Source organism: Anastrepha obliqua, chromosome 2 (assembly GCF_027943255.1).
Source record: "Anastrepha obliqua isolate idAnaObli1 chromosome 2, idAnaObli1_1.0, whole genome shotgun sequence".
Classification (NCBI taxonomy): Eukaryota; Metazoa; Arthropoda; class Insecta; order Diptera; family Tephritidae; genus Anastrepha; species Anastrepha obliqua.
In genome coordinates this window covers 33,966,562-34,027,509 of record NC_072893.1, presented here as the reverse complement: position 1 = coordinate 34,027,509, position 60,948 = coordinate 33,966,562, and the positions used below count along the sequence as shown (strand labels likewise).

The 60,948-nt window shown below is 37.8% G+C and overlaps 2 protein-coding genes and 1 non-coding gene across 5 annotated transcripts; 1 reads left to right on the top strand and 2 right to left on the bottom strand.

The window, feature by feature from the left end:
* Positions 1-288: 288 nt before the first annotated feature.
* Positions 289-24,447, bottom strand: LOC129237202 (transmembrane protein 94). 3 transcript variants are annotated; one of them, XM_054871725.1, is made up of 10 exons: positions 24,026-24,447; positions 23,217-23,850; positions 22,062-22,788; positions 21,817-21,976; positions 16,126-16,222; positions 6,812-7,610; positions 5,247-6,493; positions 3,984-4,107; positions 2,137-2,386; positions 289-2,055 (listed from the first exon to the last, which is right to left on the bottom strand). In XM_054871725.1, exons 1-10 carry the CDS (start codon positions 24,196-24,198, stop codon positions 1,983-1,985), a joined length of 4,284 nt encoding a protein of 1,427 aa, XP_054727700.1. In that variant the 5' UTR covers positions 24,199-24,447; the 3' UTR covers positions 289-1,982. The 3 variants fall into 3 exon arrangements, with proteins under 3 accessions (XP_054727700.1, XP_054727698.1, XP_054727699.1); XM_054871723.1 differs by having other exon boundaries at positions 5,247-7,610; XM_054871724.1 differs by having other exon boundaries at positions 5,247-7,610; positions 21,859-21,976.
* Positions 24,448-34,944: 10,497 nt separating this feature from the next.
* On the bottom strand, positions 34,945-35,049 carry Trnai-uau (transfer RNA isoleucine (anticodon UAU)). Its single transcript has 2 exons — positions 35,012-35,049; positions 34,945-34,980 (listed from the first exon to the last, which is right to left on the bottom strand). It is a non-coding gene; the product is annotated as a tRNA-Ile (tRNA).
* A 4,323-nt stretch (positions 35,050-39,372) lies between these two features.
* LOC129238077 (protein tweety) lies at positions 39,373-51,570 on the top strand. Its single transcript, XM_054873116.1, is given in 8 exon segments — positions 39,373-39,513; positions 43,080-43,257; positions 46,763-47,070; positions 47,156-47,919; positions 47,979-48,148; positions 48,333-48,344; positions 48,387-49,173; positions 50,922-51,570. Coding segments are annotated over 8 exon segments (2,976 nt in total). The 3' UTR covers positions 51,538-51,570.
* Positions 51,571-60,948: the final 9,378 nt, after the last annotated feature.

Below are 60,948 nucleotides of genomic sequence, written 5' to 3'. Positions count from 1 at the left end.
AAATCTCGGTAATCACCAAATTACCACGTCACTCACTGAATTTACACAAGCACCTGATTTCTCCTCCTTTTGTTTGTTTTGTAATGGAAAGGGAACTGACGTCAGACTTGTCAAAACCGCGAAAAATAAAGTACCTATTTTGGGGCGAAGCCACCGATGGCACTCAATTCGCCTTGGTGTTATACTTCACCGTGACAATCAAACGTACAAAACATTGCTGCTGGTTTAGGCCTATAATGAATGCACCTTGTAACTTCATCACCTAGTATTTGAAAGAAAAATACATCATTTTGGTTAAGTTATTTATAATAATTTTTTTCTTTCTTCGTTAAATTCGTGTTGCGACCATATTTGGGTCACCCGCACAAAAAAGGAACAATTCATAAAAAATTGATAAATGTTAATTTTTTGCATTTTTTGTTTGCTTGCCACAAAGCAAGTTTGAGTTCATAAAACACTTAAAACTTTACAAATAGGTTTTGTTAGTACTATAAAGCGAAAAATTCATAAACACTTTTTAGTTAAATATTTTTCATGTATATGTACAATACGATACAAAAATAAGAACATAAACTCGATTGGTTACAAAAAACGTGTACATAATGTGAAGAATGTACACACTAACAACTACAAACTTAGATGCTATGAAGTTTTATGTGCAGCCAAAGGCGAATGCGCGCTGAGTTACCGAAAATCGTTAAGGAAATATTTTAGTATGTAGAAAAAAAAACAGAAAAAACGCTTTTTCAAATAACGTGAGATGTTCAGTCGACATTATTAGCTATTTGATGGCATTTTTAAGGGGACAGATACCTGTAAAATTTCGAAAAAAAAATTATTTTTTTCATAAAATGTTAATATAATCCTTTAAGAATATGTCAAACAATTTTTAGAACGTAAATTTAAGTATTTCTTATATTAAAGATCGTCAACCATGACGACTCTATTCTTTGCGTTCGAGCGCTGGGAGAGGTACAGTTACGTTGTATTCAAACTTTAGACGCGTTTTTCTCAAAACTATATTTTTTCGAATTGGCGTACACGATAACTTGAAAAGTTATTAAGCGATCTCCATGAAATTTTTTTATGATATTACTTTCTATGCGCTTCAAATTTTCGAGCATTTTTCGAAGTAATGATTTTTTCGAAGCAAAAATAGTAGGGAAATTCGCCCAAAAATTCATTTTTTTTAAGCATTTTATTCCGCGAATTTTTTTTTTGTCATTTATTGTTAATTCATATCGAAATTATGACATTAATAAACAAAAAAACGGCGATGCTACAATGCCCGCGGATTGAGAAGTCCCGCGTCGACCGTCCTGGAAGAATTTAGTGTACATCCGCCATTTTAAATGATTAAAATAAAGAAAAAAAATTATATTATATTATTTTAAAGTAGAAATATACTGTATGTCAATTTAGAAAAAATAATATAGTGTATTCTTCATATTAAATAATTTTAATGAAAATCAGGAAAGAATATGGCCGTTTACAGGTATCTGTCCCCTTAATTGGTTTAATTTTTAATGTCAATTGAATATCGCTTTTCGGCATTAAAGGTTTTCAAAAACCATACATTTTTTTTTCTTCTACGTAAAGTCATATTTGTAAATGCATTTTGCTATTCATTAGAGAATGTTGTTAGATGGACATTGTCAGCGGCGCATTCGCATTCCGCATGCGGCACAAATGTAAGTACAAGCAAATTTTTTTTAATCTTCTTTGATTTTTTTTTTCTGCAGCCCATACATTAGGCCTTGAATTGCTCATCATTTTTGTTATATTTAAATATATTTTTTATAGCCGCGCACACATGTGTACAAGGGTAGTAATTTTTTTTAAATTGTATTATAGTTTTTGATTTTTCGTAAATTTATGGTCTTTTTAATGCGCTTCTTGCATCGTTTTATTTTTATTTCTTTGATAACGAAATTAGTCTCTTTAGATTTTTGAATACTCAATGCTTATGATCAGTCGCAATTTTAAAACGGTGAATTCATGCCCAATTTGGTGCCAAAGTCCAGCCTCGCACGGCGTTGATAACGTGTGTTTACTCTGATGCAAACGAGAAAAGATATTCAATATAAGATACAATCAATAAAATTCTAAATAGTAACCAATAAAAAAGAAACTCACTTAATCTCTTGCCACTTGCAAATTTCTGTGATAATCAGACTTATAAAACTGCCACAGTAGAGAAAAACTATTGCTGGCCACATGCCACATGCCTCGTGGTAGTAGGTGTCGTGCAGCAATATCTGCACCGAGCATATGACGGCGTGCACGAGCAGTGTACAACCGCAGGTGAAAGCCCAAATGCGATTGCGGAAGGGATTGCGCTGCCACAGCGAGTGATCGCGATGCACGAAGCAGCCAGAAATTACCACTGAAATGTTAAAATATATACCAAAATTATATAGTCTAATATAGATATGTACTCGTATGTATGTATGTATGTACAGTTGCAGTCAAAATCTCAGTAGTGCTTATGGCTCATTATATTGAAGTGGCCACGTTTTTTTTATCACAAAAATTTTCCGCCATCCACTGTAAAATCCGTTTAAGAAGCCGGCTTCAAGTTATGCAATCACTTGTTAAACTTAACCTGTTGGTTTCGTTAATTTTGAATGAAATTTTAGTTGCAACGGCTTTTAGTCTGTCAAAATCTTAGTAGTGCGTGAAAAATTAATATTATCGCGACTATCTTTGTGAAAATTAAAAAAAAAAAAAAACGGTGAGATAAGTTTATTTAAATGATATAGTGTAGCTAATGGCTAATTTTTTATTACCATATTCTTCATTCAGTAATGTCCAGAAGGAAAAATTGCACACCCGAGAAACGCGCCCTCATAAAAAAATTGATTGCTGATGGAAAAACGCATGTGGAAGTGCAAAATATCATTGGTTGCTCATCAACAATGGTACGTAATGCCATCAAGTACAAACCAAGCGTAGCAAAAAGCGTGGAAGAAAGCTAGCAGTGTCGGCAAGAGAAGTTAAGTCTATCGTCAGATATTCAAAGCAGTTTCCATTTGCGTCTGCTACTGAGATAAAAGATGCCTTAAAAGTGTCTTCGGACGTTGAGACTGTTCGTCGGCGTTTGCGTGACCACGACCTGGCTGCCCACAGTTCAAGAAAAGTACCGTTGTTGACAAAAACGCATGTAGAAAAGAGACTTCGTTTCGCCAAAGAACATATAAATCGGCCTTCGACCAAATGGCGCAACATTTTATGGTCGGACGAGTCGTAGATTGGCTTGTATGGTGGAAAGGGATCGCGCCAATATGTAAGACGACCACCTAACACCGAATACCAGCCGAAGTATACAACAAAAGCAATAAAGCATGTTGGTTCTAGCATTATGGTCTGGGCATGCTTTTCTTGGCTAGGCGTGCGACTCATTCATTGGGTTAAGGAAATGATGACTGGCGCTTCATATGTTGATATACTCAAGACATCATGCTGCGATATGCCAGAGACGAAATGGTTTGAGGAGAGTCAGATCAACGTAATGGAATGGCCGCTACAGTCACCAGACATAAACCCAAAACCCAACTATGGAAAGCTGTAAAGAGCGCATGGATTTTTTTGGGATTTGTTTCGATTGACATTGTGGCAATAAGAGGGGAAAAATCAAATTTTTTATAAAAGCGATGACACGCACTTTTTTAACCCATTCCATTTTACGTATGTGCACTACTAAAATTTTGACCGCCGCTGTATATAGTAATTAAAAAATATAAATTTAATATTAAAAAAAAAATTAATTTTTAATTGGAAAAAATAATTAGTTAAAAAAAAAATTATTAAAAAAAATGTTAAAAAAAAAGATTTTATTAGAATTTTATTTAAATGTTAAAATATATACGAAAATTATATAGTCTGATACAGATATGTAGGTATGTATGTATATACTATAATTAATAAATAAAAAAAAATGAAAAAAAAAAATAAAAATTGTATTTAAAAAACTGTATGCTTACCAAAATGCACTAAAATGCCAAGAAATGAAAAAATGCGCGCAATATGCAGATTTATATGAAATTTTTCTTCGTCAATGTCCATGAGCTCGATGGGATGGGCCATAAATGTACAATAGGCCAAAACCTGTTTTCGAATAGAAGTAATAAAAAGTAAAAGCATTAGCGTATAAAAAGTAATTAGGGCAGATGGCATTTTCTTTGCGTATAATTTATAATTTCGGGTGGCCCTGACCAGTAGTTCGGGCCCTTAAATAAAGGGTTTTCCAATAAGAGGTGTTATTTTGATATTCAAAGAAAAATGCTATTTTTTAATATAAATGATCGGATGTTTATTTCATTATAAAGAGGAAGGTGTGCCACCAAACGACCACGCTTACAGGAAAATATCCTTTCATGAAATTTTCCTTAACCGAATTGCAAAGTGGCTGCCCTTTGTCCTCGATAGCCTCACGAATTCCTTCTTTGAGGTCTTGAATCGACTCTGGACTCTTCGCGTAGACCTTCTCTTTCACGTGACCCCAAAGAAAAAAGTCACAAGGGGTTAAATCACTAGATCTCGGTGGCCAATTGTGATCACCTCTTCGAGAGACAACACGGTCCGGAAACTTTTCCCGTAAAAGATCAATGGTTTCGTTGCTTGTGTGGCACGTAGCACCGTCTTGTTGTAAATACCTGTTGTTCAGATCAATACCATCCAATTCTAGCCACAAAAAATCGTTAATCATCTCTCCTGTTTAGCACCTAACACCTGTTATTGGAAAACCCCATGATGGAAAGAATATCATCTTTCTATCATTCTTGGGAAAACCCTTACTTTATATTTTCGAGAGGAACTCAGACACCTTCAATTTAAATTGTTTTAATTATATGAATTTTGATTCAATGATATGTCAGCGTATGGAGTTCTGCTTCTTGATGTGTGTTGTTGTAACATTCTATACAATGCGTTATACAACTTTCTGGAATGCTGATGAACCGACAGCACCCATGGCGTAAGAGTAACGTAAATCCGGCTGTCGTAGGAACGTTTAGAATTAAAAAAATCTGTAAATTTCTATTGATGAACAGCTGAGGTAATACCTTGGCATGATTGTAATATTTTATATGTCTGTTAGGAGTTGTAGAAGTGCGCTGAAGGCGAATGAAATCGTAAGAACACCCAACATATGGATTGAGTCGCTGATGCCTCGTGGGCCAAAATTTACAAAACTCTCTCGAAAATTCTTACATCTAAAACTCATCTTAACTTGCATACGTACTCACCAATACCAAAATAGGCGCGATAAATTTACAGCCGTAACACCAAAGCACAAAACCAAAAACTTGCGTGTCATACTCAGTTTGTTTCTTGCCAGTTGCGCGGTTCATAATCTTCGGATCAATATCGATGTGCGCCAGCGCTAGAGCAATCAGCGGCACCGGTATGCTCATCAAGTAGATAACCATGAGCGGCGTCAGTAGCGGTGGCAATGAAAGGCAGGCGCTCAATATGTTAATTACGGAAAGTGCGCCAGCACAGCAAGCCCAATATTGTATACAATTCCAGAGCCCTGAAGAGAAACGACGCGATAGCTCGATAATGGCCACCAGTGACAAAGGCTCGTCACGACACACGGATATTGAACAGGCCAACGAATTCAGTAGTCGGCTGAGATAGACGGGCGACAGGGTGTTGCCAGATGCTTGCATTGGACGCATTTGTGGCTCGTCATTGCCATAGAAGCCGCTCTCGAGCAATTCTTCGGTGGTGTAGGGCTCATGACTGCCATACTTCTCCTCGCCATTGAGATCTTTTTTAAGGCGTAGCAGGCGTAATTTATTATTAGTCAAATTGCTCTCCGTGAATGCAGCAATATCTTGGCAAACTTGCGGATATAGTGGTTCAACAGCAATGCTGCAATCGGCCTGCAAGAAGATTTTCGCATTTGAATTGCTTGCCGAAGAGCCGAGGCAGACGACAATCTCTCCATACGACTGCATAATGTCGAGCATTTGACGTGTCGCTTCGGGCGAGCAGTCGGTGAAAAGTGACACTTGCAACGGTACATTATCGACTTGCTCCAAATGTGGACGTATATTCTCGATGCCACGCGGCAATTTGGCACGATTCGACATATCAAAGTGTACCGGAGCACTTTGTTCGGTGCTTTCTGTTATGATGCTCATGGAGCGACAGTTTTCATCCATGGCGGAATCCTCTGATTGGCGGTTTTCCTCTGCAGCAGCATCGGCAGTAGCTTTGCTAGCTTGCGCTACTTCTGCGTCGACCCCGCCATCCCCAACTAAGTGCGAGGATTGCTCTTTGCCATTACCATCACCATAGCTGGCGCTACTGCGACGAGATGTCGGCGTTGAGCTGAGCTGCACCGCATTGTAGTCGTCGGGATTGGAGATTGCGCCAGGAGCTGATGAGCTAAGCGTTTTGGAAGACTCGAGATTGGGTGGCGGCAGCAGTCGATGCAAGTCGCTACCCTCGTCATCGGCGTCGTTGCCAGCGCCTCCAACACCTCCTGCAATGTTCGATGTATTTAGGTGCGTTTGATGAGTGTGATGCGTGCTACTAATACTACTGTTGTTGTTGTTGTTTTGGTTGCTGATGGTTGTGTTGGGGTGCATGGTGCTGCTACACTGATTCATGTTTTCAACATTATGAGGCAATGAAGTATTATTACTAGTAATGGCAGTGGTGGTCGAATTGATGGTGCTTGTGGCAGTGTTGTTGTTGTTTATGGTGATAATGGCTGTTGTGTGATCATGATTGTTCGCAATATTAGTATGCGCATCTTTGTTACCAGAGCGCATGGGCGTTTGCCCTGTCGCTGACGTACCACTAATGTTGTTAGCTTTTTCAGCATTTGCGTTTGCGGCGGCGCCAGTATTCGTCGATGCCTTATCGTCTGCTTCGTTCAACAACGATATATGACAATTCCAACCCGATTCAAGGCCCATTTTTTCCGAGAACACACGCGAGCGTAGCTCATTTTCCTTACTGAAATGCACGAATCGTATGCAAGCGCGTTCCAGTCGCTCCACCAGCTGCACAATATCGGTCTGGGCCTGGTACTGCATCGTAACCATACCAATGAACACCTGATGGCATTGCATCTCAAAACAACCATCCACATCGTTAATGTCATCGTCTTTGCTCTCGGAGAATAGCAGCGAATCGGTGCTGATGCTGTGACTCAATTTGGCATGACCATGCCCACTCTCAAAGTCGCAATGCGCACGATCTACATGTTGCATACGTATTTTTGACTCGGGTGGTAACTCGAGGTAAGCGATGGGACCGCCTGTGTGTTTTGCGCCACTTAGCGCACCATTGATGCCATGACGAAGTGGGCGATATGAAAAGGCCGTGCAGTAGGCGGTGAGTGCGCTGCGTTGATAGAAATCGAGCGCTTTTTTGCGATCCTGTGCCGACAGTGGGCGCAAATCTTTGCCATCCCAGAAATCATCACAAAAATCCATTATTATGTCGGCGGTGCCTTGCGTGAAGAGCGAAAGGTAGCCACCAGGGTTTTCGCGCATCACAACCGACAATGAGTGTGGAAAAGGCACCTTCACTTTGGATGAAAGTTGGAGTTGCCGCGCGAAGCGTATGTCACGGCGAACTACCTCCGGTTGCTGCAAAAGGCAAAAGTGAGAAATAGAAAAATAATAGAGATTATATTATATTTGTGTTTCACATTTTTCTTTTTACTACGGTTTAATAATTTTAAATATTAATTTTGGTTTTGTGAGCTCAAGGCCAATTTATATTTCTATGGTAAAAAAAATTATAGCTGCTTTTTCGGAGATTACCACTTCTTCTACTCAGCCTAAAATTATAACTTCAGCCGGAGTTTAAGAAGCGGCGAATATTTGTACTTGATATTGATTGATTTGAAGGCGAATTGAATACTGAATTGAGAAACGAATTGTATTCATCATTCTTGGATTGATTTGAAATAAAAATTGAAGAAAGAACCACAAAAGCTTTCGAGGTACACAATTTTCTCAGTTTGTGGCGAACTGGCTTATAATTGATTTCTTGAAAAAGGTTTCACGAAATAGCTGCTATAAATCCTACTACGTCTATATTCCAATGAGAAACTGTTAAAATACAAATATCGATTATGAATTTTTTACACAACATAGAGTATGTAGCCTCCGACAAAGCTGCATATTTTCTTTTTTTTTAATTATGACATTTTTTCTACAAAACGACCGATTGTACACCAAAACATTCCGGGTGGCTAGCGGAATGCCTCTGTTCAAATGCATTTCGTTTTATTTAGAGAATACACGCATCACCTTCAAGGAAAGAAATTATAAAAAAATGTAATTTTTCAGCAACTTTAAACTTGGACTTTTTGTACAGGGTCCGGCACTCGAAGTGTAACCAACTTCCGATCGCTCGCGCAGCTGATGCACGGGCATCAGCTTTCTGTTAGTTGGCTAAATGACAGTCCAGAGTATTGTTTACAAGCACACGGAAGCGGAGAGTAAACGCGAAAAAAGAAAATCACTAATGGATTTCAAACGCAATAGTGTGATTGCATTATATTCGGCTGGATATCATCATCAGCGCTTGTTCGTGAGCTCGAGCACCTTAATATAAATAAAGTTTTTTTTTATCGCACCATTACTCATATGGTAGCATCGCAAAACGTCATGGAGGTGGTCATCAAAAGACCGCAACGTCACGTGAAATGGTACAAAAAAAAATGAAGAAGTGACTTGAGCGAAATCCCCGACGAAGTGCCAATATCTGACTGTAGCATCCGCCGCATACTGAAAATGATCTCAAAGTCAAGTGTTACAAGACCCAAAAGGCGTATGATCTCACACCAAAGCAGGAACGAGTCTGACTTAAGAAAGCGAAGGAGTTGCTTCGCTTGGCCTAAAGCGGTCAATTTCCGAACATTGTGTTTTCTGACGAGAAAGATTTTCAAATTGCACAATTCGCAAACTCCCAAAATGTTTATTTGACTGACCGTTCATACGAGAATTTGAGTCATCGATTGGCCAGCAGGAGGCAGCACCCCTGACTTGGGCCGCTGTAATCACAGATGGGCGCTCTCAAATCGTTTTCATCGAACCTGGTGTCAAGGTAAATGTGAAATATTAGCGGGAAAGTATTCTGGAAGCTGCTTTGAAGCCGTGGGCAGACAAATATTTCGGTGGCAGACCATGGACGTTTGAACATGACTCGGCACCGTCTCACAAAGCTCGAGTGTACCAAGAATGGTTAAAAAACAGCGTTACGAACTTCATAACGCCCACACAATCGCTCTCAAATTCACCAGACGCGAATTCAGAGCATTATTCTCCTTGGGCCATTTTGAAGAGCAAAGACCGAACTAAAAGACTCATAAGTCTCGAGGCGCTGAAAGAAGTCATTGTCCGCGAGTGGCCAAAATACCTGAAAGTCACATTCGGACAGCTTGCGATTCGTTTCTGGACCGTCTCAAGGCCATAGTCAAGGTAAAAGGTGGTCATATCGAGCAAAAGCAAAATGATTCTTAATTTCGTATTATTTCCACACATTTTTTACTTTGAATTGAATAAAAGTAATTTTCCAAACTAAATGTATGGTTTTTTTTAATTAGTTACACTTCGAGTGCCAGACCCTGTACTAGAAGTTAATGAGCTACAAAACTGCATGCCAACATTTTTTCTAGGAATTTTAATTAAAACCCGTTGCCGCATTTTTCTATTTTTTTTATGAAATTTGAAAGTTGAAAATTTTTATTTTAAATGTTTCACTTTTTTTTATCAATTTACAATCTTGCATAATCTACAAAATTTTTGCAAATATTTGCCACTATATTTGATGCATAATACAACTATTAAAAAAAAAACAAAATAAATACCAGTCTAACGGTTAGACGGGATAGAAGTGAAACCTTCCGTAAGACAAACTGAGAGAGAATGAGACGAAAGCAGCATTAGGGGCGGGATAATTATAGGTTCATTATAATATTGCTATAAAGTTCATATTTTATTTTCTTCATTTTATTATTATTCATCCTCAATGTTTTCAATTTCAACAAATGATACGAGTGGCTTATGATAGCTAAAATATGATACAAATGCTTTGGTTTCGATGTTATCAACATATCTTTGAAATACCGCGTCAATTGTTGTTTTTGATCGTGTTGTCGGTTCAGTGCGATTGTTATACATTTTTAAATTGAATGTTGTATTGAGAAAGTCAATTGAAGGAACCGCTGTGTCTAATGCAAAATTTACGTTAAAATCGCCACTTAAAATCATTGGAACTTTATCGTAATCTTTTCTAAGTATCCGCGATACTTCTGGTGTATACTTTATTTAATTTATTGATTTTTTTTCTGTCGATATTCACGACACTTTTCTGCATTGTTTTTCGGCATAATTGCGGTAAATATTTAAAAATGAAAATATTTACGAATATAAAAATACACACGCGGTTGCTATTATGAGCGTCCCCAGCAAAACCTGCGTGACCGAAACTCTAACACAATTACATTTTTTTGAATGTTACAAACACATATGCACGCAGGTTTTGCTGGGGCGTGACCGAAACTCTAACACAATTACACATATGCACTCATATTTGTTTGAAAATCGACTTTTTTTTTGGTTCTCCGTCACCTTTGGAAAATGTGTAAACAGTAAGCAAACTTTATTCAAATATTTTCCCTCATTTTTGCATCAGTAAAATTAAACAAACGCCGTAGCCGAATGGGTTGGTGCGTGACTACTATTCAGAATTCACAGAGAGAACGTCAGTTCGAATCTCGGTGAAAACACCAAAATTCAGGAAAATTATTTTTCTAATAGCGCTCACCCCTCAGCAGGCAATGGCAAAACACCGAGTGTATTTCTGCCATGAAAAAAAGCTCCTCATAAACATATCATAAAATAAAATAAAATATCTGTTTAAAAAAAATTTTTTTCTTGTGATTCGAACCAAGGATTTTGGATCTGAAGCTCACATTGCTAGTCGCTCGGCTACCGCGCCATGCTGTCGGCGCTGGCCTAAAAGTTATTTAGTTCGTCGCTACGTTTATATCAACATATAATATAACGCTTCGTAACTAAATAACTTTTAGGCCAGCACCTACAGCATGACGCGGTAGCCGAGCGACTAGCAATGTGAGCTTCCGATCCAAAATCCTTGGTTCGAATCACAAGAAAAAATAAAAGTTATTTTTATTTAGTTCGTCGCTACGTTTATATCAACATATAATATAACGCTTCGTAGCCAAGTTGGTCGCTTTTTTCGTTTCACTTTTTCCCAAATCACTCCCAACGATTCTAAAGAAGTTTTCACTTCAAAAATGACTGCCGAGTACGTCATATAATACTTTTTTTCTTTTTAAGTTATCTGTTCCATTTTTGTTTTAATTTGCAGATTGATCTTTAAAATTTATTAAAATGGATAACTGGGACACGCAAACAAGAATTTGGATAGTCCGCCGCTATCACGCACTGGAGTCCGTAGTTTTGGTACAGAGAGAGTACAGGCGGATGTTTGGCGGCGATCCCCCGAGCAGATGGACCATAATGAGACTGGTGAATAATTTTGCTGAGCAAGGAACAGTCGCAAGAAGGCCTTATCATCGAAACCCACCAGTTCGGACGGAGGAAACGATCGCTGCTGTAGCTGCAGCTATACAAAGCAATCCAAGGGTTTCAACAAGAAGCTTATCTGCTCAACTTGGTGTCAGCCGACAGTCTTTGCAAACAATAATGCACAAAGATTTAGACTTATTTCCCTACAAAATTCAAATGGTTAACAAACTGAATGCAGCAGACTTGCCGATTCGCTTGGAATTTTGCCAGAAGATCCTGCAAATGGTGGAAGAAGACCAAAACATGTTAAACTGCCTTTTCATGTCTGATGAGGCCCATTTCGATTTAAACGGCAATGTGAACAAACAAAATTGTCGAATATGGAGTACTTCTAACCCACAGATACTCCACGAGACGGAATTGCATCCTCTTCGCGTGACAGTGTGGTGTGCGGTTTCTTCACGCTGTATTGTCGGGCCTTATTTTTTTGAAGAAAATGGTCACACCGTTACGGTTACTGGAGACCGTTATTTGAAAATGCTGAAAGAATTTTTCTATCCAGAACTACGCCGAAAGAGAATTCCTTTCAACTCTGTGTGGTTTCAACAAGATGGGGCAACGTCTCACATAGCCCAGACTGTTATGACAGAGTTGCGACGAAAATTTCCCAATAAACTGATTTCAAGAAACTCCGAATTTCGTTGGCCCCCCAGGTCGCCTGACCTTACTGCACCTGACTTTTTCTTGTGGGGTTTATGTAAACAAGAAGTTTATAAAACAAAGCCAACAAATTTGGATGAACTAAAACAATCCATTCGGGCAACAATTGCGGCTATTCCTGTCGCAACTCTCAAAGCAGCAATGAACAACTTTTTACTAAGATGCCGCACTTGTGTCAACGAGCATGGGGGCATTTAAATTCAATTATTTTTAAAACTAGTTAAGCTACATTTAATAAAATTTGAAAAAATAAATAAATGAATTCCATACACTAAAAAAAAAGTTATTTGAGTTTCTTAATGTAGCAAAATTCATCAGCCACCCTGTATTAAGAAAAAGAACACATAAAATGCTTGTGTATTTTACATAAATGAATTTAAATAAATAGTAAAATTAATAAGTGTGAGACGAAGAGAATAGGTAAATCATCGCGTCGAGAGGCGAGCACCAATGATTTTGTTCGTACAGAGTAAAAAGAAAAAGTAAGTAAATCGCAGTGGTATGACCAGATATAAAAAGTGGGCAAAAATAAGGAAATGTGGGGTTTAGATAAAAGTTTTTCCATAATACTCTAGTCCACTAACCTAATTTGTCTTTTTGATAGCTTTCAATTTTGCGATGAAATTAAGACTAAGAAAAATATTCAACATTTGAAGCATTCCAACAATAGCAAAAACATGTTGAAAAAATGCAGATGGTTGAAAAAACCTGCTGATTGGTTCACGTCATCGGGGTCAAGACAACGGTTTGCTTACGAAAAACTGAGATTGTGTTGGTGATATACGAACTAAATCAACACAATATCACTTCGCTAACGACTGATTGAAAGAGTGTGTGAATACGTGAAATGAACGGGCAGAAGTTATGCTGCCGAGTGCTCGGTGACGTGACAGCCGAAGTTACTTCCTCAATTTCGTTTTTCCCCATAGCTGATTGGCCAATCCTGGTAATCTATCATCTTGATACCAAAAACGTCTATACTTGGAACAACCGAATTTTTGATTTTTGTCCGCTCAGAAAGCTATCGTACGGTAAACGTACATAGATATGTGCAAATATTTATGCATATATTTTTATGTACGCACAAAAGTAGCTCATTTGATGTTTTGGTAATATTTTGATTCGGAATTTTTATAAAATATTTTATGGTACTAACACATGGGCTAAAAAGAGCCGGGCCGAACACATAGTTTTATTGCATTTATCTCTTTTTTAGTTAGTATTAACCTTAAAAAGGCAGTTGTTAGTTGTGAGTCGTCGTAGAGACACCGATGATGCACAATGCAAAGCACGTCCAAATGAGGCGGTAATACCAGAAAACATAACAAAAATCCAATAAATCGTTTTGAATGGTCGAAAGTGAAGATGCATGAGTTGGCTGACATCCTGAAGATATCAAAAGACCGCATTGGCTTTATATTGCATGAGCATTTGACTATGTGAAAGCTTTGTTCAAAGTGGTCATTGTTGACCACAAATAAGTTAGTCACAAGTCAATGAACGCCATAGCAAAACTACATGAATTGAACTTCTAATTGCTCCCACATCCACCATATTCGCCAGATTTGGCTCACAGCGACTACTGGCTGTTCGCAGACCTAAAAAAATGCTTGTCGGTACGAAATTTCGCTCGAATGAGGAGGTTATCGCTGAAACTGAGGCCTATTTTGAGGCAAAAGATAAATCGTTCTTCAAAATGGGTTTGAAATGTTAGAGCAGCGCTGGAATGATTGTGTTGTTCTTAAGGGGACCCGCTGGTCTAGAAATTTCAAAAAATTGATTTTTTGTTTTTTCGATATTTCGGAAGTAGAGCATCTTAAGAATATATTGTGAAATTTTCATGCGGAACTTCCCAATATTATAGCTTCTACAGCCCATTAGCTAGGTAGAGAGCGGTCCGCGCGCTCCTGTACTTTAAGCTTTAAACTCATTTATCTCGAATCAACTTTTTTCGGCCTGGTGTTATCAAACCAAAAAAAAAACAACACTATTCAACCGAATCGTCTGAAATTTTAATATGTTCAATGACTATCGCCCGTACTAGCATCATATTATTATTTCTATTATTTCGTATTTTTTTATAAACAACTGAAAAACACCGATTTTTAGAGTGTCAAATTCAAAACCGCGCCATTTTGTCAATTTTTTTTTTGTTCTATCAGGTCTGTCCATAAGTTCGTGCGTTTTTTAAAGGTGGTTTTAAATTTAATAAAAAATATGTTTAAAGTATTATTAATCAATAATATATTTTCCTTCATTATTTACAATGTCTTCCCAACGTTTAGGCAAATTTTTAATTCCCTGCTCAAATAATTGTTTGCCCTTGGAACCAAAATACGGTTCGATATCTCTTTTTATAGCGTCTTTTGAGGAGTAGTTCTTGTTACTCATACGGGATTGAAGTCCACGGAAAAGCTCCCATCCGAGCTCGTTCAGCTTGCCTAATTGCCTTACGGTATGAGGTCCTGCGTTGTCGTGGTGGAACAAAATTTTGCGTCTATTCCCTAAAGACGGTAATTTTTTGTTTAGTGCCTCCCTCATTCAGGTTTGATAGCTGATGGGAATAATAATCAGCAGTTATCGTCTGGTTTGGCTCCAGAAGTTCATAATAAACAATACCGGGCATATCCCACCAAATAGACAGGAGAATCTTCTTGGGGTGAAGGCCATTTCTAGGGGTCAGTTCTGGTGTTTCATCTTTATCAAACCATTGGCGTTTGCGAACATGATTATTGTAAAGGACCCATTTTTCATCACCAGTAACGATACGGTTCAAAAAACTTTCATTTTCAAGCCGTTGCAGCAGCTGAGAACACACATTTACTCTCTGCTGAAGGCTGGCGACGGAAAGTCTATGCGGAACCCATTTTCCCAGCTTTGAAACCTTTCCCAACTGAACCAGGTGCCTGTGAACTGTTCCATGAGATGAATTTAACCTCTGAGCTAGCATATCGACTGTCAAATTTGGCTCAGCTTCCACGAGTTCGAGCAAGGCGTTGGAGTTAAAGACTTCAGGACGACCAGCGCGCGGGGCATCCTCCACGTCGCAGTTACCACTTCGGAATTTTGAAAACCACTTTTGCGCAGTCTTTACATTCACGGTATCCTCTCCATGAACAATGTTTATTTCTGCAGCAGCGTTTTCCACTTTTTTACACTTCCTGAAATAGCCTAAATTTTCGAGCTTTAGACCACTGGAACCCCTTAATGGAAATTACATTGATGAATAAAGCAAATTTTGAACAAAAAAAAGTGTTTTTTTTGTTAGGCCCGGGACTTTTCAGCCCATGTGTTATATAAGAATTATTTTATTTTAATATATATCTCATTATAATAATATCTCAAATTTATAAAATTTCTCGCCCACCAGGCGATATTCCAAATGTTGTACTTATAAAAACAAAAACCCTCATAGGCATAGAGCAGCTGTATGCGCAACACGAAGACCGCTTTGTCGCCTTCCAAAATGTTCTTAATACAGCAAAAACTATTTCATTCATTCTTACTCAAAGCTGAAACTTATTCAACGCTGACAAAAATCACGCCCATCTCCCATACATTTAAGATTTTAACGAGTTACTTTTCAAATGAAGTTAGCTGCAATTTAAAGTGGGAGAAGTCGGTGAAAAACTGCACCCACCGGTCATATCGCGGTAATTTTACAGTTACAAAAAAAAGCGATTTCTGCCCTAAGGCAGCACAGATAAGCAATGAGACCAGGGCAAATAACACGACTAGCATATAATTTTGGGGAATGGATGGTGCAACGCACATTATTTAAAAAGAAAGATTTACTTAAAATTAAAACATGCACCCTAACTTAGACTCTTCCATACTTCTTATTTATAATTCATTAAAAAAGAAAGTCGCTACTCACCAAATGCCTATAGGAAGCAAGCTGACCCTCGAGCGAAAAACGATCTGTGGCGTGATCGGTAAAACCGATTTGTTTGGCCAATTCACAGAGACAACGTCTGACCGCCAATTCAAGTTGTATGTATAAAATTAGAAATTAGTAACTGATTTGAATATTTTGATTTTTTTGTTGTTGCATGTGAAGTGATGAGCAGTAGGTTTAAGCATTGAAATATGTCTTAATAGATGTTTACTATACATGAGTACATGGAACAGCGTGAAAAGTAAAATTAGTGTACTAGTATAATTAAAAAATAAAACAAACTATAAAAAGTAAATGTTTTCATGTAAAAATTTGTAAATACACAAACACTTAGATAGTCGACGGGCATAATACGAAGCTATGATCACAAATGGATTTTGTATGGCGATTTGTATAAGTATGCAAGTCCAATATGTGATAACACAGGTGGCGCAAAATTAATCAACCAATCTTTTTTTTTTAATAACTCTTTTACTAAATAAACTATAAAACTAATTTTGAACGATGGACATTTTTCCGCGCTCCATTGCTTGTTTGCTTGCATACTGTAGCTGTATAGGTCAAGTCAGGCTGATTAGTTTTGTGCCACCTTGTACAATTTTAAAGACACAAATATAGTAAAATACATAGTAACAATTTAGCACCGAAAGCCAATAGAGAAACAACACGGAATTTAGGAACAAGCCAATAAATGATTGTGCAATTAGCGCTAGAAGTGTATCAAGTCGAAAAGTAAAAACAAACAAAAAAATTTTGAAAAAAAAAAAATATATATATATATTTATTTGGGAGACGGTTTCATTCTGGATAAGTAATTTAAGCACAGTTGGACCTATCAGAACGGATTCGCATGAGAAGGACTTTATGTTTTATGCGGAAACGAAAATTCGCCAAAGTCGATGAGGAGAATAAACGAGGTCGAGGCCATACATGATGAAAATAATTAAGTAGGTGTGGCCAATAACAGACCGTTATCCGGCTCTCAGCGAGTTTGACAGAATCAGCTGATAAGCTGAATTGGGGTCATGAAGCCGTTTGTTTAAGAAACAACTAAGATTCTGTTAGGGTATACGAAAAAAATCAACACAATTTCACTTCATTGCCGTCTGAACAACGACTAATAGAACGAGTGTGTGAATTCAAGTGAAATGATCGTGCAGAATTGGGCTGCCAAATCCCACATGACGTGGCAGCCGAAGTCCCTCATACAATTTTCGTTTTCACCATAGTTATTGGCCAAACCTTGTAAATCTATCATCCTTGGAGGCCATATACCATTTTACATCTCAAGGTAATTTTCAGCCCTTGACTAATTTTTACTATTTGAGTAAATCCTCGAGTAAATTCTTCTTCCTGTTCATACAGTTTCAGCGGAGAATTCTTGCTGGGTTTTGGTCACTCTTACAGTTGAAGATTGTTCGGTGTTTGTAGTATATACATACATATGTATATACAGCCTTGCGATCAATCAATGGTCTAATTTCCGAAATGCATTCAATTACACAGACAACAAACCGTGCTAAAAGACTTTGGATGGTTAGCTATAATAGAAATACATTAAATACATGTCCAAAGTCGAAAAAGTCGGTCGCCCTACGGAAGGTTAAGTATGGACATTTCTATTTCTCCTAAATTTGCGGGACCACATTGACAGCAATTTATAGTAAACTCGATAAAAAAGGCTTTAATCTTCATGAAAAGGTCTCACATGCAAAGGTTTCATGTTGAAATAATTCATGTTTATTGTAAGGAACAAAAGGAATTATCAAAATTAACACGCAGAATTGTTTTTGCTTTTTTATAGCTTACCTTGAACTTCTAAAAACTCTGATAAAAAAGTTTGAAATTTTCATGAAAATTTGTTGAATTTGTGAAACCTTGAGTTAAATGATTTTTGTTGTATATAAACAAAAAAGTAAAAACAAAGTTATATATATATAAAAAAAACCTGGCAAAATGTCGCTGCACTAACCGCTGTAGTACATAGCGGTCGCCTATCGAGAGGGAATAGCAAACCTCCGAGTGTATTTCTGCTACGAAAAATTTCTCATAAAAACCAATATGATAGTTACAGCCGAAATCAAACTTCAGGTCAAGTCAACATAAAAACGCATTTGAGAAATTGGTGCAGAAGTTCGGCCTAATCGTGTGTCAAGACTTTGTGCGTCCCTTGTATATAAAAGTACATACCTATATGCATACGTACAGTATTGTTGCATATTTACAAATAATATAGAAAACATAAATAAGCTACAATAAAATAATAATTGTATCAGGTGTTTTTTTTGTCTGCATGAGAATTATCGATATTTTTAACTATGGTTTGATAGCTGAGAATGGCAAACTGTGTTGACATTTTTGTTCAGTAAGGTTTGACAAGTCATCATGAATCGTTTAACGCCAGAACACGATTCCAAATTGTGGAAATTTATTTTGAAAAAAAAAAAAAATATTTGAAAAATAAGTAAATAAAATAAGTCGCGAACAATTCATAGAGTACTGGCGACCTCATCGGTGCTTATTTCTTCCGAAATGAGGAAGGAGCTGCCGTTACGGTGAATGGCGAGCGCTATCGAGTCATGATGACTGAATTTTCGTTTCCAAAAATTAATCAGCTAAACATTGACATTTGATCTCAAGAAGACAGCGCAACTTTCCATACAGTGCAATTAACAATCGATTTATTGCAATATTCAAGCCACCATTGACGTCATACGGCCAAAAATTGTCTGAACGAATGGACCATGTACCTGAAAGGCAAGGCCGACAAGATAAATCAATATAAAAAAATATATAAATAAATCAAAAAAATTAAAAATAAATTAAATAAAAAAATAACAAAAAATAAATAAAAAAAATTAAAAATAAATTAAATAAAAAAAAATAACACCAAGTAAATCAAAATATTAAAAATTGATAAAAATAATAAGTAAAAATATTGTATATAACATAAATAAAAAGTAAAAACAAAAAAAATATTATGTAAATTATAAAAAAAAATATATAACAAAATATTAAATAAAAAATAGTAAGAAAAAAGAAGTAAAACAAAAAAAAATAAATAAAAAATTGATAAAAACAAGTAAAAAAAATAAAAATAAATAACGAAACAAAACAATTTTAACTAAAAAAGTTTATAAAAATAAATACAAAAATAAATAAATAAAAAGAAAGTTAATTAAAAAAAAATAACATAAAAATAAATAAATAATTAAATATATTAAAAAGAAATAAAATAAAAAAAAATTAATAAAAGAAAGTTAAAAAAAGGAAAAAAAAAATAAAACAAATTAATAAAAAAAGAAAATTAACAAAAAAGTAATAAAAAAAATTAAAAAACATAATAAAAAAATTAAATAAAAATAATAAAAATATAAATTAAATTAAATAAAAATTTGATAAAAACAATAAAAAAGTTCATAAAAAAAAATAAATAAAAAAAAAATGAATAAAAAATTATATAATATAAAAAGTAAATAAAAAAAAGAAAGTTAAGAAAAAGCGGCGACCGCCGTAGTTGGTGCGTGACTACCACTCGGAATTCACAGAGAGAACGTTGGTTCGAATCTCGGTGAAAACACCAAAATTAAGAAAAACATTTTTCTAATAGCGGTCGCCCCTCGGCAGGCAATGGCAAACCTCTGAGTGTATTTCTGCCATGAAAAAGCTCCTCATAAAAATATCTGCCGTTCGGAGTCGGCTTGAAACTGTAGGTCCCTCCATTTGTGGAACAACATCAAGACGCACACCACAAATAGGAGGAGGAGGGTATACGTGCCAATTATATACATATATGTATATAAGAAAAAGAATAAAACAAATTAATAAAAAAGTAAATACAAAAAAATAATTAATAAAAAAAAACAAATAAGATTAAATAAAAATTTGATAAAAACAGTAAAATAAGTTAATGCAAAAAAGTACAAAAAACATAAAATAAAAAATAAATTTAATTTAATTAAAATAAATAAATAAATTAAATAAAAAAATTAATAAAAGAAAGTTAAGAGAAAAGAAAAAAATCTAATAAAACAAATTAATAAATTTAAAAAACTAATAAAAACAATTGTAAAATCTAATAAAAAAAATAAATTAAATTCAATAAAAATTTGATAAAACAATAAAAAAAGTTAATAAAAAAGATAAATAAATATAAAAAAAAAATTAATAAAAAACTATATAATAAAAAAGAAAGTAAATAAAAAAAAATAATAAAAGAAAGTTAAGAAAAAAAGAAAAAAATTTAATAAAACAAATTAATAAAAAAGTAAATATAAAAAACTAATAAAAAAAATGTATAAAAAATACATAAAATTAAATAAACCTTTTATAAGAACAATAAAATAACGAAAAAAATAAATAAATACAAAAAACATAAAATACAATTAAATTAAATAAAAATTTCGTAAAAACAGTAAAAAAAGTTAATAAAAAAATAAATAAGTATAAAAAAAAAATAAAAATTATATAACATGAAAAAAATAAAAAATTAATAAAAGAAAGGTAAATAACAAAAAAATAATAAACAAAAAAATTTTATAAAAAAAATTAAATAAGCAAGTAAATTAAGAGAATTTAAATAAAGAAATTAATAAAAGAAAGTTAAGAAAAAAGATAAAAATTTAATAAAACAAATTAATAAAATAAGTAAATAAGAAAAATTAATAAAAAAAAATAATATAATTCATGCCAACAATGTATCTATTTCGTATTATCATTTTAAGTTCTCAAGCTCCTAAAAAAACACCCGATACATAAACGAAATTATAAAATGAAAGAAGTAAAAGAAGTTATTACAAAACTAACTATTGAATATAGGAAGCAATTATTTACGCCAGAAAGGTTTACGTAGGTACAAAGTAAAGTGTGCAAATTTGAAAATTTTGAAAAATTCCATGCTCAATATTTAATTTCTTAATAACACAAAAAGCTATTTATAAATTGTATATGAAAAAGTTAGGTTATATTCGGTGCAAGTAAACCTGTTGTTGTTGCGTTAAAGACTTCAGCGTAGCTTTTTGTATGAGTACAAAAGTTTTTTCGTTAATAAAAACAAATTCCTATGCAAATTAGTAATTAAACGCGTATACAAAGTAATTGAAAAAGGTAATAATTCAAAAACCAAAATTGTTGTAATTTGTTTTTTTTTTTTCGTTTTGTTACTGTTGTTTCATGGTTAAGCGCGTTAGTGTAGTGCAGTAGAAAATAGCTTCGCATCTTACATGAATTCAAATAATTCTTACTATTGCGCTCTCACATAATTATGCAGTGATTCAATTCGGTTTACATATACTCGTATGTACATATGTGAGTATGCAGGCTCATTAAGAGGCAGTATGTAGCACGATTTTTGCTGTTTGCCTTATTACAGTGCGCATAGAAAATTTGTTTTTGATAATTTGGAATTTTGCGTTTCTTTTTTTTTTTTGTTTTTTTTTTTTTGCTTTACAACTGATGCTGTAATTTTTTCGCTTAATATTTGTGCAAAATACAAAGTGATTTGAATGTAATAAAAAATCGAGAAAATTAAATTTGGTCATAGAATAGAGTTTAGAAGAAAATTCGTTCATAATTGTAGATAAATATATGAAAAAATTAAAATTATTCCAATAGTAAAACCAAAAATATTCAACCAAAAGAAAAGGCAAGCATCGAAAATGAACTACGTACCCATGCAAAAAGCTAGTCAAACTGGAGTCAACGATGGCATACCGATTTGTGACGGGCACTAAATCTTTATCCAACATTGCCACAGCGGTTACATGCCCACAGAATTGCGCGTAATGTGCGTGTGTCAAGGGCGAGCACGTGTTTAGTAGTATTGCGAGACCTGAAAATAGTTAATTGCATAATAGAAATTCATAATACCAATTTGTCTGTTTTAGGCACATATGTATGTATGTATATGTACGCACCTAATGGTTTAAGAGATTTAATATGCGCCTTCCACTCATGATCGTCGAACTCCAAACGGAACGGGCAATGCTGATCATGTGTAAGATCCAGAACTTCGGCCACAATGCCGCCATCTTTGCTTTCGGCCTGACTCGTTCGATTGCTCTCCGTATTCAACGTCGAACAACTAGTGCTGCGCTCATCTAAGTGTTCGTCGTCGGTGTCATGTAAAAAGAACACTTTTTCAGCCGTCGGATTTGGCCATGAAAGTATGCCTTTCTTATCTATGCAACAAAGGGCAGTGATGGAACCCAAAACTTGTACCAAATTCGATGAACGCGGTAGCAATTCACTATCACCATTCCATAGCTGCCACCAATTGCGGAAGACATTTGAACGTAGTAACGAAATATTCTCATAGTCAAAGGTGGGAGTGTCCAAGTCTTCTTCGAAAGACTTTTCGGAGTCCTTAGTGATAAGCACTTGTGGTATTTTGAGAAAACACTGTAGTCTGGCAACACCCCACAAATTCATCGATATCCACATGATGGGGAAAATGAGTGGAAGTAGTGGTATTACCGCGGCAGCTGGGGTCTCCAGAAAAACATATTTCCAGTAATGCTGTTCGTCGGAATAGCGCCCAGCACTGGGCGAGCTGCTCAAGCCATTTATGCGTAGTAAGCCGGCGAAAAGTGTTAAACAAAGAGCACATATGAAGCCCCATTGTTGGATGTATTTCGTCACCAGCTGCAGGTTATGAAAAATTATTATTTATTTATTTACGGGATAAGAAAATAACAAATAGATTTTTTTAAATAAATAGCAATTAAATATGTATAAAAAATATAAGGCCGTGAAGTGCAAATAAATAATAAAAATATTTGTTTTTTGTATTTATAAATAATTCAAAGGCGATCCTCTGATTGAAAATTGACTACCCAGGAATGCAGATTGAATTGAAGTTATTATTCTCTTAAATAAAATATTGCCACTGGTGTTCTTTGAAGCCGTCTAAGAAGTAATTGACTAATTTGAATAGCTCTAAGCCAACGTCAACTGAATATTCACTTCAAATCTTTTTCGTCGAGTTATTTGCAGTTGTCATAAGTAATTTGCCGTAATTTAATTATCACATTTGCACAAAATAACCCGAAAATATTATTTAATCTACCCACCAAATACCGCTGCTGATTGTAAATCGTCGATGGTCGTTTTAAAGCGTTCTCCAAAATGACACGCAAATTATCCAAAAACGGTGTCGTCTGTAAGCTGCACACCAAATCGGGTAGCGGTGCTCTCGCCAATGGACGCACTGGCGGATCATTCACCTGTGTTGGGCCATATATTTCATGCATTTCAAATGTGCGCTTGCCATTCACTTCCGTACATGGACCGGGAGTGATATGACCCGGTCGCAGCACTATGTGATCGCCCCGCACTAGGAGCGCCCACGGAAGATTCACAATATTACCATCGCGATACGTCCACTGCAACGACACGCATGGCGAAATTGGACAACAAATATGTGGATAATTGCATGGTTGCCATTCGCCACATAGATCCCGTTCAGCGAGTTTTATATCGGCGAGTGCCTGACGTGTCTTGCGGTAGATTTCGGTGCGACGTAAATTGTTCTCGCGCACCACCACGCACAAATCTAATGATAAGATAGCCGCAACACAGATCGCAGCCAGATACGCGTCGCCAATTAGTAGAGCAATCATGGTGAATAGTGTGGCAGTGATTGCAGGCCATCCCAATGGTGTATCGCTGGGCTTTACGAACGCTGAACGCAGTCTCCGATAGAAGCTGCAATGAACAACAACAAGCAAATTTGGAATGAGTCCAAATATTATTAATAATTAAGTATGCAAACAGTATAACAATATGTACATACATAAATAACACTCTTGACTAGACTAGACTAAGTCACACATGTATACATACACACAAGTACATGCATATATACTGCTTTGCCACTTACCTCTCCTTGGCGTAGGTGGCCTCATGCTCACGCAACAATTTTTCGATATCATCGTGCAGACGCGCTAATGCAACTCGAGTAGTTAGGCCATAATTGAGTTTCTCATGGGAAGTTCCTTCACCGGTCGCATTGGCGTTTTCAATTGCCGCATTTCGTTGTAACTTCCCGGACATCGTTTCTACTATCTGATTTGCCTAGCGTTTACATTGAACGCTGCTGCAAACTGGAATTCCTTTTTCGTTTGTTTTGCTGTGGTCTTTGGCCTTTTTTATCAGTCACATACTTTACTGTGATTGCATTTGTTAGCGCATTTTTCGGCAATTTACTTTTGCACTCCTTTTCCAAACACAAATAACTTGAAATTCGCTCACGATAAGTGATGAGAACAAATTAAAGTCAATGGGCTTCCCAAACGTCATTGCAATATTAATCAGCTGGTAGCGTTCTCTTATCACTAATTCAGAGTTGCCAGGTAACATCGTGGTGAATAATTGGCAGCGATTTCTATGGTGAATTTTTCGAGCGGTAAATATTATTATTATTATGATTACGGGTACACGCCGTGTTTGGGCGCATAGTGCTGTGATCAATATATATATTTACTTTGTATTTTTGAAAATGTATTACGAGTTTAATGCTCTTGAGTTCGAGGATAGCTCGGAATATTACACAAATTTTGTTGAAACAAAAAAAGGAACAGCATTAGCTAGTTTTGTTTTTCTCAATCGATGTTTTCAAAATATTGTTGAAATGTCACACATTCGAATTTTCATATTATTTTCATGTAACTTCCTTCATTATAAGCAATGCAGGCTACTAATTATAAGGAAATGAAAATTAAGTGAAGGTATAACGAGTTAAAATATTGATAACTTAGTATAAAGCAAAGCTTATGATTTTATTCTTTTCCAAGAATAATTTTTACTTTCGGTTTTAGAAGTTTCAAATATCAAATTCGGTGTTATTAAAATATCACCACTTTTCCCTTTTTTACAACTCTTTAGAGAAGGGTCGGAAAATTCGGTAGTGAAGTTATTGGAAAAAGTAAAATAATTCGGGTTAAATTGTGGGAGCATTTGCTTATAATATTGGGAACTTACACTGCATCATCAGACCTTAATAGAAGTGAAGAGTGATAGAATAAAAAATTTCGAGTGGCGGCATCATGCACTAGTAGAAAATAACTGAACTTCGGTTTCGGCCATGAAGGGTCAGTTTAATATCGGTTCTCCCTCGGCCAAAAAAAATTCGAACTTTGGCTAAATATTTATTATTTTGCCCAAAAATGTATTTATTTTGTTTTAGTTTCAGTAAAATCTCTTTAAAATTAAGCAAACGCCGCATTTTCTAATGGAAAATATTGCTTTCAAATATCTGTCTGTTACTTCAACGAGTGCAGCTGGTGAGTAATTGTTCAGTGCTTCAAGTCAGATCTATACCTATAGATTAGGCCGGGTCGATTTGTGGGGAGGCAAAAAAATCGCCCATTGCTCTATGAAAATCATATTCAGGGATCAAAATAAGAAACTTTGCCGAAGGAACCATACCTCTAAAACGAATTCTGATGTCCCCCAATTTGGGTCGAACTTTTTAGTTTCTTTTCTATAACTCACTTAAATTAATTTTTTCATTTACATATGTTCTGACTAAATAAATTTCTTAAGAGAAAAAATAGATATTATTATAAATAAATAATAAATATTATTATAAATAAATAAAAATAAAGAAAAAACATAGCCATTAGCTGATTTTTTCATGCAAAGGCCAAAAATGGTGATATTTTTAAATTGGTTATAGAGGTATGGTTCCTTCGGCAAAGTTTCTCATTTTGATCCCTAGAATACGATTTTCACAGAGCAAAGAGCGATTTTTAAATCGACTCGCCCTACTATAGATAGTGCTGCTAGTAAGATAAAAATCCCGATATGCTCTTAGGCCCTCGAAAATGTTCATTTCGACTTAATCCGAAGTGCAGTTCGGTCATTCTTTGATCGTGAGTATACACAATTTTTGATCAGACTACAAAATTTGATTGAATGCGAAATGTGGGATAAAATTTGAGTTGTAGTGCACAGGACATAGATTGTAGTCAAAAATGTTAGATTTACCAGGTTTGCTCTTTAACTATGGTGAAAAGGAAAATTGTGAGGGCAACTTCGACAGCACGTCACTTAGGAGATCGGCAGCCGAACTCTGCACGATCATTTCACAAGCATCACACACTCGTCCAATCAGTCATTGTTCAGACTGCAACGAATTGTCATTGGTTGGTTTTTTTCGTATATCAGCAACACAATCTCAGTTTTTTGTAAACACAGTCCAAGTGACGTTAGCCCATCAGCTGATTCTGTCAAATTCGCTCAGAGCAGAATAACGGTCTGCACACCTCTAATAATCTTTTCACCATGTCGCTACTACGGCTGCCACTCTCCACTCTCCACAGTTTAAAGTTAATGGGCACAAGAGCTGTATAATTTTCGTTTTCTTTAAATTTTCAAACTTTTCTGTGAAATTTACAAACTGTGGTACTCTGACCAGGCGAATGGGTGACATTTTCTACCCTCTACAAAAAGTCTTGGCGAGAGTTTTTCAGCTGATTTTTGTTTATTTGTACCCACGAGTTCGTTAAAATAGTTGTATTTGATTTCATTGCTCATGAACGAGTAGCGCTAAAAAATTTAATACAAATTAAAAAAATTCGTTCTGCGTTTTCTGTTTCTTGAAACAAATAAATAGATTAAATGAGTGTCCACACAAAAAAGCTGATGTATCATACTACAGAGTTGCTTTCGGCGAACAGAACATTTTGCAAAAATAAAATACAAGCAAAGTGTTCTCGAATACAGAATTTTAAGGTTCCGAGCTCTGTCTAAATTTTTAAATATTTAGCACGTACATCTCTTTTAGGTTAGGTTTGCCTGGTTGGCACCAGCCACGCATAGACCTTTTGGTCCCTAGCGATACCAGATGGAGACCGACCTCTATGAATACTGAAAGTAGACTTCATGTAGGCAGTCAACGCATTTAGCGAATCTAAGCAGAGCTGGGAGATTCGATTTTGAGACGTCCTTCAGAGCCCCATGCATTTTAAACGTTCTAAAGATTCCTCAACATCCTCTCTAAATCTCTGTTAAAAATAAATAAATAATGCGCACGTACGCTTCTGTTAGGTGTTTGACCGAGTTCCTACCCTTATTTGTGGTAGGTGTCTTGATGTTGTTCCCCAAATAGAGGGACCTATAGTTTTAAACTGACTCCGAAAGGGAAATGGTTTTAATGCGTAGATTTTTTCAACTCTGTTTTTACCGTCGAAAAATGTGGCGTTTTTAAGGTACTTTTTTGTTTGAAAATTTTAGCTATTTTCCCCTTGAAACACCCTTCAGAACAAAAAGGGTAAACAATTATTAATTCAAGACTCTTTGCAAATTTCTAATCATAGCAACACTAAATTACTCCACTTTTCAGGTCGCAACACAAGTGGTGTAGTGCACTACAAAGAGCCGCTTTGATAGGAGAATTCATACTTCCGGCTTTGGCAAAGTTTCCTTCCTGTCATCAGTGTGAACAATGTGCGTGTGTGTGAGTGCAAAACGATGCCCCGTTTTGCAGAAACTAATACTAATGCCTAATGAGCTATAAACAGAATATTAAGTATTGCGGCGAATTTATTTCAAAACGAGAACGACCGAGCTTATACTGGCAGTGTTTTTATTGAGAGCAAGCAACGTTTGTTGTATCATTAAATCAGGATACTCGCCAAGCACATAAACAAAGCGAGAAAAGCACAAATTGAGCATACAACCTTTTCTCACATGAAAATGTTCAATAACTTTCTGACGTTTTTGCCTCTCCCTCTCTTTTTGGTCTTTCCGCGCTCTATTCCCAATTTTACGGTGTGCTTGAGTCCTGAATCCTGTCTCGCATATTTCTTTTTCCCACAAATTGTACATACAATCTACGAATACTTGTATTTGAGTGCTCGTACTCGTATACCCAGCGATAGAGGGTGTGACCGGGTTAAAAGAAAAAAATTTCATACTTAGTTCGATGCTCAGAATGTGTGGTTCATGTGTTTCGGCTGCCGTTTGAAATCGACCGTCGGATAGCAAGCAAAGTGATTTTTTAAAAATTTAATTAATTTCTAACTTAATGATAAAATTACTACCAAGAATAATAATTAAGTGAGAATATATATGAGAAATAATATGTAATTCAAAAAGCGAAACAAATTTTGTGTGAGTTGTTGAAAAGTAAGTGAACGGAAAACTTTTGTGTGTACTTTTTTCTTCAATGTAGCTATACTTATACGAATATAGAACATAGTTTCTGCTTGCTGTAGTCGCCCTAAGTGCATTTGGGGGCGAAAATTATGTATCTATAAAAGTTTTGCAAATGCAAAGTTCAAAATTAAAGTTAAATATGAAATTAGCATGATTAAAGTGAATATGGAAATCATGTGGAAGTGCTGGAATTAAATAATTCTCTATTTTAAAGTGAGAAAAAAAAGCAAAATTAAAGTAAAACAATATAGGAATTGCTAAGAAAGATTAAAAAAAACTGAATTGGGTGAAAAGTTAATAACAAATACATATGCACATACTAGCATACATCTAATGCATGTATATAATTTATTCGCAATAAAATAAAAAACAAAAAAATAAAAAATCATACTACATATTTTTCATGTACTCCAAAAGCTTTCGGTAGCTGCAAAATCAAGTTTAAAGTTCATCCTTAAGTGTTTACGAATGCTGTGAAAATACTTTAACTGCATTTTTTTAATTAAATCGCAACAACTCCCAGTCACTCCCTGTCTGCTTGTGTCTGTAGCAAACTTTCTAATATTTGTGCATTGCATTTGCACACAATGATAAAATGTACAAAAGAACGTATGTATGTGTGTATGTCCATGTATCTAACTCTGCGTATAAAAGTGTGTGCATTTTTGTTTGTGTGCACCAATGGGTAAAATCTATAGACAGTGGCAGTGGCAGAGCTAACCCTAACAGCATCCTCTCGTACACACACACGCATACACATGTTCACTCACACCCACAGCTCTACTTGCAATTACTCAACCAGCAAACGTTCGTCCCCTTGCCCACTTGCCTGGTATACCACAACACACACACACACACATATTGTCCTGCAAATACAATACTATCGCGCCTGCCGCAGTCGCAATCGTAGCCGACGTCTTATAGGCAAGCAGTCAACCCCTCGAACTCCCAACTTGTGCGCACTGTGGCAATCTGCATTTGCCAAGCAGCCGCTGTCGCCTTCACCTCCGCTATTGTTACCGCTAGTTGCAGTTTGCCGAGAGTCATATCCTTGTCAGGCGCAAGCACATCCTTATTGATATATGTGCATGTATGTGTGTGCGAACGTATTCGACTGGAGCGAGTAGTCAAGGCGAACCTCGCGCGCAGGACACAATAGGAAGATACTCGTACACTGACACAGGAACAGAAATAACGGCAGCAATAGCAGTTCACGGCGCACTCGAATCCAACGTTGTCGTTGTTGTTGTGTCGAACTTCAAAAAAATAAGGATTTTTAATCAATACACTTTATAAGAGCACTTGCTGGCTCGCTGATATGGCAACTATATAACAGAATAACCAGCCGTTGTTGTTGTCAACGTCGTCGTCGTTGTCATCGTTGTTAATGGACGATAGCAATGTTGAGGGCTCTCGCAAACCGGGAGGCACAATCTTCATTGAAAGAGATAGAGATAAAGAGAGAGCCGGAGAGAGAGTGAGAACAATACTAAAAGAACAGTTACTTTACGCAAGTAAGCAAAAGTTAATTGCATTTCCTGCTCGGCATATTTGTTTTCGGAACGCTCCTTTTTGCGGCGAATTCGCCGGTTATTGCGCAAGAATGCACAGCGGAGTGTGTACTGTCGCGTAAACGTAAACAAACAAATGGGCGCGATAAAGAGATATGTAAACTTAGTAAATGTGGGCGCTCAGAGAGTTTTCAACAACACAGCTTTGGTTTATTTACTCATTTCGCTCAGTTTTTACTTCTTGCGCGCATTTATATGTAGTTCAAACAACTTTTGTAGATTCCGGGATAAAAAATCGTACATACATACATACCAAACATCTGCACAACAACGATTGGCCTTACGCAGCTTCAAGTACTATAATGAAATTATTCTTATTTACTCATACAAACATATTTGGCAAAGGGTTTATCCACACGAGAATAAACACTCAACCTGATAGACAGGCGTTAGACAAAGTCTAACGGTCCGGTGTGTACATAACGTGGTTGAAAGGATAAAGTGAATGGATTTAGTTTTAACAACTGGGATCTATTTGTCGTGAACGCAAATCATTGGCACTCCTTTATTTAGCTTGTGTGAATAAATTGTGAAGAATTATTTTATTTCAAATTCTGAAATCTATTTAATATCTATGTATGTAGTTCTTTCAATGAAGAGAAGATCGTTTGTTTATCTTTTTTACCATTTTCATAAATTTATGTATGTTTCTTTAGTCTAATAGTGAACCTTTCGCTTCGAGTCTACTAGTCACAGGATAACCAACCTCCCTACTTACGACCGCTGTGCTCGGTGAGTTTTCATCAATTATTCATTCAAAGAGCATTTCGCATTCCTCCAACTCCAATTTACAATTCTTGTTGGCTTGTGATTCAAACTTCTAAGATTCGTTTGGTTCACTTAAGCAGGGCTGTAACCCCACTTCTACACTTTCGAGGCATTATGTTAAAAAAGCTTTTTTTGAACAAAAGTGACAGGTAGTAACTATAAACTTGCCTTGTTAAAACAACCCTAGTTTGCCGAAAACTCTATGAAAACTCTCTGATTTCTTCTTCTTAATTGGCGCGATGGCCGCTTGGCCGAGTTTGATAATGCGCGCCAGTCGTTTCTTTCTCGGCCTAACCGGCGCCAGTTGGACACACCAAATGAAGCTAAATTCTTTTCCAACTGATCTTTCCTTCTTCAGCTACAATCAGAGCACTTCCGTAGAATTTTTCTCTCAAACACTCCCAGGAACGCCTTATCTTGTATTGTCATCGTCCAAGCTTCTGCGCCATACGTTAGGACGGACATAATGAGAACCTTATGGAGTGTTAGTTTTGTTCGTCGAGAGAGGACTTTACTACTCAATTGCCTACTTAGTCCAAAGTATTTAAGACTGACATTGATATTGGTGTTAATTCTGGTTTCTAGAAAAACGAAGTCTCTTACAACTTCAAAACGTGGGTGCCGATATGCAAGTGTGTCGACTGTGTGTTTGGTGACAGGAGGTACTTCGTTGATTTGCTTGTTGATATTTTGAAAATCAAATGTTAAGGCGGGCAGCAAGTGCAGACATGAAAAATCAGAACTCGAAATGAAGACACAAAAATTACATGTGCTAGCACAAGTGAGCGCTGGAAGGTGTAAACAGAGAATTTTTTCTGGCGTAGATGCGTAGTAAGCCTTTAAGAAAATCGTCTTTACTCCACATCTACACCATTCGTGGTGCTTGTCTTAGCATCTGTCATTTTCCTTCCATAGCTTGATAATTCATGTCAATGAAAATTTCCGGTCTTCACCTGGTATTTCTTGTGTTCGCTAAAATAGGCGTTTGCTTCATCATTCTAAATCTTTCACTACCAATCCACGTCCTCATATTTGGATACGAGAAATAGTCTCGCAGGCATAAGTCCCAAATCTGTGTAGAATAGTTTGGATGAGGAAGCAATCCGTAATCTAAATCATGAAATTTCGTTATTGCGATTACAGGCAAATCCGGTCGCTTTTGTTTTAAATTGCTGCCGAATAGATGCTACCGCTTCGCGTTTTATGCACCGGTTATCTTTTTTTTCTTTTCAAGGTAATTGACGTATTCGCAACTCAAAAACTATCAACACAAAAATTGAGCATCGCCAAATACACATCAAACGATTGCGGTGCTTCTCAATGGTCTGCGATCTCTTGGATAGCTTTTTGTATCTAAATATTTATGCAAAATTGAAATCCCTCATTTCTGTGATAAACTTGTGGCATCTGGAAGTTCACGCATCTTAACTCATCGATTGACTAATACGAGTACAATTGAAATATTGAAATATTAAAAATAATAAGAAAAATTAAATAAAATTAATTAATAACAAAATGAAAATTAAAAACATCGAACAAAGATTTTTTTTCATATAAGATAAGTTATTTCCAGTTAGTGAAATAATAAGAAAACTATACCTGACAACCCATCGGAAAATTTTAATGAAACATCTTTTGAATTTTTTTTTTGTAATCTTAATTAAAATGGTGGGTTGAAAATCCGCAAAACGCAAGGGTATTCCTCCGTTAGTGAGATGAAACTGTATTTTGATGCAAAACTGTACTGTGTTCGACCCTGTTCTTTTAGCGCGTACACTCTTGCTCGTTCTTCTGCCAATATATCCAAGGGCGTCATACCTGCAATCGCCATTGCAGCTTCGTACGAGGTGGTTTTGCATGCGCTTATCACCCTCAGTGCCCAAAGTCTGTACAATGCTTCGTATGGTCTTCTACACGCCTTTACCTTCAAGGCTTTTGCCCATAGTGGTGCTGCGTGTAGCAGAGTCGATGTTATGACGCTGGTTAGTAGCCTGCGTTTGCTGTTTCTCGGCCCTTCTACGTTCGGGAGCATTCGAGCGAGTGCACTGAGAGTTGTTGATGCTTTGCGGGTTATATACTCCGCATGTGTCCCAAAACTGAGCCGATCGTCAATTATGACACCCAGATATTTCAGTTGACGAGACGAATTAAATGTATGTGTGCCTATGCTGAAGGAGGCTGTCTCGTGTTTCTTACGACTACTTATGAGAACTGCTTCGGTTTTCTCCGCTGCAATGGATAAATCAACACTATTAAGCCAGTTTGTTATTATTGCAATAGTAGTATTAGCCTTGAACTCAATATCGCTTACCAGTTTGGCTGCGATTACCGGAGCTATATTATCGGCAAATCCAATGATGTACACATCTGTGGGGAATGACAGGCGAAACACTTCATCATCCATAATATTCCATACCGTGGGCCTGAACCCTGCGGCACACCCGCTGCAACCTGATACTTTTTTTATTCCCACTTCCGTGTCATATTCCAACACTCGATTGCTCCTATAGTTCCTGACCATATTTTAAATATAGGCTGGGACAGCTTGCTTTTTAAGAGCGGTAAGAATTTGTCCCTAGTCTGCTGAGTTGAAGGCATTTTTCACATCTAAGTTCACGACTGCACAGTATTGTTTATCGACCCCTCTCCAACGTTTGTCTGCGACCGCATCCGTAGCAATTTTGACTACCTTTTGTGTTGCCGCTGTAGTAGATCTTCGTTTTCGGAAACCATACTGGTTCGGCGATAGTCCCGCCTCACCTTCTGCGAACGGTTGTATTCTATTGTTGATAAGACGTTCTAAAAGTTTGCCCAACGTGTCGAGGAGGCAAAGAGGACTGTTTGGCGGATTTAATCTGTAGGCGTGCCTATGGTGAACATTTAAATGATACCATTTTTTTCGTATTATTGTTCAGATCCGTATTTTGAATAAAAATATATTAGTAAAACTTGAAATCTAATCTAAATTTTTACATGTTTTATTTTAAAACAACATCTAAGCGCGTCTTTTGAGGACCATTTATTATTATTTCATTTGATTTGATTTCACTTACGTATATGTATATATATTAGGGCGGGTCGATTTAAAAATCGCTCGTTGCTCTGTGAAAATCGTATTCTAGGGATCAAAATAAGAAACTTTGCCGAAGGAACCATACCTCTAAAACGAATTCTGAATATGTAGTACAAAATACTAATCTTGTAAAACAATATTATTACTTAACTATCTGATTTGTTTACTATTTTTGATTTTATTTGGAATTTTTTAGGATGTGCTATTTATGTGTCCAGGACGTTTCGTGAGTTATCAACGTTCTCGTAAATTAAATCAGAACTAAAACACATATAAATAAAAATCAGAACATAAAAACATATTCAACTTTTTGTTTTCAAAGTCTAAATGTGCTATTTATATGACCATGGTTGTATATGTATATGGTGTTTGACCGAGTCCATCTTCCTATCACACACCACAAGATTTGATGTTTTGCATGAATGGAGGAACCTACAGTTTTATGCCGCCTCCGAACGGCAGATGGTTTTTTTTTTTTGTGAGAAGCTTTTTCGTGGCAGAAATGCCTTTGGAGGTTTGCCACTGCCTGCCGAGGTGCGACTGCTATTAGAAAAAAACTTTTGTTATCATTTGTTGTTTCGTGCCCGAGCACTTCCCAATTATAGTCACGCAACAACCCATTGAGCTACGGCGCCCGCTTACATAGATTCATTTTATTTTGCTTAATTTTATTTAATTTTTCCCATTTTGTTTTATTTAATACTATTTAGTTTAATTTCTTCCCCCTTTTTAATTACTTTCATTATTTATTGCTTACTAAATTTATTAATTTAAAATTTTACATTTATGTAAAGGGTGGTTAAGTTTCAAAGGCCGGTGTTGATTTTCAATAAAATACAATTTTTTTAGGAAATTATTGTCATTTCCCTTTATTATGATAATATTGGTATGGCTCAATTACGTATAGAACAAAATTTCGGCCATGTGTGGCTTATTTCAAAAACTGTCTACCTGCAGATATTCCCAGTCAAAATTAATCATTCTGACAAATTTGTGTCAATAAATTCACACCACTAGCAACATAACTGGGCCATGCAGGTGGATGATTTTTATTTTTTTTTAGCATGAAAAATGCTCTGTCATTACGTTATCATGCGCTAATTTTTTATATCGAACTTTTCTAACATTAATACTTTCTAAGAAAATTAGAGCACTTAAAAAGCATTTAAAAATACTCAAAAAATTTGCTTGTGTAAAAAAAAAATTTGACTAAATATTCACAAGTGCTGCTCCAGGTGAGGCTCGAACTCACAACCCCGGCATTGCTCTCAATATCAACACACGCGTTACTGATTATAAGTACCGTGCGCTAACCAATTGCGCCACTGGAGCGCTGTATGAACTATTGGTTGGGCTTCTCATCACTTCTTATTCATTGCTCAGCTTGATCGGTATTTCTCCCTAATTATTGTCAAGTATTTTACTGCTGACTAATATATTTTTCATTGTGATAAATATATCTCGTGCTCGTATCATACACCGAACCGACAGAATATGTCCCTGTGGAAATGCCGAAATAGGCCAAGTTTGACCAGTTGGGGAAACTGTGAATATGTCCATAATTGCTCCGTACTGAGCTCTTCTGTTCGATTTTAGTATAGATATAGACAAGTGATTTATTTTCTTATTGGGCATTCAAACCACACATTAGCCATCACTATTTGTGGTCTATTACTTCGAGGCTTCCATTGAATTGTAATAATGAAATTGAATAATAATTTAAATATTAATATGTAATAAAATTGAGCCGCCGCCGTAGCCGAATGGGTTGGCGTGTGACTACCATTCGGAATTCACAGAGAGAACGTCGGTTCGAATCTCGGTGAAACACCAAAAAAAGAAAAACATTTTTCTAATAGCGGTCGCCCCTCGGCAGGCAATGGCAAACCTCCGAGCGTATTTCTGCCATGATAAAGCTCCTCATAAAAATATCTGCCGTTCGGAGTCGGCTTGAAACTGTAGGTCCCTCCATTTGTGGAACAACATCAAGACGCACACCACAAATAGGAGGAGGAGCTCGGCCAAACACCCAAAAAGGATGTACGCGCCAATTATATATATATATAATGAAATTGAGCACTTCCACAACACTAATGTATTTATGGTCACATCTGCTAGGTGTGTGAGTCTTCGTCTTGCGAGAGCTGCACAATTGTAGAGGATCTAGAATCTGGAGCTTTTCCGTCCAGCTTGCAAAAACGGCCGACACTTGTTTATACAAATTCTAATTTTCTGAAATTATAACAAATACTACAATGACTCGCACAGAATCCTGTTAGGGTTTGTAACTACTCTCTATCAAGATTTAGGGGCCTACTTTATTCCTTTCAAGAAAGAAAGATTTATTATTTTGCTTGCCTCTGTTCTGAACTTTTCAACGATCGTCTTATGAATTCCGTGTATTCCCAGTTGTTGATAATTTCCTCTATGTGGTCTTTGAAAAGCTCACAAAAAGGTTGAGGCCCTTGAAATTTTGATGCATTGTTTAAACACTTACGCTCTGTGAAAAATGTTCATCGCGCGCTCAGGCCAACTTATGGAGCACAGCGATGATGTCTATTTTTGGCTTAAAGGTTACGGTAATAAGCAAAATTGCCGTATTTGGGATGAAGAGCAACGCGAAGTCATTCAAGAATAGCCATTACATCATTGAAAACAACCGTTTGGTGCGGCCTATAGGCTGGAGGATGACTCCTATTTCTTCAAAGACGAGACTGGCGCCAATGTAACAGTGAATGGCGAACGCTCTCGAGCCATGATAAACGATCGTTTGATGCCGAAAATTGAAGCCCGTGATCTCTATAATATTTTGGGCAAGATTTTTGGACCTTTGCACGTTGACAACGGCGAATATCGTAGGCGATGGAACGATGAGCTGTATGAGCTTTATGACGACATAGGCATAGCGCAGCGAATAAAGATCCGAAATTGCCGTATTAGGGCTGAAGAGCAACGCGAAGTCATTCAAGAATAGCCATTACATCAAATCAGTCGTTTGGTGCGGCCAATGGGCTGGAGGAATCATTGGCCCCTATTTATTCAAATACGAGATTGGCGCCAATGTAACAGTGAATGGCGAACGCTCTCGTGCCATGATGAACGATCGTTGGTGCCAAAAATTGAAGCCCGTGATCTCTATAATATTCTGCGCAAGATTTTTGGACCTTTGCACGTTGGCAGCGGCGAATATCGCAGGCGATGAATCAATGAGCTGTATGAGCTTCACGACGACATAGACATGGCGCAGCGAATAAAGATCCAGCGGCTACGCTGGCTGGCTCATGTCGTCCGAATGGATATAAACGGTCCGACTCTGAAAGTATTCGATGCGGTACCAGCTGGTGGTAACAGAGGAAGAGGAAGGCCTCCTTTGCGTTGGAAAGATCTGGTGGAGAAAGAATTGGCTTTATTTGGTGCGTCCAATTGGCGCCGGTTAACACGAGAAAGAAACGACTAGTGCGCTTTCTTAAACTCGGCCAAAATCGCGTAAGCTGTTATATATATATATATAATATAATTGGCGCGTACACCCTTTTTGGGTGTTTGGCCGAGCTCCTCCTCCTATTTGTGGTGTGCGTCTTGATGTTGTTCCACAAATGGAGGGACCTACAGTTTCAAGCCGACTCCGAACGGCGGATATTTTTATGAGGAGCTTTTTCATGGCGGAAATACACTCGGAAGTTTGCCATTGCCTGCCGAGGGGCGACCACTATTAAAAAAATGTTTTTCTTAATTTTGGTGTTTCACCGAGATTCGAACCATACAGCCCGTGTTATAATGTTTGTACTGCGGCATCATTTCGGTGAGCAATTTATCTCTCGTCTCGAATCAGTGGATTGACCACCAAGATCGTGTGATAGCACACCTTTGAACTTTTATTTGTGGGGTTATGTAAAGTCTAAATGTTTTGTGGGTACACCAGCTTCAATTGAGGCATTGGAAGCAAACATTACTAAAGTTATTCACGAGATACCGATCAAAGTCCTCCAGTGAGGTGGTGTTCACGGATGGCCGATGCCAACATTTGAAAGTGATTATCTGTAAAAAGTAAATGTCATGAAAGGCTCTACACACAAATAATAAAGGTTGCCCAATCAATTTGAATTTTCGTTGTTTTATTTAAATTTAAAATCCGATGTCTTTAAATTGGTCACCCTTCACTTCTAAAGCATGTAGTGGGACACAGAAGATATTTTAGGTTGAAGTCTTGGCCATTGCGTACACTACAGATACAAAATTATTAAATAAAATCTGGTGCAAGGAAATCAATCGACTATTTCCAGGATTTCCATAATTCAAAAAGGCCCGTGTCCCGAATTTTTGGAATCCGATCTTCGGTATTGGCATTCCTAACTCGTAGTATTAGTAAATACGAGTACTCATACGGTGCTACCCCTGCAATGTAGGCAAATAAACTTGAGCGTTTGAGCGCCACAGAAGGCCACATTTATGTACCTTGCGGATTAAGGTGGGTTGCTCATGCCAAAGATGGTTTCGTTTTTATTTTTTATCTATTGACATATGTGGGTACGAGTTCACAGCTATTAAAGAGCGAGTCTCAGCTTTGGTAAAGTGGGCTATTTAAAAAGCTAAGCAGTAAAGTGCGAGTAAAATTAATCGCAATGTGCCCAAGTAGTAGTTAAGAAGATGAAGCGTTAATAGTCCACCTATGACGTTTTCTTCCTTCATTCATTATGTGTGATTTTCTTTTAATGAAATGCATTGTGCATGTGTATGCGTAATCACGTTTATGTGAACGAATAAGCAAAACATAAAATGCGAAAAGCAGTGCTAAGAGAACATGCCCACATACATACATACATACATACATATGAATATACTTGCAAACGTAATATGTTGCTGACTGACGGTTGACGCTTGACTGGCAGTCAAGTAACGTCGACACTTCAAGTGACACTTCTAGAGATCATGATCTGTGTTACTTGTGCTGTGTTGTTGTTGTTGTTGTACATATTTAACTAGAATTTGTCTTTGCATTTGGTTTCTTTTCTGTTTTGTTGCACACTTGACACACTTCCGGTGCTGTAATAAACCCATATTTGTGCGTGGGTGTGTGTGTGTGCATGTGCGTGCGATAATTTGAATATACTTGTATGTTGGTGTGCTCCAATTCATTAAAACAAAAGTCGTTCTTCTTTTTAATTTCTTTCATTTTTTTTTTGTTTCTTCCATCAAACAATGGCTCTAGTGTAAAGAGTTTTGGTGTGTGGCTTCATTTCCTTTTGCGAAAAAGGTTCAGCCATTAAACTTCACAACATCGCAACACCAACCGCACAATCACAATATCTGCCATCTGCATCAGCATTCAGGATCTGTTCTTTGATATCAACATCGGCGTCAACACCGTCACGTCTGTATTTGCGTTACGAAAACCCCCAACATTGCCGCCAACACGTACACGAGAGCCCTCTCACTTATGCTCAACTGGGGTTTGCTAGGTGCCGTATCAAACATCCTAGTTGTTGTTGTTGTTGTGTATGTGACTTAGCTTTTATAAACGGATTTGAGACACGCACGCACACACCCATACCCATACAAATACATATAAAAGAGGGCGGCAAATAAGTGAGAAGAAATCGTAACGAGAAGGCGTTGCGAAAGAGACGTTAAATTAATTGGTGCTTTTGTGTAAAAATGGGTGATTACCATCATGAGTACACGGACCAGTACAGGGTGCCGGTTATTGCGAAGCTACTCCACGCATTGCCGCACTACAACATCACTTTCCACAAAATCAACAGCACATTTCGTCCGAACGATGAGATCTATTTGGAGGTGAGTAAATATTTAAAGATAATTTAAAAATTAGAAGTTTATGGCCTTTTTTTATCTTTTATATTTTCCGCTTTAATTATCTTTTTTTGGAAGAAAAATAAAGAAAATTAGCAACATTTCGGTTAATTCGGTGAAAAGAGTAATTTTTTTGAGAATTGGTTTTTGGCGTTACGGATAGTGCTATAGACAGACAGTCCTATAATCTTCCCGCTAGATTCCTTCGAGGGAGGATATCAAGTACTTAGACTCATTTAGATAGGAAACTTACGTGGAAACCTAGTATTGAGAAAAGAGTAAAGAAGGCCAACGTTGCATTATACACTTGAAAAAGTAAATGGGGGTTAACACCTCGTGTTACACATTGGCTCTATACTTCTGCAGTTAGGTCAATCTGAATATACGGAATACTTGTATGGTGGCCATCTGCTCAAAAAGCGGGTTACGCTAAAATCATGAGAAAGGTCCAAAGAACGACTTTTTATGCATCTCTGGTGCTTTAATGATTACCCCAAAGCAAGGACTGGAAGTGCTAACCAACTTGGCTGCACTAGATATTGTAGAGAAACACGTGGCCGCCTTTTCGGCACTTAGCCTTAAAAGTATGGCGCTATTGAAAGACCGGTGGTGTGGCTCCAAGCTAGACGACAGGGTTGGCTATGAAGTATTTTCGAAGGAATCGGTACTGGAACCATCCGTTCGACTACCAGGCTACTGCAGCGTCTACCAGGCACAAGTGGCTATGTACCTAAACACGCATGCTGTAACAAAAACTACTATAAATATATTCTCGGATAGCCAGGCGGCTATTAAATCAATGAATGCGGCTATACTAAGATCAAAGGTTGCACAGGAATGCCGGGTAGCCCTAAATGATAATAGTGTCGTATTTAAGGTCATCCTTATTTGGGTTCCGGGGCACAGAGATATTGAGGGAAAGTAAGGCCGATGTAATATATTATCCAGGAAATGTACTACCCTTCAACTGCTCAGTGACAGAATAATCAACAATTAAGAGTAGCATTATCTGAGAGGTCAATGGGGTATGGAGAGATAAAGACATATGCGTAACAGATAGGTTACTATTGGCCACAAATAAATAAGGAAAAGTTAAAGAAACTGCTTAGTCTTTCAAGATATCTCGATGGTCGTGGCTGTCTTTGGTTATTTGGCAGGCATTCCTTGAGACTAGAAGTTTTTTCCCATGAATATTGTAGAAGTTGTAGAGAGGAGGAAGAGGAAGAAACAGTTGAGCAACTTCTTTTAAAATTTCTCAGCCTTAGCTGAAATCGGAACAGGTTTTCTCGGCAAATACTTTTTCAATTCTCTTATGGAATTGTCTGGCGTGGGGATGGGAACAATTCTGCTGTTCATAAGAACCACAAGATGCTTCCACGAAGAAAAATAAATGAGGTTCCCGTATCGCACACTGGCATCATAACGGACCTGTAAGCTCTAAGTGAGGTGGTCGTACAGACAAACTAAATACCACCATAACCTTACCTACAGATAGTGCTCGGTTGGTCAGCCGATCTCCAAGTAATAATGCAACATTTGAACAATATTTTCTAAAATTTTCATGACAAAATATTGAAAACTGAGTGAGTGGCAGTAGTCAAGGCGAATCTATTAAAGGTAGTGTTGGTAAATCAGCTGAGTATTTTTTTTCTTTCGCCGTGTCCATGTGGATGCCAGCTCAGAATCAAACAAGGCGAATTCATTATATGTTTTCTAGTTTACCTATACTTTTCTTTGACAATCAAACATACAGAACAGTGTTGTTGGTCTATTGCCACTACCTTTAATTAGTATACTTGTATTTAATTTTCCTTTTCTCAAAAGTAATAATCATTTTCGGATTTTTTCTGCGCTCTAAGTTTAATATAGTGCACTATTTTAGATTTTTTATGCTTAAGAATACTGATTATTTGTAACTTTTGCTCAGGATTATTATTTATTAAGGTTAAAACACCAGTTAGAATTTTTAGTGTGTCACTTCTGAAGACACTTGCTAGAACCTGAGACACCTCATAGAAACGTCAGGAGGCATCTTTTCAACTATTTTGAATAGATCCAGGACAAAAAACATTTACAACTAATGGACCGGACAAAATACAGACAAACGACATTCATTGGGAGACCCTTACCACCTTCCTAAACCCACGACTCTGAATGCCGTTATCCGAGTCCAACCACCACCTATACGAGGTGGAGAAGAGCTTTGGCTTACCCGCGAGGACGGCATAACTTTGGCCCAATTGGGCTCTAAATACTGTAGCAGGTTGAACTTCTACTTATTCAGAATCGACCCCGAGATACCCAATATACCCTATGATCAAAAAGTACCGGGAATGTTTAATTTAAACGAACCGCGCACGTGGGAACCGGCCCATATTTGTTGCGCATGTGGGTAGAACTGTAAGACACACATCTGTCACTTTTTACCGCTATCGGATCATTTGAGGGATGCTATACGTCACAAACGGCCGGAAATGTGGGCAAACAATTCTTGAATTTTGTATAATGATAACGCGCCATCGCACCGAACCCAAATTGTGTTGGATTATCTGACCAAACACCAAATAAATACCGTCGTGCAGGCACCGTATTCACCTGATATGGCCCCGTGCGGCTTCTTTTTGTTTCCCCAAGTAAAGTTACCACTTCATGGAAGGAGATTTCAGTCGATAGAGGAGATCAAAGCGAATGCGACGAAGGAGGAGCTGAAGGCCAATCCTTCGTCGGCCTACCTGGGGTGCATGGAGGACTGGGTTAAACGTTGGCACATGTGTGTTGTTTCAGACGGGTCATATTTTGAAGAAGATAAAATAAATTTCCCTGAAATTTAACTCTCTTTTTGTTTTTATGTAAACATTCCCGGTACTTTCTGATCCGGTATGTCTAGTATGAAAGCACACCACACTACACTAACCACCTATTTACATGCCCTATCAAACATAAACACCTATCGCCGCTCTCTCTCTCTCTCGCTCTGAAACCAACCAGCCGAGACAGCATACTTTCTGGGTCTATCGTTAGATGAAGACGGCCTGTAACTACATCGCACTGACAGGGTTTAGTAAGCTGCTACAACAACAAAAACAACCAAAATACTAAAAGAATATGTCGAAGTCAAAGGAGTTTCGAAAGTTCAAATGTTGAAAATCAAAATATTCAAGTCCAAAAAAGTTATTATAAATAATCTTAATGAGTTCCGTACCCTTAAAATATCAGATAGGTTTTAATAAAAGGAGGGAAAGATCTTCAATTTAATCAATTTTCTTTATTTAATCCTCATACGTAAATAAAGGCTGCTACTTTACGCTTACACTATTTCGGCACAGAACTTCTTTGTGAGCTCAGGTTATTATTAAATATTATTAATAAAAAGTTATTAGTTTTGTTGTTTTGCTATTATATGTTGGATTAAATTTGAAGAATTTATTATTTAAGGCAAAAAGTGAAGTAAATATTTCTTGAATAATTAAAATAATTTGTATATCTTTAATGCACACACACAAAATTCTACGCAAATATGCTGAATATTAAACTCATTCTCCCACTTTCAGAGTTTGGGTATATTGGGTTCCGTGCCGGCCGCGCTCCTCATCATATCCCTACTTGGATTGCTACTCTACTTAATGACACGATGCTGTGATAGAAAACCACGACCAGCACACTCCATTACAAGTTTAAAAGTTGCGCTCTCCATAGTAACGGTCATGTGCTGTGCGGCAATTGGACTCGGTAAGTGTTTAAAATTTGTTGTTGCCTACTTAATTAAAAAGTGTGTGAGATTGGCGAAAAGTTTGCAGCTAACAAAAAAACAAAAAAAAAAAAATTAGGGATATATAGGGTTTTCAAATAGGGTTAGGCGGCGCTGTGAAATTTATTGTTTATTCACTCACGGCCACCAAATCATCTTGAAAAGTTACGCGATTGAGTAGCAGATGGAAATGATAAAACTTTATTATGTACGATTTGTGGGTATGGATTATCTTTCGCGTAGGTGATGCGAATTGGCTGTCATTTACACTTCTTCTAGTGCGGTTTTTTGAAGTAACAGAGCTATGGCAATTAGCTGCAATCGACCGATGCGTTGAAAGTACAAGAAACCCAGGCCATTGCCCAAATTCTGCAGAGTCATTGCAAATTTTACCTCTCCCATCTGCGCCATTGTGCGAAGTCGGGTCGGGTATTACTATATATAAAGACTTCGTATATTTAGGAACCAGCATTAACACCGATAACAATGTCAGCCTTGAAATCCAACGTAGAATCCCTCTTGCCAACAAGTGCTACTTTGGACTAAGTAGGCAACTGAGCAATAAATTCCTCTCTCGACGAACAAAACTAACACTCTACAAAGCTCTCATCATGCCCGTCCTAACGTATGGCGTGGACTATGAGAATATCCGATGAAGCGTCCCTTGGAGTGTTTGAGAGAAAGATTCTGCGTAAGATTTTTGGACCTTTGCACGTTGGCAACGGTGAATATCGCAGACGATGGAACGATAAGCTGTATGAGCCTTACGGCGACATAGACATAGCCCAGTGTATAAAGATCCAGCGGCTACGTTGGCTGGGTCATGTCGTCCGCATGGATACAAACGCTCCGGCTCTGAAAGTATTCGATGCGATACCAGCTGGTGGTAACAGAGGAAGAGGAAGGCCTCCTCTGCGTTGGAAAGATCAGGTGGAGAAGGACTTGGCTTCACTTGGTGTGTCCAATTGGCGCCGGTTAGCACGAGAAAGAAACGACTGGCGCGCTTTGTTAAACACGTCCAAAATCGCGTAAGCGGTTATCGCGCCAATTAAGAAGAAGAAGAATGGTTTATATGGGATTTTGATACAATAAAAAAACTAATATCTTTATTAATGCCTCACAAATACATACGGAACTTGTTCTATTCTATTTTGACTCGCTCTTGATGGAAGACCCTGTTACTTTGCTTTTGCTGTACAAAAATCGTTTTTTTTTTGTTTTAGAAAGCAATTAAATTTCCATGAATATAGCAAAGTTAATAAAAAGGCAAATTAATGTTCACTTTGTTAGTCAAACTTTTGTACAGGTTCTGCCAATATTCATAAACTCTCACAATGTTCAGTGAATTGGGTGTGTCCAGTTTGAAAATAAGTTGCTTTGATTGTTCACAGTGACACTCCTTGTTGCCTCTTTCGTCCTTTAAGCACTCACACAAACTATCAAATATGCCTATGTATGTATGCAAATTTGTATATAGGCAACCCCATTTAGTGTAACTAATCACATAATAGTCACGTAACTATTGACTGGGAGTGAATGCGTCCAACGCCACTTGAATTCAAAAATGCGGAAAAATCTACCCTTGTACGCTCGGACATATAAAAGGAAGTTTATAATGTATTCAAGCACTTTTAAAAATGACGAATAACAAAATATGTAAATACAATTATTTTTCTGCATCAGCAAATGAGGCATAGTTTGGCCTAATCGGTGATTAATACGCTAGAGTGGCGTGTTACACGCTTTCCGGCAGTTAATCATCAATGAATTCACGCGTTTTAATGTAAAAATTTGTTACGCGTGATTCGATTTGAGAAATCAAGAGGTATACAGGTGTTTAGGAGAGTCGTGCCAGGGCAATATTTCCAGGTATGCAGGATTAGAATGAATGGGGAAATCTGCACCTAAGCTGTCACGTCTGTCTTTAACGATGGCTTCAAGATGGAACCGGGGGTCGGCGTAGGGATTTTCTCTAAATCAGACAATTCATCTATATCCTCAAAATTGCCGAATACTGCTAGTGTTTTTCAGGCAAAAGTCTTTACGATCCTGCAGGTATGCAAAATGGCCAGGGAATGTGGGAAAGAGGAAGATATTAATATTTTTTTCGTTAGCCAAACTGCGATCAAGGTTTTGACGACACCATGGTGCAGTTCCAGAGATCAAATCTCTTGGGTTTGCAGGTAATATTTCTCTGATCTGGGCTCCAGGGCATAGGAACATAGAGGAAAATAAGATTCCTGATGATCTTACCAGGAAGGGGACAGAATCGGTATCAGAAGTCTTCTACCCGGTCATCGACATCCCTTCGACTGTTGTTAAAGGGAATAACACAACTTATTTCTCAGAAGAGCGCAGAATAGATGAAGCTCCATTTCTTCATGTGATGTTTCGAGAACACTTTGGCCCCAGCACAATGGACGGAAGACTCAGAAAGTGCTGCGGACTCGACACCATTAAATTTCCAAACTCGTAGTTGTGTTTACCGCTGATTGGACGGTCGGCACATACGCGTAAATGCTAGGTTTACCATTTAACCCCCATTGCAGAAGCTGTGGGAACTTTTTAGAGGTGTAGACTGTTGAGCACTTTCTCCGTAAATGTCCAGGCTTGGCAGCTAGACAACTGAGGTCACTGGGAGCTCCTTTCTTCGACAGCCTGGGGCACTACACTAACCTAAATCTCATGAATCTTTTTCATTGCATTAACAGCTCTGGCTGGCTGTAGATATCTGCCTTTTGGAGGTCTCATATTGGTATCAAAACGGTGCTCTTGTGCTATTTAGGGAATTGCAGAGTGATACTTCATCTATTTTACCTACTTACCTACCTATAGGTGTTTTTATACCTGGCGCATATATCTTTTCTCGGGCGTTAGGTCTACTTTCTCCCGCATTTCGTGGTGGGCGTCTTGAAATAAAACTTGAAATTGTTCACTAATGGAGAGTTTTATAGTTTTATACTGTCTCTCCGATCCGCGGACAATTCTTATGATAAGCTCTTGCGGTAGAAATGTATTCGAGTGTTTGTCATTGCCTGAAAGTTTCTCATTACTTCATTCTTCAATATCATGAACTAGGTTTGTTATTTAACTATAGTGAAAAAGAAAATTGTGTCACTTGGGAGACTCGGCAGCCGAACTCTGCACGATCATTTCACAAGCATTCACGCACTCATTCAATCAGTCGCTGTTCAGACGGCAACGAAGTGTCATTGGTTGATTTTTTTCGTATATCACCAACACAATATTAGTTTTTTTTGCAAACACATCCCAATTGACGAGAGCCTATTCTAATTCTCGCAAATTTGCTCAGAGCCGAATAACGGCCTGCTAAATAGCACACCTCTAAAAATCTTTTCACCATGATTATAATTACAAATACAGCTTTGCAGACTTAGTATAAAAAATTAAAAAAAAATGCTGCTCTCACTCATCTTAAACTATATATATTTTTCATTTTCTCATCTTTTCTTTTCCATTTCGCAGGTTTATATGGCAACGATGACCTCCATAACGGCCTGCTCGAAGTGTTAACTGCTGGCCGCAAGGTTGATAACTTGGTCACCACTATACGCAACCAGACGCATATTTTAGAAAATACTTTGAAGAACCGTATTCGTCCACAACTGGTTGAGTTGGCCGACATTTTCGATCAACCCGTCTCCAATCAGACTGCGCTCTCCATACTCTTCGTCTCGTTGAACATTGTGCAAGGCAATGTCACGCTGGCCACCAATGCCGCTGGTGATATACGCCGGCCGCTCTTGGGTATTTCCATGACACACTTTCTGTCGGTATGTTTTGGATTTTAATATTTCAACTTCGTTTTTGTACCTACTCGTTCATTACTAAATGTTCATTACTCAACCCCTATTCCAGCGTGGCGATCAGTGGGAGCTCATACGTTGGCCGGGCACTGTGGCCACACTAGCCTTGTTGCTGGTGTTGTGCGCTGTCTTGCTGGTGGGCGTGGCACGTCATTCGCGTTGTGCGCTCATATTATTTAGCGTTTGCGGCTTACTGGCGGTCACTGGTTCTTGGCTGATGTCTGGTCTCTACTTGTCTTCGTCGGTTGCTGTTGGTGATCTCTGCATTAATCCGGCTGACTTCTTGGTATCCACTTCTCCGCGCGATCTTCCTACCAATGTCCTCTTGCACTACACGCAATGTGAGCCAGGGCACACCAATCCTTTCACGCAACGTTTGCGTGAATCACAAAACTCACTGAACAACGCACGTAGTGCCATGGCTACGGTAATGAAGATATCGTTGGTGTTGTTCAAATCGTCTGGATTACAGCCGAAATTAGGTGCTGTCAATGCGGATTTGAATAGCAGCGAACGTTTGCTTACTCAGCTCACAGCACTTGTGGACTGTAAGGTTGTGCATCATAATTTTTTGGCCGCTGCAAGAGGTCTCTGCGAGGGTGGACTATTGGGATTGGTACTGATGCTGATTGCGAGCTTTATTGCCGCTATACTACTGACGATTATGGTTTGGGTTGATTCTCATACCTGGATCTACATACGTAAGCGCAATGATTATGCTCAGGTCGACGAGCCGTCATATATATCGCATCCGGCGCCACAAAATCATCAGCAGATGATGAATGCGGCACGCACATTGCCGCGCAATCATAACGGGTGAGCATGTCCCTCATGTAAGATTTGTTTAAATTTGTTTGTTCCAACCTCCTTTTCAGGCACTTCAGTCCGCCAGTAATCAGTGGATCGCACACTTTGCAACACCCATCCAAGCGGCAGCAGCACGAGATGATGGCGCACGCGCACATGCAGCAGAACATGAGGGCTATGGGCACGCATACGCTGGGTCGTTTGCCGTCGCACAATCATAGCCCTACCCACTTGACTGGTAAGTGTGCTGTGGCCTACATTATTCGATCATCATTCGACCTCCATCTATATAATCTTTTCACAGTAGTTTATTCCATTTCCAAATGCCACTCATCACATTTTATTCTTTCGTAAACATCCTCACTCACCTCCACCAATCCGCCTCACGTTCCTCACTAACTTGTTTTCCGCCCATTTTACAGGTCCAAATAACGGTAAATATGCTACATTAAGCAAACAATGCAAAACTTTGGAAGCCAATGATTTTTACTGAAAATCACCAGTAGCCTGTAGCGATCCCGCACGAAGTCAGCCGGCACTCACACAGCAGCAGCAAGCAGCACAACAACAATTAGCTCAGCAGCAAGCTCAACAATTGGCAGGCCAACCGATCTACTGTCACCATCCGCATCCGCATTCGCATGCCGCCGTCGCTGCAGCTGTCCAGCACCAACATGCCATCTATCATCAGCAGCAACAGGCGGCTCAACAATATGGCACCTACGCCACAGCTGCTCATCCACCGCCACATCATATAACGGCAGGTCAGCAAGGCCAAATATATCAACAGATACCAGCACATATTGCCGCTCTACAGCCAAATGGCAATCCGCATTCTATTTATCAACCATTGGTGGCTGTCAGCCAGGGCTCGATTTATGTTTCGAATATGGCAACGATGCGACGTCAGAACTCGCAAGGACAAGGACATCCACAGATACCAGCTCATCATGTGCCGCCGCATCAACAACAGCAGCCACCACCGCCAAACCAGCAGCAGCAGCTGCATCAACAATCGCACAATCAAATGAAATCACCGCAGGATGGACTACATCATCGTGATATACCTGCTACGTCTGGCATGGATACGGCAATCTACGACCGTGATAAACAAATCTACAAATGCTCGACTCTGCGACAAGGTGGCAAGTTTGATCCAAAGTATAAACCTTCGATATTGAATTGCCCACTGCCTGAGATACCAAAGGACGCCGAACCGGCCAAGGTTGAATCAATTTATCAGCAGCAACAGAGTTATTCCAAGTAAGTGGAAAAAATAAAATAAAAACTATAGCAATTCTGCTTATTGAGTGGTGCCGCAAGTGGTGCAATTGAGTAATTTTGGCCGAGTCTAACAAAACGCATCAATGGTTTCTTCCTCGTGGTAGGTTAAGTTATATGATTGCCCAGGCAAGGGTCTAATTAAACGAGGCAGACAAAGGCAAAGCGTTCTTTTGGGGAGCTAGCGGTTACTTCAAAAGAGGCTCTAACATAAATATCCCTCACGGACATGATTGGGTTTGGTTAAGGCCTCGTTTTTCTACGGATGTCCAGCCTCTGTGTTGATTTTCTCCTACGAGTGCAGAGTCTTAAGACTTATGCCATCTTAAAATATAATGTTTCATGAGTATATTAGCTTTCCAAGGCACGTAGATGCTGGGAGTTTCCCCGTTGCTTTTACAGGGTCGACCAATAAGGAATAGCAATGCCTAAACCCTCTTTGCCACTGAGGTCCTTTAAATAAGGCATAAAAGTAGAGAATGCCCACGGCAGACTTGGATGTGCACAATTCTAAATGAGAGCTCTTCCACCGTCACCTGGAAGGAAATTAGGTGTATAACGGATGACAAAAATCGTTAAAGTGCCTTGCCTATGCTCCGACTAGGAACGATAAGAAGTGCAGAGAATTGTTTTGGTTTTCTAATAGTTCTTTAATTCGTCTAAATGTCACCTAAAGGCAAATATGTAAATTGGAAAATGATCGAAAATATTTTTCGAACTCTTGAAATTTGAAAAAGATGAGCCAAGAAGCTCGCAAACTCCTAAAACACAGAGGCTAAAATACCCTTGGATTCGAAGCTCTTGAAAGTAAAAGGGTTGATACTCAAGGAGGAAAGGAGAGAAGGATAGAAGTGACAGAAAGAAAAAGATAAAATAGAATAGAGGCACTGACAGAGGTAGCTAGTCCTGTGAGAATTATCCAGATTCTTTGGCAAATCTGAAAATATTCTCCAGTTTGAGAGCACAAACAGATATCGGAACCCAAAATTCGCAGTCTTGTTGTAGCAAAGGCATGGAGATCACAGAGAAAATGCTCAGTGCTATCTTGCTGCTCTAAGCGAGACGGGGAAATCGGGTTCTCACTGATTCCAATGGTGGTCATATGCTGAACCCATGGGCTGTGTTCTTTAATAATTCCGACCTTCGATCGAATGCCTTTTCTACCAAGTTTTAGAAGAAAGTTCGACAGTTTTCTGTTCGGGCTTATCACAAAACACTTTGCAGTTCTGCAGCGTTCTAGACCGGTCCATCGCTCTTTATGTAAATTGCATACATAATCGCTGATCCAATTCATGATTCCTGCAGAACTGATTCCGATTATTGGCTCTGGCCCTTGTGGGGGAACCGTTGATCCACTGCTGGCCAATACATCGGTAATTTCGTTTCCTTAAACACCGGAGTGTCCTGGAACCCATATAAGTACAAGCCTGTTTTGTCTTACGACAGAATTACGCTTCTTCTTACATTCTTGAACATTCTTTGAGGTTTGCGTTGCGTCCTCCAGGACCTTCTGTGCAGCCTCACAGTCGATAAAGGCACAAATCTGTTTTCCGCTTCATCTCCACTCAATTATCCATTCTGCTACTTTCAGAGTGGCAAAAATTTCCGTTCCGTACGCTTACTTAGAAAACTATTTCTTCTCTCCTCCTTTTGTTACTTATGGGCTCATTTTTATTATAATTTTATGTTTATTCATACAAATGGCTAATTCGTAATTTATTATGTCGCAGAACGCTGCAGCGGCCACCTATGAAACTGCCACCACAAATGAAAGCCATACCACCGCCACGAATTGGCACACCCACATCGCCGCCGCCACCGAACGCGAGCGCGCACGCTGACCCACAGCATGCGGGTGGGCAGCTGCAGCAGCAGCAACAACAACAACAAATGCAAAATGGTGCAGTGCCAACAACGGATAATCGACATTCGAATGACGACTCGTCATTGCCTTTGCCACCGCCACCACTGGAAGCAACAACGGATGTGGCCAATGTCGGTGTGAGTGGAGGAGTTGGTGTTGGTGGTGGCGTCGTTGTCGGCATTGGCTCACCACCTAAACCCGGTCATGCATTGAATAATAACAATAACAACATTAACTCGAAGAGTAACAACAGCAACAATTGCCAACAAAGCAACAGCGCTAACAACGGCAGCAATGCCAGCAACAACAGCAGCGTCAATAATAGCGCCAACAATAGCAGCAGCAACAACAGTAGTAGCGCCAATACATTGCCCCTACACAATGGCAGTTCGGCGAATAATATAGATGATGATGACGATTTGCCGCCACCACCGCCGCCCGCCATAACCGATGACTCGAACTATGCAGTGACGGAACTGTAAGAGGCAACGACCCATAAACCGAAAAGTAAGAAAAAAAATAGTAGCAAAAGAAAAAGTCTCGAATAGTTTAAAAAAGAACTTTTGGCATCAATACTAATTGGGTTTGGGGTTGAGACGTGGATGAGGCTAGTTTTCTTGTACGCGGTCAGTAGCAAGTCATTGCATTGCATGGCATCGTTGTTTCATAGTATTTGTAGATTTTAAGATTCCAGTTAATGTTGTTGTTACGAATCTGGGTATATAATGGATAGTGCATAGGCATACATACATGAATACATACATTGAAATACGGTTATATAGAAGGCAAAAACAAACAAAAGGCCAGTAAAAATGCAAAATACTTATGTCAAGTACTTACACATACTTACACGCATACATACATACATACATACACAATGCTATATAAATTAAAAGTTAAAGATCTTGCCTACATAAGAACAGCATATACGCCCATGTGTATGTGTAAGTGCATATGTATGTGTATGGAACATAGAAAAGTAAGATAAATAGATGAAAGCTCTAACAGGAATTACTGAGATTTAATGGTGCATTTAAATTTAATACTCGTATGAACTAGAAAAGGACTTGCCGTAAAAGTCTAAACGATTCATGAAGAGTAACTCATAACAGCGGAAATCGTGTTGAGCGACCGCAATTACATAGAAATAGATGTGTGAGCGCGTGTGTGTGTGCATGAGTCGATATAGTCCCTTAATGCTACAGGCTAACTGAAAATGGTGAGGTATTATTTGCGGATATGACAAGCAAATGAAACGATAGCGAAGCAAGTTTTATGAAGGTGATGAAAAAGATCGCTAAAGTGCAGAAACTGCTTGCAAAGTTCGACTGGGTATGGCTGGTATGAACTATTTGTTATTTATTATATTATTATAGCATTTGCTTTTTCATTTTTATAACTTCAAATTAATAAAACCAATTGCTGCTTACGATGTACATAAAATATTGCGGCCCTTGAAGTAGGCCACAGTAGAGAAGCAAACCAATTTGTGAAACTGTAATGAAAATTCTGCACAAAATTATACAGTGCTTACTAAAGGGTGGTTAAGTTTCAAGGGCCGGTGTTGATTTTGAATAAAATACAATTTTTTTAAGAAATTATTGTCAATTCCCTTCATTATGATAATATTAGTATGGCTCAATTTCGTACGGAACAAAATACGGCTAAATAGCCGCCGTGGTCTCGGCGCCACACCTCCATCCGATGGTCCAAATTTTCGAAGACGCTGAGGCATAAGTGAGGTTCTATGCCGTTAATATGCCGAATTATCTCATCCTTTAGCTCTTGAATTGTTGCTGGCTTATCGACGTACACCTTTTCTTTCAAATAACCCCAAAGAAAGAAGTCCAACTGAGTCAAATCACATGATCTTGGCGCCCAATTGACATCGCCGCGACGTGAGATTATTCGGCCATCAAATTTTTCGCGCAAAAGAGCCATTGTTTCGTTAGCTGTGTGACAACTGGCACCGTCCTGTTGAAACCGCATATTGTCCACATCCATATCTTCCAATTCGGGCCATAAAAAGTTCGTTATCATCTCACGATAGCGAACACTATTCACAGTAACTGCCTGACCGACCTCATTTTGGAAAAAATACGGCCCAATCATGTCGCCGGCCCATAAACCACACCAAACAGTCACTCTTTGTGGGTGCATTGGTTTTTCGGCAATCACTCTTGGATTATCATTCGCCCAACGGCAATTCTGCTTATTGACGAATCCACTGAGGTGAAAATGTGCCTCATCACTGAAGATGATTTTCTTCGAAAATTGGTCATTCACTGTTGCCATTTCCTGCCACCATTATGACCATTGACGGCGCTTGAAATGGTCAGGAGGCTTTAGTTCTTGAGTCAATTGCACCTTGTAAGCGTGTAAATGCAAGTCTTTATTCATAATGTTCATCAACGACGAGCGCGAGAGGTGCAATTGTTGGGCACGACGACGAGTTGAGGTGGACGGCTCTTCAACCACACTATCGCGAACATACACTGGTGTTTTCACATCTTCTACAGACCCGGGTTGCTTAAAATTTTGCACAATTTTTCCGATTGTACGGATAAGTGGACCGAAAAAATCACGAAGTGCGCGATATGAATTTTGATTTGAACGCCCGTTTTCATAATAAGCCTGAATAACTTTAACGCACTACTCGATTCTGTGGTTCAAATTGAGTTAGTCTCAAATTGCAAAATGTCAAATGAAATGTAGAAAAAAGCTTGACGTTTAGGTGGGGTTTGCATTCAACATCAGCCCTTGAAATTTAACCACCCTTAACATGCATTTGGAACGAAATCGTGTTACATAAGCAGAAATTTTACTCCGCTACTTTTCCTATCATTTACATTTCTTCTTCGTGCCCAGGACAACCATTTGCCGTTGCACGACGAATTCGCATGAAAACGACGTCAATCAAGAATGCGCGTTGTATGTAAAAATATAAGTAAAATTTTATGGAAAATATTTGTAGAATAGTACGGTTTTTATTAGAATGTATATACGAGTAAGTCTAAGTATTAAGCAAAATAGATAACTGGACTATATAAGAGTAAAAAAAAAAAAACAAAAAAAGTTGTGCAAGGGTATACTTTTCCCTCGTGGTACACCGCATTCAAAAACTGGTCTTCCTGGGGGGATTTTAAAATGTGTAAATTATAAGCGCAAAAATTTAACAGATTTCCAAAATTATTTGGAGCCCAAGTTTTCAAGCAATGTAGAGTTTTTAATAAGCATTCATTTCAGAAGTTATTAGGTGCGCAACTAATGATGTAAATACAACTTTATTCTAAAAAAATGGTTATAAGCGAATCATTGAAAGTATTATCCATCGCTGGCTACTACTTTTTCCCATCTTTCTGGTAGATCTCGCATACCATCGTGGTAAAACTGTTTACCTTTTGAGGCTATCCACGGATCAAACCATTTTTTGATGTCTTCATTTGAATGGACCTACTGGTCAGCTAGACCATGTGCCATCGATCGGAACAAGTGATAATTGAACGGCGCAATATCTGGAAAATATGGCGGGTTGGGTAGGATTTCCCATTTCAGTGTTTCCAGGTAGATTTTAATGGGTTTGGTAACGTGAGGCCGAGCGTTGTCATGTTGTCATGCGTATTGTGGCCGCTTCTCGCGCAGTGCTCGGCTCAATCGCATCAATTGAAGTCGATACCGATCTCCAGTTATGGTTTCGCTTGGTTTTAACTGTAATGAATCCATTTTTTATCACCCGTCACGATGCGTCCTTTTTTCCGCTGGCGCAGTTGTTCACAGGCGAAAAAACGACGTTCAACATCTCTTGGTTTTAACTAATAAAGAACCCAAGCCCCCTGTTTCTGAATCATTCCCAAAGCATGCACTCGTTTGGAAATTGATTGGCGGGTAACTCCTAATACTGAATCAAGCTCTTCTTGCGTTTGACACGGATCCTCATTGAGCAATGCCCCCAATTCAGCGTCTTCGAAGGTTTTTGGCCTTCCTTCACGCGAACGGTCGTCAACATTAAAATCACCGTCTTTGAAGCGACGGCACGTTGTTTCACTTAAAGCAGCATCTCCATAAACTTTTTGTAGCCGCCGTTTTTTTTTTTTGAATGAAAGAGGAAAATCAACATTTCCCGCAAATGGCGATTATTCGGCACAAAATCAGACATTTTCACAAAACCAAAAGTATTTGATGCCAAAGCAAAATCACTAATGTGTCGAAGCTGTTTGTTTACCATAGGTCCAAGCTTGGCTTATGACGTTTAGGTTATGTTAGAATCGACTAGCACTCACTGCTGGCGGCATCTATTGACAAACAGCGGGAACTTAGTTGCGCACCTAATACAATATGAGGCCTATCCGGCACTCTTCCTCTGTTGTCGCTCACCAAAAACCAACGACTGATGTTACAATCAGCCAAACAAAGCGGAATGTAACAAAAGAGGAATGTATTCCCAGTTATCGCTTTTTATATATAACGGAACATTTCTTTATAAAGGGACATTTAACGAAGCGTCATCTTCGTTTTTATCCTACTTCTCATTGCCTTCCTTTCATTGCTTCACCGCTGCTGCCGATTGGCTTATAATTATAAGAACTTAAAGAATATTTAATTAAAATACCGTTAATCCACATTACGGTAATAAACTATTTTCTTCACACTGCGTGCGTGCGTGAGATTTCCGGTATCATAGGTCAAGAAGGATTCATTAAAGGTGGTGGAACTAGACCCACAACTCTCTCCTTACGTTTGATAAATAAAATAATGAATTCGCCTTGTTTCATTCTGAGCTGATAGCCACATGGACACAGCGAAAGAAAAAAACTACTCAGCTGAATTACCACCACCACCTTTAATAGATTCGCCTTGTTTCATAGCTGCTGCCAATTGTTCTATAATTATAAGAACTTAAAGAATACTTAATAAAATACCGTTCGAATACATCACATCACACTTCGTGCGAGCGTGGGATTTTCGATATCATAGGACAGCTCTATACGTGGGAAACCTCTTTCTCTTTATTTTTTCAGTTTCCGTGTCACTTTTTGACTTTAGAATGAAGCGAAATGCGCTGAAAATGAGAATGAAGAAAATTTGGTGATGGGTAAGCGAATGTAATGAAAGATTTTCTTGAGCATGCGATCTTTTCAGTTCCAATTTTAAATACCCTAGCCCATATAAATTCGAATTACGATGGAGAACTTAATTTTTTTGTTTGCATTCTCAATTGTTCCGGAAGGTTTAAATGTTTCATAAAGTGTATCTTGATACCGAATGTATAGTCATAAAACTCTGTAAATATTATAATAGGTACATAATAATGTGCATGCATTGGATAGTGTTCCAGACCCAAATGAAAGAAAAAATTATAAAAAATAAATTATGGAACAAAAAAAAATTATGCAAAAAAACCAAGAAAACAAAAACTATATAAATGAAAAAAATTAATGAAATAAAAATTACAGTCAGCTTATACCAAAATAAATTGATACTAAATAAGTGTATGTAGGTGTTCTAATGGGTCTTCCAGTTGTATCAGAGATCCAATGCATTTAAGGAAAAAAACACAAAATAAAAAATAAAATAATAATAAATAAATATAGTGGCAACAAATGCAACGTTCGAGTTGTCTTCAAAATTAAATACCTACATACGAGTACATACATACTTACCATTATTACATACAACTGAGAGAGTGAAGCAGAACGTGGATTAGAAATTGCGTGAAAATGTATGATTTTAAAATGAACTAATTGCAATAAACAAAAATTGTAACTGGAACAAAACACTGCTAAACGTATTAACGAATGACTTTTGTACATATACATTTACCGATATTTATAAATATACACACATAAATATATTATGATAGAACAAGCTCACATAGCTAACGTAATTGAAAGTGGACGAAATATACTAATTAATTATAGAAGAAAAAGTGTAATATTCTTTTGATAAAAGTCTCTACAATACTGGTATGCGATATACATAACCTCAAATACAAGTCATACAAACACTTGACACGCAAGTACATATTCATACACACCAACAAATATTTAAAAATAACAGCACACTTTCTCATAAAATGTATTGCATGGGAATGTACTTGTACAAGGTGGCGCAAAATTAGTCACTCTATCGGTAGATTTAAAATTTCTGCAAAGATTTATTTCACTCAAAATATTTTTTTTGTAGTTAGTAGAAATTGTTAAAAAAACAATTGGACGATTCATTTTGCGCCACCTTGTACTTGAATTTTACATGGGAACATTAACACACACTCGTATAAAATACCTATACAAACAGCAATCCATATACATACAACAATTATAATGCATAAATATTGTACAAGGTGGCGCCAAATTAAACATTTCACTCAAAATCATTTTGTGAGTATTTAGTAAAAAGATTATTCGAAAAGAAAATTGGACGATTCATTTCGTGCCACCTTGTACTTAAATTTTATCAAATATTAATCACTCTATAGGTAGATTTATAATTTCTGCAAAGATTTTTTTCACTCAAAATCATTTTTATTGTAATTAGTAAAATCGTTATTCAAAAAGATCATTGGATGATTCATTTGCGCCACCTTGTACTTAAATTTTACATGGGAACACTAACACACACGCGTATAAAATACCTATACAAACAGCAATCCATATACATACAACAATTATAATGCATAAATATTGTACAAGGTGGCGCCAAATTAATCACTATCGGTGGATTTATAATTTCTGCAAATATTTCTTTCACTCAAAATCATTTTTTTTTGTAATATATTTAGTAAAAATATTATTCGAAAAGAAAATTGGACGATTCATTTCGTGCCACCTTGTACTTAAATTTTATTAAATATTACTCACTTTATAGGTAGATTTATAATTTTTGCAAATATTTCTTTCACCTAAAATTATTTTTTTGTATTTACTTGTAGTAAAAACATTATTCAAAAAGAAAAGTGGATGATTCATTTTGCGCCACCTTGTACTTAAATTTTACCTAGGAACACTAACACACACTCATATATAAAATACTATTTAATGCAATGCAATATAAACGTTATAGCCTAGACAGACGGCTTAACGACTTAATTCGGAATTATCTCAGGAGTTAAGCTCAACTAATGCGGATCGACCATAAGACTTAATTCTCTTACTTAAGCGGATTAGGGAAATCTTTCTATTCTTCTACTTAATGGGCGCGATAACCGCTTACGCTATTTATGCCGAGTTTAACAATGAGCTCCAGTCGTTTCTTTCTTGTGCTAGCCGGCGCCAGTTGAACACACCAAGTGAAGCCAAGTCCAAGGTAGGACGGTTCCATATGTAGAAGTCCACGCAAGTGGAGAAAGTTACTGATCGCCATTCACTTGGGAGTGGCCAGGGCGATTCTTTTACATGTGGTTCCACCAGCTCACAGCTTCTGGGATTAGCCCAAGTATCCTCTGGGTAGCTTCCGAACATCCGCTCGGGAGTGAGCCAATGTGCACCAACGTGAGCTGGTTGTGCGCTGGGTTTGGGACCCGCCAAAGCCTCGGATGAGAACTTCCTATACTGATAATTTTTATTGCGAATGAAAAATAATGAAACTTTCAAAGGGAATAACCAGAAAGACTGCGGGCAATGCTAATTTGCACTAACAGCTTGAGAAATTTCAATTTAAGATTTTTTGAATAAATAATTATTTTCTAGCAACAGGCCAGCTATTACCCATATTTGTTGCCTGCGGTCCATGTTCTACGGACAAAACTATCCAATAAGCAAATCAGCTGTTCACTAATCCGCATAACAACTGTCTTTGGCGTTACAATTTTAATCAGAATTAACTGCGCCGGTAATCCCGATTAACGCCGCCGTCTGTTTAGGCAAACAGCCATATATATGCAGCAATTATAATACATATATTACATATTGACAAGGTGGCGCAAAGTTAATCATCCAATTTTATTTCGCATATCTGTATTATTTGCAAAGCCACTTCCGCACATATACATACACACATGCCAACCGAACTTATATGTATATACATCAGCGAACAGTGGTATTTTTTCGAGACTTACTGTATTGCATTGAATTTATGAGTGACTAGGTTTTTAATACAATTTCCTAGGTATGTCAATTTATAAAACCAACAAAAAAACATATAGTTTTAAGAGTTTTTTCATATTAATATACTAAAAAATTTGGTAAAATTTTTATTGGGCGCACAAATTGGAAGGTGAAGGCGTAAAAAATATCCAAAAGAGCTCAATGACCAAGTATAGTATCATGATTTATTATTTTATAACGGTTAAATTGCCAAAACATTCCCGAGGCTTTCTTTTCGAAATTTAAGTAGAGAAAATTACATGCGAGTTTTACTTCTCCATTCTGAGTCAGATGCAACTAAAAATACGTCACTTCATGTAGAGGTCTAATTTTACAGCTCTTGAGAAGTTTTATTTAGACTCACGTGTACTCAAGACGTCTTTTTCATAAATTATGAGTACATTTGTGAGTGCTTCAAAAAATAGCTGAGAAATGTAATTCACAGGCAGCGCTTTTAAGCTCTTTGGAAATTGGAATTTTAGTCTTCCGACTTGAGAGTTGAGCTTCAGTCAACTCAAATTTCTATTCATGTGTCATTTATGCCAGAACTAATTTAAGTTTGCTAGTGATATTTAAAATTTTTTTTTCAAGTTTAAAGTTTTATTTTCCACTTGAAACCTTGAAATTCATCCATAAAATTAAACTCTTAAGTGGTGTTTGAAAAAAAACCTTGAGATCTGAAATTTTAGAAATTCAGCCATCAAATTAAGCTCTCAAGTAGTGTTTGAAAAAAAAAAACGTTGAGCTCTGAAATTTTTTCTTTCAACATAAGAGTGAGTTTTCAATTCGCGAGCTGAAAAATAAGATTTACATAATTTTGTACGGCGGTTGCCGTAGCCGAATAGTTGGTGCGTGATTAGTATTCGAAAGTGCACAGTTGCTACTCGGTAGACAATGGAAAACCTCCGAGTGTAATTCTCCCGAGAAAAATCTACTCATAAGACCACATCTACCGTTCGGGGTATTGTAAAATCGTATGTCCCTTCATTTGTGCAACAACACGCACTCCCCAAGTAAGAAGAGGAGCTCGGCCAAATACCTAAAAAAAGGTTGTAAGCCAAGTATATATATGTAGGTAGGTACAGTGGTTGTCGGTTGACACACCTAGGCCTGCTGTATCCCATTATAATACCACCAGGGCTGTCTCCTCTCTTCACTGTACATTGTCCTCATTGGAACAACCTGCGGCTTTAACATATCTAACAAGACTTGTTATTTTTATATTGGCTACTTCTGTCAAGTTATTCAGGGAACTTTTTCCTAAAATATTGAACATTCTCCTATCCAGAGCCATGCACCCGCATAGAAAGTGTTCTATAGTCTCTTCTGCTTCAATGTCGTTACAGCTTCTGCAATAGTCGTTATAGGGTGCTCCCAGTCTACTGGCATGCCTGCCAATCAGCCAATCAGATAATGCCCTGTTAGAACCCCGAGAAGATTTCTCATGTGTTTTCTGTCCCTGTTCAGTTTCAACAGTCGGTTTGTGCGGCCCATGTTCCATTCCGCCCACGTCAATCTACTAGTTGAACAGGTCAGGGACTGAGACCATAGCCTGTTGGCAGCACTGATAGTGTGTTTATCTATAAGCATTTTACAACTTTCTAAAGGTGCAGATAGGTATGTTCGCTTTGTCGGTTGGATCGGTAATGTGCTACCCAATCTCGCTAGTTCATATGCTTTGCAGTTGTTAGTCTATGTCTCTATGTGCAGTTCTATGTCTCTATGACCCGGCACCCAGAGCAGGTTTATCACAAATTACTGTGATAGTTCTGTCAAAACGTCGATACGTTCTTTTACTGCCTTTGAGTTAAT

Excerpts from the sequence above, each read along its gene's own strand:
- LOC129237202 (XM_054871723.1), bottom strand. The coding sequence starts at position 24,198 with ATGTCCGGGAAGTTACAACGAAATGCGGCAATTGAAAACGCCAATGCG. Across the intron at positions 22,789-23,216 it reads ACAATCAGCAGCGGTATTTG|CTGGTGACGAAATACATCCA; the intron begins GTGGGTAGATTA and ends CATAACCTGCAG. Across the intron at positions 7,611-16,125 it reads TTGCTTCCTATAGGCATTTG|CAACCGGAGGTAGTTCGCCG; the intron begins GTGAGTAGCGAC and ends TGCCTTTTGCAG.